The sequence below is a fragment of the Dendronephthya gigantea genome, unplaced genomic scaffold, assembly GCF_004324835.1.
Source record: "Dendronephthya gigantea isolate DGI-Jeju-01 unplaced genomic scaffold, DenGig_1.0 000002F, whole genome shotgun sequence".
Lineage (NCBI taxonomy): Eukaryota > Metazoa > Cnidaria > Anthozoa > Malacalcyonacea > Nephtheidae > Dendronephthya > Dendronephthya gigantea.
Genome location: NW_021163012.1, coordinates 2,139,815 through 2,192,207, shown reverse-complemented (window position 1 = coordinate 2,192,207; position 52,393 = coordinate 2,139,815). Strand labels below are relative to the sequence as shown.

The 52,393-nt window shown below is 38.5% G+C and overlaps 3 protein-coding genes across 3 annotated transcripts; 2 read left to right on the top strand and 1 right to left on the bottom strand.

Moving 5' to 3' along the window:
• Positions 1 to 1,942: 1,942 nt before the first annotated feature.
• LOC114533287 (cAMP and cAMP-inhibited cGMP 3',5'-cyclic phosphodiesterase 10A-like) lies at positions 1,943 to 9,490 on the bottom strand. The gene is made up of 26 exons (XM_028554796.1): positions 9,298 to 9,490; positions 8,340 to 8,368; positions 7,964 to 8,075; positions 7,819 to 7,868; positions 7,692 to 7,726; positions 7,461 to 7,560; positions 7,335 to 7,368; positions 7,164 to 7,223; positions 7,026 to 7,084; positions 6,885 to 6,935; positions 6,727 to 6,785; positions 6,579 to 6,630; positions 6,052 to 6,197; positions 5,770 to 5,931; positions 5,397 to 5,452; positions 5,266 to 5,324; positions 4,979 to 5,121; positions 4,549 to 4,638; positions 4,255 to 4,405; positions 3,532 to 3,687; positions 3,400 to 3,450; positions 3,103 to 3,224; positions 2,893 to 3,004; positions 2,713 to 2,793; positions 2,520 to 2,608; positions 1,943 to 2,063 (listed from the first exon to the last, which is right to left on the bottom strand). Exons 1-26 carry the CDS (start codon positions 9,488 to 9,490, stop codon positions 1,943 to 1,945), a joined length of 2,373 nt encoding a protein of 790 aa, XP_028410597.1.
• Positions 9,491 to 9,778: 288 nt separating this feature from the next.
• LOC114536849 lies at positions 9,779 to 17,191 on the top strand. Its single transcript, XM_028558190.1, has 7 exons — positions 9,779 to 10,015; positions 11,667 to 11,789; positions 12,256 to 12,434; positions 12,716 to 16,009; positions 16,101 to 16,172; positions 16,254 to 16,318; positions 16,805 to 17,191. The coding sequence occupies exons 1-7, from the start codon at positions 9,993 to 9,995 to the stop codon at positions 16,916 to 16,918; spliced, it is 3,870 nt and encodes a 1,289-aa protein (XP_028413991.1). The 5' UTR covers positions 9,779 to 9,992; the 3' UTR covers positions 16,919 to 17,191.
• A 359-nt stretch (positions 17,192 to 17,550) lies between these two features.
• Positions 17,551 to 35,913, top strand: LOC114533277 (presequence protease, mitochondrial-like). The gene is made up of 31 exons (XM_028554785.1): positions 17,551 to 17,624; positions 18,356 to 18,420; positions 18,575 to 18,621; positions 19,012 to 19,118; positions 19,487 to 19,638; positions 19,764 to 19,878; positions 20,009 to 20,105; positions 20,288 to 20,395; positions 20,525 to 20,577; positions 20,857 to 20,983; positions 21,064 to 21,152; positions 21,882 to 22,010; positions 22,241 to 22,354; positions 22,440 to 22,536; positions 22,870 to 22,947; positions 23,044 to 23,136; positions 23,234 to 23,333; positions 29,505 to 29,573; positions 29,760 to 29,807; positions 30,006 to 30,135; positions 30,533 to 30,653; positions 30,744 to 30,820; positions 31,298 to 31,463; positions 31,536 to 31,636; positions 31,953 to 32,061; positions 32,428 to 32,540; positions 32,898 to 32,951; positions 33,250 to 33,318; positions 33,538 to 33,652; positions 34,139 to 34,407; positions 34,985 to 35,913. Exons 1-30 carry the CDS (start codon positions 17,551 to 17,553, stop codon positions 34,370 to 34,372), a joined length of 3,051 nt encoding a protein of 1,016 aa, XP_028410586.1. The 3' UTR covers positions 34,373 to 34,407; positions 34,985 to 35,913.
• Positions 35,914 to 52,393: the final 16,480 nt, after the last annotated feature.

Here is a 52,393-nt window from a genome sequence, read left to right as displayed (position 1 = left end):
TAACCTTAGCCGTAGGCTTACAGGATCTGTTTGCAAACTCCCACTCTATTAGCTAACAACGCTTAGATAAATCTCGGATTTTCTGAAAACAAAACCGTTTTATAGGCACAGATTTAGTGGAAAAACATCTCTACTTTCTCTACTCAATTATATAACTGACCTTGCTATATTAAGGTCTTTTATACTGAATACTGCGATCTATACACAACTTATTTGTTTGCAGTTTACCGCATTTATGAATAACAAGTGAATACACTCAGGAAAAAAATATTTGTATACAAATGAAGTACGAACCCCTCATTAAAGCGAGTTGCATAAAAACATTGACTAACTTTGTCGGTAAAGACGAGCATCGCCGAGGTGACTACATTTACCTAAGGCTTTCATCCAAGGGATAGCATCGATATTCTAATATTAATCATGAACGGTTCTTAGTAACTATAGTAAGCCTGTGATACTTATTCAGGACTGTTATGGATTCTAGTAGTAGATTGCTGGAGTATAATCATCATACTAAGACCTAATTTAATCTTAAATTAACATACAAATTATGTAATATATACTGATTACTTTTGACATGCATGTTTACCGAGAAAATGTTATGTCAAGAAGATGCCTTTCATTCCTCCAAAAGTTCAATGCAGTGTATATGATTCGCCCAACTGGTCCTTTATTTTACATCGGAGACCTCGTTTAACGAAAATCTTCACTTAAGGTATCTTCCCTGATATATTTTCCACTTTATTATCTGATATCGATGTGTTATTTCTTCTATATCACCAAGGTAACGAAAGTGGGTAATATTCTTCCAAACACGGGTACCTGTTTACCTAATTTCACGTCATTGGTGAGTTACTCGTTCATTTATACAACAATCTTTATGAGTTTTCTACAACAATCTTTATCCTTTTTTACAATGTAATGGGCAACGGTGTTGAACAAATTCATGTCGAACGGAACGCAAGACAAATTAAATTTATCATCAATAATTTATAGCAGAAATCTTGATTAAAAGTCCTCTTATAAATTGGCGTATAATATACGCGTTCAAGCCTCTCATGCATGTTTGCGACAATTCAAAGACAATTTATCATTTTGCTTTAAAAACAGCGGGCTAATTTTCAAAGTTTGCATGGGGGATATATTGCATGCTCGATATAAATACGCGCATGAAAAATGTAAATTTTGAGCAACATAATTTCAATTTTTGCTGGCCTTTTTGCGGAGTTCTCAAAGTTTGCTTTCAGAACTTTCAAACGGCCTAAATTGTCTACGTCCCTCTACTCCACTTTGTCCAATCGAAATAATTTATAAATAATTGCTTGGTGATATATAAAACATGAAGGAACAATTAAAAGAATTATCATTATTTTTCACGCAAAGCCTAGAAACTATTATAATTTCGTCTTAAATGGGTTCCGGGACCGACTTTCTTGGTCTCATACAGGTTTGTGAGCCGACTTTAAAACTAACATTCCGACTCCTCCCCTAATGCCTGGTTTCCATTTAGTCGTGAGTGTCGTGAACATGTCAAGGTGGCTGATGTGATAGAATATTTCTATGTGTGCGTGAAGTCAACAATGACCGATTTGAATACAGGAATCAAAACGAATTTACATCCCGACAATTTCTCATCGGCGAAAATGACATGTTCACGACAATTACGACTAAATGGAAACCAGGCTTAATGTGTGCCCCTGGCTCAGGGACGATCAAGTGCAAGTCAAGGCGACACTTTGTCGATTTCTAACTACGGGTGGTCTCAACTTCTGGTGGTCTGCATGAAAAGCTGCGACCTTGATTAATGCATCGGCGATGAAGATTAAAACAATAGTATACAACAAATATGCTATTTATTAGATGAGCTTAGTTACAGGGCTTGTTTAATAAAGCATCGCAATATCATGGCTAATCATGTATTAGTTTGTAGCAACGATTCTGATTATTCATCTGAAGACAGTCTACGACCGTGTATCATATTCTTAAAGCCTTTCAATGTCAGGTTTTTAGTTTCGTATTCCTCGCCCAGTCCGGACAATCTTTTCCACTCTTCCAAGTTCTCCCTGCAATCATAATGCGGTGTTATTAACAGCAGGTGAATGCTTTTTATGTGGAGAATAAAGCTGCACCATTGTGGTAACTACCATGTGGTTATTACCATGGTATAGACAAAGTGGTTAGAGTAATACCATGGTATAGACCATGTGGTTATATTACTATGGTATAGACCAAGTGGTTACAGTAATACCATGGTATAGACCAAGTGGTTACAGTAATACCATGGTATAGACAAAGTGGTTACAGTAATACCATGGTACAGACCAAGTGGTTACAGTAATACCATGGTATAGACAAAGTGGTTACAGTAATACCATTGTATAGACCAAGTGATTACAGTAATACCATGGTATATACAAAGTGGTTACAGTAATACCATGGTATAGACCAAGTGGTTACTGTAATGCCATGGTATAGACCAAGTGATTAAAGTAATACTATGGTAAAGACCAAGTGGTTACCTGGTGTTGTCCAGCATTGGTTCTATGCAGGGTAATATTTCATACAGCATTCCATAACATTTGATACCCATTGCAGAAAAGAATGCGACCTTAATGATGATGAATATGGATATGTTAATAACAATGATTGCGTATAGTGTTGATTGGTTATCATAGTGGTCATGATCATGATAATATTGCAGGAGTCACTCACTTGCGACTTTGGCACTTCATTTTTCTTCTCTCTGTCCATAATCGCAATAGGCGTGTTTCCCATTTTCTTCTCAAGATCTCCCTTAAGGAATAAAGATAATATTGTCAATTTTTTATCACCTCACCACATTTCTACGAGGAAAGGAGACATTCTTCCTCTTCAAAATACAGCGTTTCTAACCTGAGCATAAAACTCTTCGAACACTTTTTTCACAGACTGTCGATGAATTGCCCAAGGTTTCGCGCAGGCGCACAGATCAGCCGCTGTAACTAATTCATGTTTTAACAACGATCTACAGTGAACATCGAAAGGAACTCAAGTTGTTAATAACAACGAGGCTGAGATGTACACGACCAACACGTGTCATCGTGTACGTCATGCGTGGCTTACCTGTGATTATCATTTCCAAAATCAAACTCTCCTGCTTCAACGATTTGCTGAAGCTGCATGTGGACGGGAATAAATAATTGTATATCTGTGTCCATGATGGTTTGCTTGAGCACTGCGATGATCTAGAGAAGGAATTGAAGAGGCTTTTGGCAATGTTTTTTGTTTATGAAAACATCTTATCTATTTTGAAAGTCCATTTATCAATAAAAGTATAGAAATCTGCTTAATTTCCACTTGCAAAAACTTTCTGATATTTATATTTATCGACTCAGCTATCCCCAAAACTATACAACATACCTCGTTATATTGCTTTTCTTCAACGTTCTTGAAGATATTCAGCTCTTCTTGCTAAAGAGAGATAATATATGTTGAAAGCAAGTTGGGATATTGTTTTCACTCAAAAACGGTTAATCGTTCCATCATGCTAACCTGAAGTAGATATAAAGTGTGCTCTAAGTGGTGTCTCTCCATTGTGGATGTTTGATAAAGTAATCCAATTGGAGATTTGATCATCTGTAGGAATGAATTATTATATCCACGGTGATCAACATCATGACAGAGAGCACCAAAGAACATACCTAGTTTCTGGTGAAGAAAAGAAGTATTAGACTATTAGTGGTGGTGGTGATGAGGGGTAGTGATGGTGGTGATAGTGGGGGGTAGTGATGGTGGTGATGGTGAGGGGTAGTGATGGTGGTGATGGTGAGGGGTAGTGATGGTAGTGAGGGTGAGGGGTAGTGATGGTGGTGATGGAGTGGTGGTTATAGTATGATGGTGGTGATGGTGATCGTAGTGTGATGTACGGTGACAATAATGGTGAAGAACAGTGGTGGTAGTGATTGGGTGGTGATTACAATACAATGTTGTGGTTGTGGTGATGTCTATGATGTATGGTAATAGTAATAGTGAAGGATAGTGATGGTGTAGTGAATATAATCTGTGGTGATGATTTCGATTTTATGTGTGTGATCGTAATGGTGAAGGATAGTTGTGGTGGTGATGGTGTAGTGAATAAATAAAGATGATGGCGTTTGTATGTAATGATGTTGTTGATGACCAAGTGATAACGATTATGGTAATTGTAATGATGGTGACGATACTGGTTATTTGAAGGATAATTTGTACATATGTTTAGTATAAAAGTCGACGAACCTCGGTTATAGTAAACGTTTCAGGAGACTGAGTAATAACAAGCCAAAGAGTATGTGCAACAGAGAAACCATGAGGCCACCCATGATAAGACACGGGTCGGTAGTTCTTTCTTACAGTTAACATAAAACGATGCAGCGTATCCGTGTCGACGCTAGAAGAAATTTGAAATTATTATCCAAACAGTAATACTTGCTAAAAACTGCACTTTCCTCAGACGAGATTAATCTATAGCCGAGTATATTTTACACTGTGAAAACATACAAAGCTTATTCAAAAGTCGTCAAAACTTATTACCTGATTTCACAATCTTGTAACAGCTGTTCGGCCATTATAATTGCAAGTTTAAGAAGATAGTCACTGTCTTGATAGAAACTTAAGTTGAAACTGAAAAAAGAAATATATTTTACATTTAGCTCTTCTTCCGAAAAAGTTCCAGAAAGTTCCAGATCATCTCTTATTGATCCAGTGTTACTACAGGAGGAAACCTAAACTAACTTTATTTATACTGGATAGTTCTATCAGTTCTAAACTGTTCTTCCTAAAGATCCAGTAAGGATCATCTCTTATTGATCCAGTGTTACTACAGGAAGAAACCTAAACTAAACTAGCTTTATTTATACTGGATAGCTCTATCAGTTCTAAACTGTTCTTCCTAGAGATCACCTCTTATTGATCCACTGTGATTATTGGACGAAATCAACCTGAGAAATTTCTTTGTATTTACCTCCATAGTTCATCAGGTATTGGATCAAGATCCTCAATGCTACGAAACTTTTGAACATCCTTTTCTGAAGCGGTGCAGTGAAACGAAAGCACGTCCAAGGCAAGCAGATGTTTTTGTTGAGTTTCGAAAAGATGATTGAAAATCTAGAAAAATAGTCGAATCCGTGTTACAAAGGAAGGCAGAGATTTATTGCTCTTGCACACAGAGGTTGTTAATGTCTGTGAGCAATCTTCGCTACTCTTTTATAGTAAATTTCGCAGAACTCTTTGCAAAGATCTTTGCCTCACCTGTGAGTACCGAATGGCAAGACCACAATAACCAGCGAATAATGTAAAGGCATGCTCATCTAGAGGTGAATGAAACGTTTATCGCCGTCAGTAAACAAGCTGAGATATATTTCCATTCATTTGGACCTTACCTGCTGATGTAAATATTCCTTTTTGCTTGTTGATCAGTTGGACCACACCGACAACTCTGAAACGATGATGACAAATCGATGAAAAAATACATTAGGAGTAACAAAGGTTACTGAAAAACAAGAAGGCTTTTGAGAATGTATCCCTTTCTTCCCAATTCCTTCCTATTCCTTCTTGAATAACAAAGGTAACTGCAAACAATGAGGGCTTGGATAATGTATTTCGTCCTTTCCAATTCCTTCCAATACCTTCCTGTACTGTATCCATCTCTTTTCTACTTATATGACAAATGGAGTAGAAAGTAGGGACTAGGAATAAACGATTGATTTTGCATTGCCAATGGCAGTGGCTCTATCTCTCATTCATCACTCTCACCTGTCCTTACACTTCATTGGTACACAAAGTATCGTATGTGTTGTGTATCCCGTTTTCACGTCAACCTCACGGTTGAACCGAAGATCCGAGTAAGCATCTTTGATGTTCAATAGTTTGCCAGACCTGGCCACGTAACCTGCAATCCCTTTATCACTACTGAATCTATAGCATAGAGTAAACAAGTCGAGCATTTCATGGTTTATTTCCTCAAACCAGCGATGCATTCGTCTGTATTCTGGTTCAATGTTGTAAGCGGAACTTTTTTGGCTTTTTTTTTCGTACCTTATTTCCTTTCCCTTCGAGAATATACCGCGCCCATTTTCATCCAGTTTTCCTTCATCGAAGAGATCAGCGTGGAGCTCCTCTGTGACTTCATCCGTAAGGAACATTGCACATCTATCAGCATCCACGAGACGCTTTGCGTACGTCTGTCGTGATAATCGTTATTAAGTCATTCGCAAGTAGGTTCGATGCAATCAAATACCAGTGAACTGGCACCACTGACCTATACTAGATACAGGCCAGTGACTGGCACATACTACCAGCAAAAAATTGTCGGGTATTACTTATGGTAGTGATGCTAAATGTCCAATTTGGACGCAGTTGTTTCATTTATGCTCTCAGCTGGGAAAAAATTTGCCTTTGACCAAGCAGAAGAATGAAAAAACCATTCAAAATTCCATGCATTAAACACTTTTGACGAAGGCCCTAGGTTGATGAAACTTTGAGAAGTGTTTCTGTCTATTTTAAGCAATTTTTTATACTATATTTGATGCGGAATTTCTGAGCGTAGTAAACTGTAAACATACCATCACATTCGTAATAACGCCATCAACTGTGTCCATTTCATCAAACAAAGACCTTTAAAAGATAAGGCGATTGCACTGATATAATAATTCATGTTTCCACGGAAAACACGGCTGCTAGTTGAGATAAAATGTGAAAATTTTTGCATACTTTATCACATCCAAAAGAAAATTGTGTAGATTCTTTTGTCGTTGCATCTCCTTGAAGATCTAAGCATTGTGCAAGGGCAAAGATTACGGGAATAAGAATTAGTCTTGAATCGAAAAAGTGCTTCAATGGTTTGTTAAACTAACTATCTTCTACCACACCTGAGCGTAATGAATCGTTATTCCACCCCATGTCAAATAACTTGTTGTAATCTGAAAGAAAATGTGTGCAAAGTTCATACACGGATTTCCTTAGGTCTATCGTTACCCGTCATCTTGTACAACACTTCTCTCGATCATTACCTCGTCATCCTCAGGTTCAAAAGGGGAATTTCCAATCACACGAACCAGCTCCGCAATGCCTAAAATATTTAACAAGATATAGATAAGTTTAGTTCCTTCCGTTTTCCTTCATTTTGATAGCTGTCAGTCATTGTATACCTGCAAGCTTCCCATCAGATTGAATGATTGGCTGACATATCACTGATTGAGCCATGCTATCTAAAATTCCAAAGCACACCGCAAATTATACAATATCATACCATATCAAAGCTCGCCATACCATACCATACCATACAATACCACACCACACCACACCATACCATAGCCTACCTTCAATACCAATTCCATCTGGAAATCTTTCATCCTGCAATAACATAATGATATAAAGATATAGGCGAACACTCCAGTGTCTCTCTGACGGTCAAATGAGAGAACGCTATGCAAGTCTTGACATACCCCCAGAATATCACGAACTAGAATACCAGTCATGGTTGAGGCGACATACGCGCACACCGTAGTCCCCTCAGTTATCTTTTGCTGGTTGACTTGAGTTGTCCTAGAAGACGTGGTGGTTTAGATAAATCATGCTATAAATGGCTTATATTCGCTTCCAAAACAAATCCTCAGTTTTGTGGTGTGAAACCCCAAACTTCACAAACTTCATATGAAGTGAATCAGACCTTTTACCTTTGCTCACTGTCTTCGGTATAAAGATAAATTTCCTGTTTTTTACAAATGAAATGTTTAAGAAGATTCGTCCATTAAAAAGAAAAGCATTAGATCGAAAAACCCAGCCATAATTCGTTCTAAATACCTTCTCGTTTTTGCTAACAAGATAAAGGGAAAATCTGTTCGCATGAGTCGCTGAAAATGAAGAAGAAAATATAGATTAGATAAACCATCGAATTTTCTGTACATTTTTCATGATAAGCCCTGTCCAATGCGATGTTATCACTGACCTATTGCAATGCATTTTACAAGTTCGTACATGACTTTAGCTTTTTGGGGCTGACGATGAATTTCCTGTGTCAAATGTTGAAGCGTCTTTTGCTTGTCCGAATGAACGCAAAACTAAAGAAAGTTGAACCAGGATTAGGTTGGGGCGAAGAAGTTGCAAAACTATGCAACCTAATCTGATTTCAACGCATGTTAATTAGAAATATTAAAGCAAGGGTTGCGACAATATTTGGACAACATTGGCCAAGATTACAATTAACATGCTTTGAAATCACATTTTGTTGCAAGTTTGTGTATTTTTTTGCTCGTATTATTTCGCATTTAGCCAGCTTTTAAACAACCGTATACTGCGATAAGCTCTACGCAATGTAATCTTACCTTCCATCTGGACAAGGACGATAAAGAGTCTAAAAGTAGATTGTATTCTAGAGTTAACAATTCTCTCATTCTCTAGGATCAAAACTATCGTGTATTTACACCGAACAAACTCTGTGAGTCATCGACTTCAAGAAATCTTACAGAGTCTTACAGGAGTTAAACATGGATGCGATGAAAATTACTGAAGGTATGTCAGCTAGAGTATAATCTGAAGTTGTGTTTAACGAAAGATTGATTGGATATCTAGAATTTTGTGAATGTATGGTTTATATTTGCTATATTAATTTACATTAATATACTTGGATGATTGAGATGATCTGTGAACATACGTTCGCTATTTTCTCTCGTGTCAGATTTCTGTGTGTGTATTTTTCGTATCAGCAATTTCTCCAGTTGCTCTCTGCTCACGGATTCCAACACGTAGTTCTCGAGTACTTTCGGATTGTTGTTTAGAAAATCAACAACTTCAATCGTTGTCATCTCTGAAATGAAACGATGTACCACTCTCAATCCTAAACTTTGATGAACTATTTTTAATCTAACCCACTGCTCCTGATCCTCAGTGTTAATCCCCTAGTCTTAATCGTTGATGTACTACTCTTAATCATTCATGTACTCTTCTTAATCCTTTATGTACTACTCTTAATCATTGATCTACTCTTCTTAATCGTTGATGTACTTGTCCTAATCCTCAATGAACTTCTCCTAATCTTCGATCTGATACTTCAAACCCTTCATGTACTTGTTATAATCCTTGATGTATTATTACTCCTAATCTATGATCTACAACTCCGAATATTTGATGTACTTCTCCTAATCCTCGATTTACTTCTCCTAATCTTTTAAATACCACTCCTAGTCTTTTAATGTGCTTCTCCTAGTCCTCGATGCACTGTCAGTCTGTAATAACTGTTTGAAAATTAATCTGCCGTAACAAAATAACTACAGCATAACGTACCTTTGGTTTCCTGGCTTTCCATGGAATTTCGAGGTGCACTTGAGCTGGAGACGCCGACATTCGCTAGAAGCGCTTCGCGTTCTTCGACATCCGATGTCGTTTTCGACGAGCGAAGAATCAATTTCCCACCACTATTTTGATTCGGTAATGGCGGGAGTCTTCTTGTGCTAACTTGCTTTGTAGGCGAAGACATGCGGCGCTGTTTTCAATTCGGAAAAAGCCACAGAAAATGCTTCATTTATTTTTGTTTTTTTTACATCTTCGAGGCTATCCGATGTAATTCATGACGTCATAAATTAGCATTTGCTGCGCACAAAAATGGAAATCGTTAGATAAAATACAATTCAATTTAATTCATGGCCTTGGTGTTTTAAAATGCTCCAATTTTCCAATGCTGAAATTGGTTTTAAAAAAAACTAACAAAAACAAGTTATTTAAAGCGAAATCAGTGTACGAAATACTGCTAACTCTGCAAAATTGCTTTGTTGACGTCAAATTCCGAACATAATCCGGCAAGTTCCGACCCGAAATCAGCAGTTTACATAAATTAACATAATTAGTATGAACACGGTTGTTGTCAAGAGATGAAAACATACGTTTGGTTACCTTCGAGTTTTACTTGGCGTGAAGCTTTAAAATTATATTTCTGGGGAGAACATGTACGAGAAATGGACGCTTGATGATAGAAACATATTATGCTTTTACAAGGCGCCTATTCGTATCCTTTTTGCTATGTTATTTGCGCTTGATTTTAGTATAGACGAAAAGTAAATACGGTATGTCCTGTCTTTAGATACGGTGTGTAATACTTTAATGCTGAATTGTTCGAAGAAGGAAATCTTTAGTATAGTAATTTCCTTTCAAAAGGCTTGTTTTATACATCTGTGTATTAATATTGAGCCTAAATCTTCGAGTTCGCTCTCAGGACGGTCCCCATATTACATTTGATATAGTAAATATAGCTATTTAGGTACCTTGATAGTTACTATTGAAAATTATTAAACCAAGGGAAGTCACGGCTTGTTATGGCCCCTTATTAAGAACTAAATGACCAACAGATTTGTCTTAAGAGTAAGGTCATCAAGTAAAAAACCTAATCCAGGGGATACCCATGGTTTGCATGCATGATAGCATGTCCCATCTTCAGATCAAACTATACTTATGTGAGATAGCATCAAACTATAATTATATCAGATACATTGTAAATTCTTCCTCTTGTTTACATTTTAACTGTACAAAATCATGTGCTCAGAGATTCGATCTTTTTTATCTAAGGTTGATTGATCTATCCATGTGCATACGCAGGAAGTCTGATTATGGGTTCATATACATCATAGGGCCCCGAAAATTGCCGATGTGGCCTAATCTAGAATGTTGTTTAGTCTACCATCGGACTATATTAGGGTGTGAATATCCAACAATATCCAGGTTATTACTTTTCTGTGACAAATAAAATTGTTTGATGGTAGATTAAGCATAAAGTAAAATAGTATGATTACCAAGTGCATTGCCGCTTTTTTTGAGTTAACGACATACTTTAGCAAATGTTTACCCCTTAGGGCTGTAAGCTGCCGTAGTATAGTGGATGTGATGATTAAGTCCTGCTATAGCTTATCATTTGGAGATCATTGACCTTGTAGAGAATCATGGTAGAAAAAGAAAACGAATAATTGTAATAACTTGAAACCAGCATAGCTGGACTAAATTTCCAGGCTAGCCATGTCGCTCTTTGACAAATGAGACCTTTTGAGCTTGTAATTAGACAAGGGAGTAATAGCTAGGCCACACTGGGTGCATTTCTGTTTAAAACCTGTAGGAGATATTTTATTATGTAATATATGCTCAAACCCTAAAAGCATGAAAAAAAGTATGTTTATTACATAATCTAAAAACAGGGTAAAATGCAAAGATATTCTGCTATGTTAATCAGTTTTTCATGTGGTTTTCCATATTGCTACCATGTTAATCAGTAATTTCATGTGGGATTAGAATAACGTCTATCCAATCATTTTTCACCTGACCAGAATAATTTATGCAGTCATACTTTATATAAACCAGTCGTGGTTTGAGGATCTTAATAATTAATTGAACATTCATATATGTCTTGCATTTTGTGGCTACATTGCCATGGAAACAGCAGTCTGAGTGCTGTCTAATCAGTTAAGTGATTACTTGTAGATCTTTATGAAATTAAATCTATTATATGTGATTATTTCTTTATTGTCTTTTGCATTGAAAAATTGTGATAATCTTAAATTGGCATTTGCATAATCTATTGTTGATTGCTAAAATCCAACAGTTTGGATTTGCTACAAGAAATATATCTTTAGGTAAAAACATTGGTTGTGAGTTCCCTGACTTTCTACTAGCGCTAAATATCGAGCTGCATTCCAAGAGAAGGTTGACAATCTCAAAGATGAGGAGAGACAGGAATTTAATATAAAGTTGGAAAAGACTAAGGAGCTTTCTCGTGACACTAACCGAAGACGAAGGTGAGAGGAAAATTTCAGCTGCAAGAAACCTTAAACTAAGCAACAGTATACTTACTGTATCTTTCGGATAGGATCTATCAGTTCTAAACTGTTCTTCCTAGAGGTCCAGTAAGGATCATCTCTTATTGATCCAGTGTTACTACAGAACGAAACCTAAACTAAACTAACTTTATTTATACTGGATAGCTCTATCAGTTCCAAACTGTTCTTCCTAGAGGTCCAGTAAGGATCATCTCTTATTGATCCAGGAGGAAACGTAAACTAAACTTACTTTATTTATACTGGATAGCTCTATCAGTTCTAAACTGTTCTTCTTAGAGGTCCAGTAAGGATCATCTCTTATTAATCCAGTGTTGCTACAGAAGGAAACCTAAACTAAACTAACTTTATTTGATAACTTCATCTATCCTGGCCTTTATTTCTAGCATATAATAAAATACGTGTTTTCTTATCTTTTTGATCGTAGGGCATTGGAAGATCGGCGTAAAAATTATGAGGCAGAGGAGGAGAGAAAACGACGGGAAATCTTGGCACAACGAAAGAAGGAAATACAAGAAGCTACAGAAAAATTTCAACGTTCAAACATTATAAGAAATAGAAAGAGATCGAAACATTCAGAACGCACTTCGACACCAACTAAAACAGGTACTGTACCACGAAATAAGTGTGGTTTCAAAATATGGTTTAACTGGATTTATAAGAGATTATCCTAACTGGACCTCTAAGAAGAACGGTTTAGAACCGATAGAGCTATCCAGTATAAATAAAGTTATTTTAGTTCAGGTTTCCTCCAGTAGTAACACTGGATCAATAAGAGATGATCCTTACTGGACCTTTAGGAAGAACAGTTTTTATCTTTGAAGACTAAAAAAGGTTGTTTTGTTCAGGTTCCCCCCTGTAATTACACCGTTGCAATCTCTTTTCAGTAAAACACGACAACACTCGTCCAGTGTCCGCTAAAGTTCCGAAAGTTATCAATGGGAAACCATACTACCCTTCCGTCGAAGAAGTCATGGCTTTGCTTCACGCAGATCGCGCTGACGTGATTGATAGACTCGACAGCGGTGATAGCAAAGCACGTGATCAAAATCCTGACGTCATTGAGCCCAGAGATATAGCCGCTGAACAACGTGAGCAGGAGAAACTTCGCAGTCAAGTCGTCGGCCGAATCGAGCCGAAAATGGCGTTCACAGACGAGCCGAAGGATATCACTGCCGGCGTCCTGCCTGCTACCATCAGGCATAATTCCCCGTCAGGCAGTCTGTCCAGTGTCGATAGCCTCGACGCGGTGGCTGACGAGGAAACAATGCCCGCATCTGACTGCAGCCCGATCGCGGGCATTATCCGTAAGGGCAACAAGAGGAAACGCGACAGCCGTGTAACGTTTAACGAAAATGTCGTATTCAGCGATGGGTTGGTCGGGACACTCAAACCAATACAAATGGCAGATTCTATGGTAGATTCGTCGATTATGCACGCGCAGAAATCTTATTTCGAGTTTCCTGACAATAATAATACAAGTTCCAATATGGACAGTGGTCTTGAGCTGAAGGCGAACGGTACAGGCTTAGAGTCTTCGAAAGATAGTCTCATAATGAATCATTTCTTACCCAGGCAGTCAAAAATAAACACGGCGATGACGTCCCCTCAAAACTACCCTCATGTCAACGTATCGGATATTGGTACCACCGGCGTTATGACCTACTCAAGCAACGGTAGACAACCAGCGGGAGTGCCATCGGGTGGAGGAGATACCCGGCAACCGTTTGCGGGTGAAGATACCCGGCAACCACGAGGTAGCAATTCGACGCCTACTGTTACCAGGGCCGAACCGAGAGCTAATGCGCTTCACGTTTTGCCAAATTCACCGAAAGTAAACGGAGCCCCTCATACAGAGTCCCAAACGGGCAACGCTGTAAAGATTAGCGGTAACGAGAAGGATTATAGCCGTAAAATGGATCATAATCTACAGCAGAGTAACAAGGAAGGTCTAAACGGTGATAATTATAACATGCACAGTCACAATGGAGTCCACAAGTCCAACGGACGGCCAGCCTCATCCTTGCCATTCTCGTCGATAAACGCATCGATGCTGAAAGACAGCCTTGAAATGCATAGTGACTCGAGGGCCAGCCATAATGACTCGAGAGTCGAAACAAACCCTTCCGCCAATAGAGACATTTCGTCTGGTCATGCTTCTTCCACTCCGGCAGACGTACCTCCCGACACACCGCTCGTACCCATTACCAAAAGAGATTTTCTATACAAGGCTTTACGAACGGACAGCAACGAGGTCCAAGCACCGAGTAATGTTCACACAAATACTTTATCTTATTCCGCTGGAAATATTCCACACAAAGAGCAGATTGCTGTCGATGGTCGGTTTGATTCAGGTGGAAAACGATTTCACTCTGATGGCAACTCTGAGGCGTTTTCACGAGATGGTTATGGCATATACAATCACGAGCCAGAATTTTCAAGAAACAGTCGCAATGCTGTACCAGAGCAAGGCAAAAAGCATGTCGAATCTGACAATGGTAGGACTAAAGCACTATATGATAGTAATTCTTCTTATCATGAACGACAAACCCTGTTAAACGTTAACGGAGTGAATGACAATGTGGGGACTTCAACACACAACACCGGTAACATTTTGGACACTCGTGGGACGAGGGAAAACACAAGATCTTCAAGTACAACTGTTGGTATCCCAAATTATACTGGAATTGCGTACTCAAACGGTCCTAAAAGTTCCTTAAACCAGGGATATCAAGGAACGGAGAGGCCCACCAAGACTATAGGTGAAACCTCATCTGCTGTCCAAACGAAGGCTAGGACAAACCTCGGCAATTCAACTGTTCAAAATGCACTTGGATTAACAAGCCAGCATTCCTATAGGCCATCGCTAGACAACGGACAACAAAATTTTAGTTCAAGGAGGACCGGCTCTGCAGAGGAGTTGCTCAAGAGTGTTCAAGAGAATATTGAACGTTTGAGCATGACGCCATCACAACCAACGAAGACAGGGACGAACAGCTCCAGTTTGAAACCGACTGTTCAAATGAATGGTTTTTACAAATCGACTACTCCCGAGAATCGCCACAATCGTGCTAACTCGGATAACAGTCGTAGGCTAAAAGCTTCCGAGAAGGGCACCGTGTTAGAGAACAGAAACATCCCTAGGTCTGCAGCTGTTGCAAGCTGCGAACGGAGACTTAGTAATAGAAGGATTTCAAATAGCCCCAAATCGAAACTAGGGGAAAGCAAGAAAATAAATGGAAACTCCAAACGACTTCACACTAGAAGTGGATCAGACTCAGGGATCGTTAACCGAAGAAAGGCAGGCGATATCGACTTTGGAGAAACCCAAAACAGAGATCTTGAAACAGCTAATTCAAATGGCGATAAACATCCATCCACGTACAAAGGTCGCGTTCTTAGCGCTCGTCCCAATTCCAAGACTGATTACCAGTCACCTCCCTACCAAGGTGGTAGCCGGGTGTATGGTGTCCCCTCAGAAGATACTAGAGGCCTTCACCCCCCGCCAAATGCTTTTGAAAAGAAGCAAAGATTGAACAGCGAAGGCCTGGGATACCTTGATAAAACTCCTACGGATGAAGAAATAAACCATCTCTGGGAGACAGTGCGAACATGTTTGAAACACGAGCAGCCCCAAAAAGCTGCTTCAGATTCCGTGGTGAACGTACGGTACTCCAGATCGGATTCTGGGCCTCTTGTTGGAAACCATTATCTAATCGACGGTAATGCCTGGGCGGCGAAACCAAACGGCTCTGACAGCGAGACAAGATATTCAAGGGGTACAGGTAGCACGTATTTCCGCAGGCAGGGGTCACTGGATAGTTTACAACGTCGTGGGTCTACCGAGAGTTCAGTTTATACGACCCCGAAGAGAGGATCTTTACTTCAGCATCGAAATAGTACGTCAGAGAGGAGGATAGCTCCCCGGAATTCGCATGCCGGACGCCCCCCGGTTAATCCACAGTATTTGCATTCTCTCCGAGGGCCACAGACAAGTTCCCGGGGGCCGGTGAAATCAAACACTACAAAGCCCGATGTACGACCACAGCTGTCCTACGCTGAGTTTCAGGCAGTCATGCAAGCATCCGCTGATATTAAAACTCGCAACACCGAAGGCGATACTCAAAAGAACTCCAACCACCAAGGCGTACATCAACCAATCATTATGAATTATAGAAAGGGTAGGCGTACACGTCGTAATTAGATTACTCTCTCTCTCTTTCATACATCATGGGAATGAGTTAGTCTAACATAATACCTTTTTATCTTCAGAACCAAGCGCTTTATCCTTAGAAGAGAGAAGACTATTAGAGTCTCTAGACCGTCTCAACGAGCGCTTAAAAGGTGTGGAATTTGGAAGACATCTTATTAATATCTTGTTCGTCTCATTCACATATTAAAATGCTTTGATGCGTGCTTTTTTAGTTCAAGAAGCATTTGCTGGGAAGATTGTAAAAAGTCCCAGAAATACCACCATTCAGACAAATAAGGTACAGTACTAAATAGATTTATTCAGTGCGTGCAAAAAAATGCACGCTTAAGCTTATATTATTAAAAAACGCGTCCTTTTTATTGTAAAAACAATAATTGTTCTTTAGAATAGAGCAAAGTAGCAATTTTAGTTTAGAACATTCTAAAATGTCGCAAAAACGTTCCAAACGAAATATGTTGCAAAAATGTATGATAAATGTAGCAAACGTGGGAAAAATTCAATTAGAACGTTTCGCACGGGAGAAGAACACTTTTCATGGGAAAAGAACGTTTATCGTGGGAAGAGAACCGCTCCGTGCGAAAAAAACTTTCGTTTGACTAGACAAAACATTTAAAGCATTTAGCGCGAGGAAAATACTATTAATTACTTCAAATTACAGTTAGATCGGACACGAAAGTAATAGTTTTTTATATTTAGGCTAATTTCACGCTAATTCTTCTTTTGAATGTGTGAAGTTGAATTCTTTCTCTTCCTGTTTTTGTAGAACAGTTCATCAAAGTTTCACCAGCCGTCACCAGGCACAAGTCGGTTTGGAAACACGAGAACAACTTCCGATAAGGTTTATACGAACACCTCTGGTCTGCTGAACAGAAGATAGCATTATTCCGCAGTCTTTCCGTTATAAGTGAAAATCCGGCAGGAATTTTCAACCATGTCTCCATCGCATTCCTCCCACAAATTTCTTTGGCCTGTTTGGTCGGTGAATTGCAATGAATCTGCCATAAATGATTGCGAAAGACGTTGATTTTCTGGCAATGTTTTATCTGTTTAACAGAGAGTTTTACTTGTCGGAATAAGACATAAGTTTTTTAGTCGTGCACTTTTAAATAAAAATGTATATAGCATATACATATATTAGTATAATATTATGTAAATATAGTTTGTAATTTGTATATAATAAGAAAACTTTTTAACTAAATTGAAAAAATATTAATCGCATATCAAAAGCTGTCCGTTTCTTATTACGATGTTCAAAGTTTATTTCAAAGTCGAGGGAAATGAAAGGAAAATGCAAAATGGTTGGGTCTTCTTGATATATTTTTACTTCGCTAAAGGAAGCCATTAGGTTTTATGTTATATGAAGTAACCGATCCTACTGGATATTTCCGAATATTGTTACAGCAAATATATTTGTAAAATGTCTGCACGTTGATAATCTTCGACCGGTATATATAAAAGGTTTTGGCATAATAGACTCGTAAAATATAGCTTAGTGGAATAGTCATAAAAATGTGGCGTTGCCAAAGACGTTTATTCGCCATAAATGGTCTTAGGAGACATGGTGACTCAATGATTCGATCCAGGTTCGTTCTAAGAAGTATATTCAAACTGAATTCTGTTTGATCTACTGGTATTTTGTATTGGGTAGATGTTTGTTAATGTGTCGTGTAGTATGGCAAACAGTATTTGCACTTTTTTAGCTATTTTATCAATGAATGAATGGTCAATCCATTCCCATTTACATGGTAATCATATTTGCATCATGTTTAACCCGGCAAACTTTGCAGTCAGAAGTACCATACTGTAGTATTTCATATAGATGTATGTCAAATGATTTATTCATCAATGGATGCATTAACAAAACTATTTATCTATTACCTACCAATCTATTACCTTGAGTATATTATTATATCTGTGACCGTCTATAATGCCAGAGGATTTTATTTATCAATAATGGATACATTAACAAAATCATTGATCTATTACCTACAAATCTATTACCTTTGAGTATATTATTATAATCTGTGACCGTCTATAATCCTGGGCAGATTAATTTATTTGCTGCAAGTTCTAATATTGATTAAACACAGGGTCTTCAAGCATCTACATGTAATATGTTGGTCATGGTAGCGAAATGAAAGGCTGAATGATTTTTGAATAATGGTTGAATTATTTCATCCATTCTGAGACCAATTGTAAATTCATATTGCACAAAATGCTAGCTTATCAATTCACATGAAATTATCATTTGATATTGGTTATTTTCGTTTTTTCATTCAGAGCATTGAAATAGAGAATTAATTTTTTTGTGTAGATATTTTTCTACTAATAATAAGCTGCATAACCAAGAAACAAAATCAAATGTATTACAGAGAGCTCGTAAGTATTTTCAAAGTGGAATTGTTGTGCACACAGAATGAGATCCATCAGCTAGCTTTGGGTGGTAATTAACACTTGAGGTTAATATTACTATAACCCTAATATATGGTTTATTACTTGAGCAGAAAGCTACACAATATTTCCATCCATTTAGATGAATTTAAATCTGGACAACAACTGTTAGGTTACACTATAGAAAAGGTATAGTCTTGATATGTTAATAAGATTTGTAGATGAACTGATGAACAGCTTCTGGGGCCAAAACTGAAATTGCAAGTGGTTCTGTATAACTCTGATTAAACTTGAGTATTCTTGAATTGGTTGAAAGAAATTGTTATCCGGTATTGGATAGTGTTATGTAGTCTTAATTTTTATACAACCCTTCCTAAATGTGATCGATCAGTGGTATTTTTGGTAACGGTAATTTCTAGCAGTTCGGTAATCTCGGCAGTTAATTCCTATGATTACTTTAACATATTTATTCCATTGCATGGTGCCATGCAAGGCTTGCTGGAGTGCCCAGTCTTGGCACCAGTGTCTGCACTGGTCTATTTACGTTTGTTGACTTCATTTTTTCGTACTCATCAATAGGTTGTTCCTGTCCCAGAACTTTATTTAGTATCAGTAAAATTACGACATAACAAAACTGGTGCTGAGCATTTGCACATTGCTAGAGATGATCCAAACAACGTTTTCAGGTAATTAAAAGATTCTAGTTTAAAAATTTTGATGCTAACACACACTCTTAAAGCTTGCTTCCACTTGCAATTTAATGTGCGATTTTCATCTTCTGATAGATGTGAATAATAATAAAAATAGAATAGACCACCTACTATTAACCACGCTACCCTCATCATCTGTCGATGGTTTTCATGAGGGGCGTCACACAATTACAATAGTTAAGAATACTATGTACAAATGTGAGATCTAGTTAGCGATGTTCAAATAAGAGCTCTTGTTTATCAAAGCACTCATAACTAATTACTTCTATCAAAAGGAGAAAATTTCACCGAAAATCGGGTCTTGAGTTTAATTGCTTCCAATGATCGTAAAATTGACATTTTAGCGTTGGTTTCCGTACGACACCAATGGATAATACGGGTGTTTCTCATATCCTGGAGCATACAACCTTGTGTGGTTCAGAGAAGTTTCCTTGCCGAGATCCATTCTTTTCAATGCTTACAAGATCATTGTCCACTTTTATGAACGCTTGGACAGGTCAGCAACGAAAGTATTTGATATGCAACTGTGTATAATATGTAGTAGAACTCGTACACATCTAAAATTCAAGCCTGCTGGAGGAAGGATAGAATGCTTCTGACACTTGAACGTCTTATTTCTAGCAAGTGATTATACGATGTATCCATTCTCTTCTCAAAATCCCAAAGATTTCAAGAACTTGCTTTCTGTGTATCTTGATGCTGTGTTCTTTCCGAGACTTGCCGAACTGGATTTCTGGTAATTACGTCCGTTCTGCCTGGCACATTGAGACTTTAGTGTTGCCAATGTAAACAATATTACTTACAGAACGATGTATGGGATTTTCATAAATAAATGGCTTGTTTTTTGATCTGCAATTTCTTGTTAGGCAAGAGGGTTGGCGCCTTGAGCACGAAGACGTGAACGATCCCCAATCGCCTCTGACATTCAAAGGGGTCGTATTCAATGAAATGAAAGGTGCTATGGTAAGGCTTGTTCTCTGCCCTGGCAAATTATAGAGTCGTTAACATATCAGTTTTCTAGGGAGGAGGGGCAGAGTGGGTGAGGATAGGTAGGTGGGGGCTTATTCCTTGGAGAGGGGAGAGGGTAAACCTAAACCTTAACATTTTAGCATTCGTCTTAAACGTTTCTTCTCCTAAACTCATAGTCTAATCCAGAGATGCTTTATGCTCGCAATCTTCAAAGTTCGCTTCTTCCTCATCACACGTACGGTTTCAACAGCGGTGGAGAACCAATCAATATTCCAGATTTAACGGTCAGTGTTTCTGAATATTAATCAATCAAGTCTCTAAGTCATTGCTGGTGCAGATTTTACCAGTTATCTATATGCAGACTCTTGAACCACAAAATGAAGCTATATGTTTGTAATCTTCCGTTGTTTTAGTGGGATCATCTGAAGCAGTTTCATGCCAGCCACTATCATCCCAGTAATTCAAGGTTTGTAAGGTTTACACCCGTTTACACTTGCAATTTTTGCTGTGATTTTCTGCTTTTGATAGATGTGAACGAGTGAATTAGTTACTGATGTACACATCGGGGCTTGTACACATCAAAGCATTCGTAACTTATTACTCGTTCACATCTATCAAAAGAGGAAAATGGCACAGAAAATCGCACGTGTAAATGGGTCTTAATCCTGAAACGATAAAAAAAATGCATCTTATTTTGTCATGAAATACGTGTTAAATTCGCCATCATGAATTTTGCTTTGTGTAGGTTCTACACGTACGGTGATATACCACTGGAAAATCAGTTGGAGGCAATCGAAGAACTTGGTTTGTCTCGTTTTGATCAACTTCAGGTTGATACAGAAATCCCGCAAGAACCTCGTTGGAAAGATCCGGTAATTGCTGGACTCGCACTCAATTTGTTTATGTAATGAGGGCTGGTTTTGCTATAAATTTTGCTTTTTGATATTGCTAGCGAACTGTGAGTATAACATGTGCTCCTGATCCTCTGGCACCAGACCCGGAGAAACAGACAACGACCAGTGTGAGCTACCTTTTAGATGGGTAAGTCTTCAGTTGTCTTTATTGCCAGAATTGATGTTCAAATTAAGCTTACCATACGTTAACTTTTATTTTCCCAGCCGTCAATCCCAGGCCCAAAACTCTTCATCAGAAATAAAACTAGATCAGAATTGATCATAATGAATGAATTACCTTATTGACACCTTCCAATCTTTATCAACACCCAACATTCATCTCCACTCATCAACATTTATCAACATTTCACATTCATTTTTCACACTCTTCAACACTCATCAACCTATATCATCACTCAACATTCGTCAACGATCAACATTCATCTACACTCTTCAACACTCATAAACACCTGATATCAATATACATCAACACAAATCAACGCTCATCTATACTGATCAACGCTCATCTACACTTTTCAACACTCATAAACACTTAATATCATTATTCATCAACACAAATCAACGCTCATGTATACTGATCAACGCTCATCCACACTTTTCAACACTCATAAGCACCTGATATCAATATACATCAACACAAATCAACGCTCATCTATACTGATCAACGCTCATCCACACTTTTCAACACTCGTTAACACTTGATATCAATATTCATCAACACAAATCAACGCTCATCTACACTGATCAACGCTCATCCACACTTTTCAACACTCACAAACACTTGATATCAGTTAATATACATCAACACAAATCATAAACACATGAGATTCTTAGAAAGTGTTTCGAAATATTTTAGCAATGTTGATGCATTCGAAGGTCTGACAAACAGTATCGTATCGTCACTGCTGGTTGATGGACCAACATCTCCGTTTTATCAAGCTTTAATTGAGCCAAATATTGGGTCTGATTATTCACCGGCCACTGGGTAAGGACAAAACAACGCTTTCTCACAACGAATTTAAACGCAGTAACACAGATGTTAACATAAATTGAACTCGATGAAGAACGACACGTGTTGTTTTTGAGGCAATGAAATCTCGTGTAAAATTTTTCATACTGCTTTTGCTTGATTCATGGAAAGGTCTTTTCTTGTGCAACCAAACGTACTCCTCACCTACTCCTCCAAAGAGTATAAATCTATTTTTTTTGTATTAGTTTTGACTCCAGCACAAGGGATAGTTCATTCTCTGTTGGCTTGCAAGGTATTCACAAAGATCGTGTCGAAGAGGTTTGGAATATCGTGGAACAAACATTCAAGAACGTTGTCGAGTAAGCCTCACTTTTGCGACAAGCTAGTGCATATACAGAGACGTGCGCTTGTCCGGGTAGATTCTTAGAAGAAATTTATCTTTAGAACTGGCTTTGAAGAAGAGAGAATCGATGCTATCCTTCACCGAATTCAGTTATCGCAGAAACACCAGAGCAGTAATTTTGGTCTGAATCTTATCGCGGTAAGGTGTATTTTCAGTTTTAGTTTTAGGAAGTTATGAATTTAGAAAAATTTCTGAATTCCGGATTTAAATTTCAGTAGAATTCAGAATTCACTAGAATTCAGTAGCGTTTGGAGTTCTTTTGAGTTCCGAGTTCAGTAGAGTTTCATGAAATCTTAGCGTAGTTCTGCATTCAATTCGGTGCCGTCCAGAGTCCCATCCAGTTCAGAAAGAATGATTTTGATACTCCTTGCGATGGAAAATATAATGTCAGTGATTACTTTACCCCTTAGGACAAGGTACAATGAACTAATATAAAGTTAAATCAACTTATTTTATACTTCTTGATTATAGAATTTAATGTCTTCCTGGAACCATGGCGGTGATCCCACAGAATTTCTACAAATCAACAGAAATGTGGATCGATTTACGGTATCCTGTTTTATTATATTCCCTCTGACCGAGCAAAAACTTTCTGTGTTAATATTATAGACACAGAAATCTTAGTGTAGCTCTTTCTTCTCTAAGGAGTCAATCAAGTCCGAGCGATTCTTGCAAGGCAAAGTTGCCAAAGACTTTCAAGAGAATACTCATCGACTTTACATGACCATGAACCCTGATGTGAGTGATTTATATCAGACCTCAAAAAACGTTGACTATTAAACCTACCTTTTGAAATCAGATAAATTTCTCATAAAATTGTACTTTTCTTTTCTAGGAAAAGTACGAAGAAAATCTCTCCCAAGATGAGGCGAGAAAGTTGGGGAACATGACCTCGAAGTTATCTAACGAGGATAAAGCGATGATCGCCGATAAAGGTATTTGCGCCCTGTTGCAGAATCTTTCGTTTATTCTGCCTTTCTGGTTCATCAAACGTTCACACTCGAAGGGACTGTATATTCTGATTTATTATCGATAGATTACATTTCATTTTGCTATATATACAATGGGTCATTATTTGGTATATCCCTATATCATATTACAATTACTAGTTAGATCACATTACCCAAATCAGATATTTTACATAAAGTTTTACTACATATTAACTCGCGCTCCGTGGACTGGTGTTCTGCGCTGGGAACTTACAACACCCCACCCACCTTGATTCATACACGTCTATGAATCAAGCATCGCCTTTGTTTTCGCTTTTGAAATTATGGCTGCCGCTCGTCTTGTTCGTTCATGCTGGTCTCCCTCTGGCTTAGCTGTAGGGATGTCCCTTTCCTCCCTTTCCCCACCCGGTCGAGATTGAACTTCCAATGGGAAAAGCTTCTCAATTGGTCTGTTTAAGAAGCGTGGTTTTCCTTTACCTGCAAGCCTAACCTTTGCTCCTCTAACTTCCTTATCCTCCCTACAATTAACTCTTCTACTACTGCTAACTTCCAGGTACATCTTTTCTCGCCTTCTCCGAACACTGTCACTACATCTCCTTTCTGGACCTTCCTTAACTTTCCTCCGTTTGTGCACTTGTGAAACTCTCTAAGTCCCGTTAAATATTCGCCCTTCCATCTTTTCCAAAAGTGCTGCAACTTTAACGTTACATATTTAAATCTCTCCCCACAGCTACTCGCTCCTATGACTACCTCATTCTGTGGGATTAAATGGATTGCTCTACCATATATCAAGTGTGAAGGAGTTAACACTTCTCCTTCTAGCTCTTCAAATACTTCTGTTAATGGTCTCGCATTCAATGTGCCTTCAACTTCAACTAACACTGTGCTCAGCTCATCAAAGTTCAACTTTGCATTCCCTAACACCTTTCTAAGACACCTTTTCACACTGCGCACCATCCGTTCAAAGAAGCCTCCCCACCAAGGTGCTCTCTCTAAGTTGAATCTCCATGTTATTCGTTTGGCTCCTAATTCCGATTTGACTTTCGGCTCATTACAAATCTTCCTCAATGCTTTCTCTGCTGCCTGAACGTTTATAGCGTTATCGGAAACTATAAGACTGGGTGCCCTCTCCTAGCTGCAAATCTTCTCAAACAGCATAAAAACGTATCCGCTGATAAGTTGCACACTAATTCTAAGTGTATTGCACGGGTCACGCAGCATGAAAACAAGGCAATATACACTTTGTTCGAACAATTACCGGACTGTTTGACAAAAAGCGGACCTGCAAAGTCGACTCCGACTTGCGAAAACGGCGCGGCCTGTCTGACTCTAAATTCTGGCAAGTCTGCTTGTGGTGCTCTGCTATACGCTTTTCCTTCCAATCTTTTGCAAGTTACACACTGGCTCACAATTCGTTTTACCAGCTGCCTTCCCTTAACTACCCAGTATTTAGTTCGTAGCCTGCACAGCGTAGCACGTACACCCGAATGGTGCACTTCCTGATGGCATTTTCGGACAATCAACTCTGTCAGTCTATGTTCTTTTGGCAGGATAATTGGAAAACAGTTGTCAATTTCTAAATCTGAATTTTTTAATCTACCTTGGCTCCTAAGGATACCCTCCTCTTCCTTCAACCTTAAACTCACACTGAGTTGGGTGAACTTCTTTTCAGTTTTTAGTTCTGCCTGTGCTTCTTTAATCCAAATTTTTTCGGCTTCAATTATTTCGGCAACTGAAAGAGCCCCAGACTGCCTATCGACTCTCTTTACTCCTGCGCTAGCATTACGTAGGAATCTCATCACGCATGCTGTCACTCCAAAAAGCTTCTCTGAACTACTAAATTTGTTAATATCAATCACATCTTTCACACTACATTGTCTGTCTGCCTGTACAATCATCGTTGCTACCTGGCGTTCTTCCTCTACCACCGTCTGACTCTTCCCCGCACTCTCAAACTTAGGCCATTCTTCTTTGGGCTTTGTAAGCCATTTTGGTCCAGACCACCACAACTGGTTACCCTCCAGTTGTGTACCTAATTCACCCCTTGAACCTACATCGGCTGGATTCTCTTTACCCGGACAATGTCCCCAGTCTCCTTTCGTTGTCAGTTTTAAAATCTCATTCACACGATGAGCTACGAATTGCTTCCATTCACCTCTATTCTTTATCCAGTACAGGGCTGTCATGCTATCAAGCCAGTAATAAGTAGAATCTATCCTAACCTGGTTTTCAAATGCTTCCTTAACTGATTTCACTACTTGTGCAAGGAGTCGTGCTGACATCAACTCTAGTCTGGGTATGCTTGTTTGTTTCAAGGGTGCTACCCTAGCCTTGGAGGTCAATAACCGAACATATACCCCAAATCTCGTTTGACACACAAAATAAACAACAGCGCAATATGATTTTTTACTTGCATCCCCAAACCCATGTAAACTACACTCTAAAACCTCCTCTACTGGACTGGCATACATACAACGGGGTGTACTTATCTCCTTAACTTCTAAAAGGTCTTTAACCCAGGCTTCCCATTTCCTACGCGTTTCCCCGGCAAATTCCTCATCCCAATCAATTTTTTCCTTACAGACTTCTTGAAACAAAATCTTTGCATACACAATTATTGGACTAATTATGCCAAGCGGATCAAACAGACTAGCTAGTACACTTAACAAACTTCGCTTTGTTGGTGGCAATGCCTTTGCCTTTTCACCTGACTAAATACTTCAAATTTAAATTCATCCTCGTAATTATCCCATACCTGCCCCAAAACCTTATGGCATTTAGAGTCGGCCCCCTTTGTTCCTAATGAAAACTTTGCATAAGTCTCACTCTCTCCCCCGCCATCTGGGTTTGTCTTATCTATCCCTCTCTCTTTCCGATCAATCTGGTCACTCAATGCTTTGCTATTTGTTAGCCATTTCCTTAGATTAAACCCTCCTTCTGCCATCCTAGTCTTTGTATTCTCATACAACTTAAATGCTTTCCTTCACTTCTCTCTCCACTGACCAGGTCATCCACATAAAAGCTTTCAAGAACCTTACGTACAAACTCTGGGTCTATTTCTTTGTACTTTGAGACATGATGCCTCAAGGTGGCATTGAGTAAAAATGGCGATGAGTTTAATCCGAATACTACACGGCAAAATCTGTAAACCATTACCTCCCTATCGCTGCTTGCAATCTCATTCACCCATAAAAACCTCAGAGAGTCTCGGTCTTCCTTGTCTACCTCTACATTTAAAAATGCCTTTTCGATGTCTGCTACTAATGCTACTCTATTTTCTCTGAAACGTAACAATATACTGTAAAGCAATGGATTGAGCGATGGTCCAACATGCAAACAGTCGTTAAGCGATGTTTTAGATTTTATTCCTTTCGAGGACGCGTCATACACTATGCGTACCTTAGTTGTCACTGCATCTTTACGAATTACTGCTTGGTGAGGTAGATAATGAACTTTGCCTGCTTTCTCAAGACTTGGTACCTGCTCTATGATTCCCTGCTCTGCCTGATCTCTTATTATCCTATCGTACTCTTTCAACAATTCTGGCTCCTTTTCCAGTCGTTTCAACTGGCTTTTCATTCTAGCAAGACTATTCATGTAATTGTCTGGAAGATTGTCATGATCCTCCTTCCAGGGCAGTTTTACTGAGTATCGATTACCTGTGAATGATATTCCATCAAGAAATGTTTCATGAACTGTGTCCTCTTCAATTATACCCAATCCTTCAAAACTCCAAAGTTTTTCCACATTACTTTCTAAGCTATCTCTGTCCCATTTCGTTGTTTGCCCCACAAAGTTCACCTGAGTCACTCCAGCACCTTCTATCTCTCTTCCCCTAAGAGGTCCTGACAACACCCATCCCAACTCAGTTTGTATAGCTACGGGCTCCCCTGTCTTACCTTTCTTTGTCTCACCTGTTTGGAAATTCCAAAGATAGTCTGCCCCTATCAAAACGTCTACCTCTAATTCTTCCTGAAAATTCACCACATCTGAGAACCATACCCCCTCTAGATGCGAATAATTCTTTCTAGCTAATTCTACGTGACTATTCTGCACAGTGCAAATTTCTGGTACCACATATGCTTCTATTGAGATAATCTTATCCCCATTAACAGGCTGAAGTTTAAGCTCGACCACTTCCCTTTGTTCAGCCTTCGTGCACTTTTGACCGAACGTATTAATGCCTAGAAATTCCCTTCTTAAACCCCGTGGATTAACAAGACTCGCTGCATGCGATGTAACGAAAGAGCGATGACTTCCCCCATCAAAGAGTACCCGGACCTTAGCCACCCTCTCACCCTTAATACCCCGCGCGCAGTTTGCAAGGCAACCAGACCACCTGTCCCGGCAAGCAAGTTATTACATGGGCTAGCTACATTATTGTTAACCTTAGTTGATGGGATTTCTTCATTCTTACAGGTCTCTTCGTCTTTCAGAGACGCATCACATAGGGCGACATGATGCATTCGGTCGCATTTTCGACACTTAATTTTAGAACTACAATTACTGGCTCTATGGCCCTTAATTAAACATTGAAAACATCTACCATACTTTAAAGCTAGGGTCTTACGTGTTTTTGGATCCTTGACTCCATCACATTCCGTGCGCGTGGTTCTTTAAACAGAATGCACAACTCTTTTTCTCTTGACCAGCCAGCAACGCCGCCGCTGTCGAGTTATCTAGACCCCCAGTTGGTTTCCTGCTTTGATTTCTTTCATACTCCCGTTCCGTTTTAGTCGCCACCGCTTCGTGCGCCTCTCGCAGTTCTAACTCCTTCTCAAACGCATCCAACATTTCTTGCATCGTCCACTCAATGAAATCAGTTCCTCGGGTGATCATAAGCCGAAATTGTTCAGGCATCTTCTCCAATATGGCCGGTACAACAATAGTGGAATACGATTCTTCTCCCACGCCTAAGGATTTCAACGCGCGGTTGTGCGCTTCGCAGCTGTCATATAACTTCCGCAGCCTTTGAGTGTCCCTTTCTCTAAAAACCGCAGGCAGTTGAATAAGGTCATTCATATGTGTGCGTTGAATTGCACTTCTTTTCTCGAATCGTTTCTTAAGCAGATCCACCGCGCACTGATAATTCCTTGCTGTTAATGACAGACCAGCGATGGTCGATTTTGCCGGCCCTTCAAGGTATCCGCGTAGATATGCAAATTTGTCTACGTCCGACAATTGATCATTGTTGTCGATCGAACTCGAAAAACTGTCCCAGAACTCTGGCCATTCGCAAATTTTCCCCCCAAAGTTTTTCAACCGTAACTTTGGTAACTTTGCTCTTATGATTTTGCCCGTGCTTTCAACCGATGTTTGGCTTTCGTTCAGAATCTCATTGTCATTGATCGCCACGGGTTTTGTCGTTGTCAATTCTAATTTACCGAACGCGTTGTCCATTTCAAGTAAAAGGCGTTCAAGTTCTGCGATTACTTCGTCTGCTTCTTCTATCTCCTTTGCCATCAATTCATCCGCCGCTTCTTCTTTCGACTCGCTCAGGGCATCGATGATTTTCGTGTCAAGTTCTCTTAAGATTTTGACCTTTTCCTTCAAGGAGCTTTGACTCTGTTCAGCCACACGACGTCTTTCTCTGGACTCTCATCGCTTAACTTAGCGATCGCTTCGACTATCTTTGCCACAAGCTTCTTCGTAGACGACCTTTGCCCACCTCGTACGCGTCTTTTCTTAGCTAGGTCATCCATGTGTTCGATCTAGGTCGTCCGACCTTTGTGACAATTTTCTTTGTGCGGCGACTGCCGTGCGAGTCTAACTAACGTTTCCACAATCCGCTTTAACTATCCCGCATACAATCCGGCTCGAAGGACCACTGTGTTGCAGAATCTTTCGTTTATTCTGCCTTTCTGGTTCATCAAACGTTCACACTCGAAGGGACTGTATATTCTGATTTATTATCGATAGATTACATTTCATTTTGCTATATATACAATGGGTCATTATTTGGTATATCCCTATATCATATTACAATTACTAGTTAGATCACATTACCCAAATCAGATATTTTACATAAAGTTTTACTACATATTAACTCGCGCTCCGTGGACTGGTGTTCTGCGCTGGGAACTTACAACACGCCCTGTTCCAACTTCTTACTAACGTGTTCATCTTTCATTATACCTCTGTTTATTCTCTTCACAGGTCTTGAACTTGCCAGTCGCCAGAATGCAGTGCAGGACACGTCATGTCTACCATCGCTCAATATCTCAGGTATGATATGAATTTGGTTGAGGATATGCACTCCGCTCACAGAAATAGAACTCAACAAGGGCACTGTGTTCAACATGTTTTATGAACCGGTTTTAACTTAGAGCACCGGTGCCGGGCACTGAGTCTGAACGCAGCCTAAGTTTCCCAGTGGAAACCAACCTTTATATGTATGTTCATCTTTCCTAGACATTGATCCCAAAATCAAACCTGTCACCGTGGATGATGTTATGCTAGGTACACCAATACACCATTTGTTACTTTCTATTGAAATATACATTCTCATTGAATGCATTCATACAGCTCGTCGACTAATAAGTTACACGGGGAACCTTCCCAGAGGGTCGAACAACGCACCCCGCAAAATTGTTTGCCCTAAATTGATATATTTTATCAATACTGTGACAGCATACCTATTTATTCTCTCAAATTTAGGTGGCGTTCCAGTGTACTATTGCGTTCAGCCTACCAATGGTTTATCATATTTCAATGGAATATCAAGTATCACGTTAGTTGCTGACGAAGTCAAGCCTTATTTGCCGCTGTTTTGTCACGTCATAACAAAGTAAGACTGAATATTCTTGTATGTTTGCATGGCGACATCAATAAGTAAATTATTAGCTTGTGTTAAAAGCTTTCGGTCCGTTAACCCGGGCCTTCATCAGTGCAATAAAGTGAATTGAATTGAATTGAATTGTTGAAGGCCCAGGTTAATGGACCGAAACTTTGCAGTATTAAATACTTACGTGGTGTACCTACAAGCTAAATTACTTAAAGTAAGACTTGATCAAGTGGTACGACTCTGCTTATGCTGCATGTGTTATACAACTTTTCCCCCGACGATGGTTGAGCACTTGCCACAGAATGATTAAATAAACTTTAAGGCTTGTCTTTATATACATCGTAATTAAATCATAAATCAATCAGACACAGAACTTCATCGTGTGTTCTCTCTCCTACAGAATGGGTGCAGGCAATATGGACCACCGCCACATGGCGCAGTTGATCAAACGAAGGACGGGAGGTCTCTCTGTTTCACCCCACATCGTGTCACACCACACTGAACCCAGCACGTACAATCAGGTAGCTTTTGAAAAATGAATCGTGCATACGTAGAGTTTGATTGTAGATTAGATTAGTCTCATTGCCTCACGCTAACTTGTATTATTTTAGGGTGTGTTATTTTCATCATATTGTCTCGATGAAAATCTGCCTCGTATGTTTAATATCTGGTTAGAAATATTCACAAGGTAAGCAGTGGTCGGTCGGTGATGATTCTAAACAGAAAGTTCAGCTTAGATTGCTCTATCAGTTCTAAACTGTTATTCCTAGAGGCCCAGTAAGGATCATCTCTTATTGATCCAGTGTTACTACAGGAGGAAACCTGAACTAAACTAACTTTATTTATACTGGATAGATCTATCAGTTCTAAACTGTTCTTTCTAGTGGCCCAGTAAGGATCATCTCTTATTGATCCAGTGTTACTACAGGAGGAAACCTAAACTAAACTAACTTTATTTATACTGGATAGCTCTATCAGTTCTAACTGTTCTTCCTAGAGATCCAGTAAGGATCATCTCTTATTGATCCAGTGTTACTACAGGAGGAAACCTAAACTAAACTAACTTTATTTATACTGGATAGCTCTATCAGTTCTAACTGTTCTTCGTAGAGGTCCATTTATACTATACAGCCATTACTACCCCAATTTCAACCTGACATTGTAGTCCTACGCTGAGCAACACAGAACGTCTGCGTACATTGGTGAATGGCCTCGCTTCTGATCTCGCTATGTCAATTGTTGACTCTGGTCATAGCTATGCAGTTGGCTTGGCATCCAGCTCTCTCACTCCAGCTTCGCGGTTGAATGAAATCCTTGGCGGGCTGAATCAGGTGAGTTTTGCTTTGGAGAATATTGTCTATAAATTTGATTTCGATCGCTAACAACTGAGTTTCCTATTATAGGTGGAGTTTATGAAAAACGTTGCAGAGCTTGATGACTTAGAGGACGTTACCAATAAGATGATTAAAATAGCAGCTCATGTTTTAGAGAATACTGCTTTCAGGTAAAGCAGAGAAGACCAGCAACCTCTTCTGAGAAGAGTCTCTTCGGTGGGCATCCACTTCTGTGGGCATCCACGTCTGGGGACAACCTCTTCTGGGGGCCAACGTCCCTCCTAAGACTTACAATACAAACACTATCGCCTCTTCCTAATTATCCCTAATCCTCCCCTTTGATACCATCCCTATCACCTCTATTCCTAATTATCCTTTATCTTTTCAGATCTCCCTTAATAATATCCCTATCACCTTCATCCCAGTTGTTCCTGAATACCCTATCACCACTATCCCTCATTATCTCTAATCAATTTTTCTCTCCAGATGTTCTTTAACGATGACTGAAGAAGCTGCAGATGAAGCTACTGATTCTCTTGAAGGTTTCCTGGAGGACTTACCTGGTACTCGGGCTGATCTGCCTGCTGAAGTGGACGTACGTACCAAAAATATTGGCCATGGTTTACCACCTATGATTTTAGAACCCTCCCCCTAGAGTTAGGTAACCCGTTAGTGATCATGCAGATAACTAACCTACACGAAAGGTCATCTCGAGTGTTATTGTAAGCGCTATTCTATATCAATTCCTCAACAAGGTCCCTAAACACAGAGGTCTTCGCCCCCTGAGAATATTGCAAATGCTGCTATGTGGCTTATTTCCAGAAGCTTAACCCAGTCGTATATATGCTATTTGTTTATCTTGATGGCATGACAACTGGGACACCAAGGATGAAGGAGGTTCTGTAGGGATACTATAACAATCGTTTATAGTCACTGATGAGGCTGCCTGTTATCCTCCTAGGATCCTAACTTCATGCCACATCAAGTGAAAAGTTTCTTTGAGATTCCTTCTCCAGTGAATTTTGTCGCCAAAGCGATTCGTGCTGTACCTTTCTGCCACGAGGATTACCCGAAGTAAGTAGCAACTGTTAGGCTCGGTCACGCTACATGAAAGCTTCTGTGATCATTGTAGAGTTTCGCCGTTGTAAAATCCTAAATCTTAAATAATGTATAACGAACGCAAGGGTGAAATAACTCAGTGTTAATCACTTGAGTATTTCCATCAAATTCTTCGAAAAGAAGGTTTACTACCTACGTGTAATTCTAACTGTGATCACAGGAACTTTGACTGGGTAATCTATGCCTTAGTGCTTCGGTAACCAACATCATGATAACAGACAAGGATCTTCGTATACGATCCATAAAATCTTGCGTGTGAAACGTTATGTGAAATCCTCCCTTTGACGAGTTTCTCTGTTTTTTATGGTCAAGGTTGCAGATTCTTTCAAGATTGTTGTCTAGTAAGTTTTTGCATAGGGAAATCAGGTACGTTGTCTTGTTTTGCCATTAGACAGATCATAGACAATCCAAAAGACATATCTTGAGATGTCTTTTTGATTGTCTATGGACAGATTTAGATCGAGGATGGGAACGTCAAAGATGACGTGGAAATGGCGAATAATGACGTGATGTGTCCATATTTGGATATGCCACGCCATGCCGATGTTTCGTCATTTTTACGTCGTCTATGACGTCCCTGTCCTCATGCGGGAGGCACCTAATACTTCAAGCTTTGGACAGTCTGGTTGCATCGCTTAGTAACTGTGGTTCTTGAATATTACAGAGAGAAAGGCGGAGCGTATGGATCTGGAGCTAAGATTGGTGGAAATGTCTTTTCATTCTTCTCGTATAGGTGGGTGGAGGGATGGTTCAGGTTTTTGTGGTTAGTGGGGGGATTGTAAGTGATGGGCTGGGGTGGCAAGGTACTAAGATTGAATGGCAGAGAGGTGGGATAAGGTGTGAGTGAGATCATCAGTGGCGGCGGGGGGAGGAGTAAACTGGCGTGGGCTTCAGGGGAGTTGAACGGACAAGCAAAGACGTGAGTTGAATTGAATGTGTTTAATTCTCACAGAGATCCAAATTCGTTTGAAACATTGGACGTCTTTGATCGGTCTGCATCTTGGGCGAGTTCAGGCAAGTTCACAGATCAAGATATCGTTGAAGCTAAACTCTCAGTTTTCTCACAAGTAAGTGACGTTGAACGCACATCGGATAACCAAGGCAATAAATAAAAGATAAATGAAAACATCCAGGGGCCAGTTGTATCAAAGCCGGATAGCGCTATCCACCGGATAGTGATTTTTTCAACCGTTCTAAAAATGCTCGAAAAGCGATAAAATTTTAGCTTAGAAGCAACAATTATTAAAGAGGATCTTCGATTTAGGAATACTAAGATTTACTCAAAGTTGTAGCAAATAACGGTCGATTTTGAAGCGATTGAAAAAACCACTATCCGGTGGATAGCGCTATCCGGCTTTCATACAACCGGCCCCAGGGCAATAAATACCGGTGGATGATAGTAGAGAAATAGAAACTACGGAAGCCGAAAAAAGTGTTAAATATAAGACTCTTCTTGATATTTAAAGAAACATAGTGATTCAAAATGTAAGCAAAGAAGAATTTGTTTACATTAGGGTAACTCCACCTTTACCTAAGTCCTCGTCCATCTTCAGGTTGATAGTCCAGTCCCTCCTCCGTCCAAAGGGATGACGTTATTCAAACATGGGATCACAGATGAGATGCGTCAAATACATCGCGATCGTTTGTTCGCCGTTGGCCGCGATGATCTCGTCGATGTTGCCAGCAGATATTTATCAGACTCTGAACGAATGAGTTCCGTCGCAATTCTCGGACCTCGTAACGAAAAACTGACGGAAGACACTTCATGGACCATCTTAAAAGGCTAGGAACGGATCTGGATTATGATTCTATGAGAAGGAAGGTTAGTGACGAACAATCACCGGGGAACGCTTGTACGGGAGGGACCAAAAATGCCCTTTTTGTGATGGAAAATGCCTTTTTAGTGAACCTAATGCAGCTGTAAATAAAGGTGCATGTTTTTTTCCCTACGTATGCCCACCTACACGTGCCCACCTCTTTTTTAGGGCATAAAATATAAACCACACTAGAGGTGTCCTTGCAGCTTTGGCAATCAAACCTTCATGTGGAAGCTGGTCCCCCCACTCTCTGGATGCTTCCTACACCCCTGCATATAACGTCTGACTAATCCAGTACTTATTACTTGACAATGCATTTTTCAGTATTTCACTCAGGTCTGACTAGTATAATATATACCAATGATGGTCAATATTATATACAATAATTCACTTTAAACATTTCTGAATGTCAGTTATACTGACTATTGCTACTAATACCAGCCTGACTATAGTGCTTAGTGCCGTCTTTCAAGTCTACATATAAATGAGTCACCCAGTTTTATTTTTAACTTCCTCAAAAGGGCGGATCCCATGCCCCCCTATTTTTAGTATTCTCTCTAATCAAATATGCTCTTGTTGTAGATTGTAACATTGGTCTTTTCATTGGGTTTAACTATCCTCAACACGTTCATCAGTGGTCCAGTGACGAAGGTTTGCCGTGGATATGGTAGGATTTAAACAATTCATATTTATTTAATGCAAAAACGATTGTAAAAGAGCGAAAAACAAATTCGTGATAGGGCGTTATTTATAATCGCGTAAAAAACTCGCTGCAAAACTCCAGGACAATCTATAACGACTTTAAATTTGTAAACGATACGCGATTATTATCACAGTTTGGCAAAGGGCGAATAATTTTTTTCAATCGTAGAGTTATATAACTTTGACAAATAATATTGACGTTTTCAACTAGTTCGCTGTTGTTATTAAAAGCGACTGCATACTATAGCGGTTAATTAAACAAGACACGTCTATCAAGGTTAAAAAAGTATTTGCGTAGAGTAGGAGTTGTGAGAATTCGTACTGCATGCATGTCAGTTTCTTGTATAAACGGAAAGTAAACATTCTGGGTCTCTATATTTAGACTAGTTTGAATAATAAACCTGGTATACATCAGGGGCTATATCTCAGGAGTCACGTCTCATTTCAATCATACGTGCTGGTTAGTATAATGAAAAAGAAATTAAACGTGTACATGAAGCACTAACAGCTGTTCCGACTGTTTTGCAACGAAAAGTTATCGTCGTTCAATTCATTCGCCTTTCCCACCGTATGAACTTATCGGCAAAAAAATGAGGATGTTTTCGTATCATATAGCGCCTCGAGGTTGTAGTGAGGTTTATATATTTTTATCTATTTTGAAAGACTAGGTTTATATTTTTAGTAAATTAATTATACATGAGAATTATCGAATTAACGCGATTAAAACCACTCTTACATAATAATATATATTTGTATGAAAAAACTAACTAAACTTTTAAAACAAATAAATAATGCTATATCAGCTGTAAATGTTATGAGCTACATATACTATATATAATTTAAACAGCAAGGATAGCTTGCAGGTTATCGTATTAATTCAGTAACGGAAGTCTTTAGGTTCTACTTAATCCACGCCAGATAAACACTATTCCTTATATACTGTATTATAACTATATCGGCCTTTCGCCCATTTTAGTATAATGGCCTAATTACTGGTCTACAAATAGCTCGATATGCTGATTTTAAAAAGATCAGATGACAAAGCAAGTGTATATATATAGATAATAATATCTCTCATTGAATTTTTGTGCCAGCTTTGAAATCATTGCTTGATTTGAATATACTTATATGTACATATATTAGCAAAAAAACAAATATTATTCACATCTAAGTTCGTAAACAAGCCATGACGCTTATAGTAATAGGACTTGCAAATATTATTATTTTTGTCACGATTGTGGGGATATTTCGAATGGAATTTATGGAAGAAATATGAAATATATAATGTTATTGATAACATATTACAGTCTATTTGCTGTCATGAAAAAGACAGGATTTCCGGACACGAGAAACACCCTCGATAACTTGCATGAATATCAATTTTAATAATTTCACATTCACTAAGATTTATTTATACCGTTGGACTAGAAGTCGTTGCAGTCAACTATGTCATTCTAGGAAGATATTTTTGAAAGCTATCAAATATTCAAAGCTGATTTGTAATCCTTAACTTTAAAGGAAGCATTTAACACGATTGACGCGTATGTCTAGACGATCTTCTAACGGATGGTCATGCATAGTGTAAAGTTTGACATAATATTTATGTGAGGTGATGAGCGAAGTCTATTGTCTCTTACGATTTAAGCTGTATAAAAAATATCATCGTGGATGTGTAGAGGTACTTTCCTTCGGAAGCGATATTCGCTTGTCTGCATGGCCTCTCGTTCCTTGACCGAACAATGACACAGCAGGTCTTTCATATGGATATATTAGTCACACTATAATTTTAGATCGAGGTACATACTTTAGCCTCGTTTTTTCATACAATATATAATAGCTATGTGCACGTCCCGACCGCTGTCTGAATTCAGCCTTTCTCTATACAGTATGAAATATACGTTATAATTTATAATTTATGCTTATACACTTGAGACTCAAAGCAGAGTCAATTGGAGATGTGATCGAGATGACATGTTATCTAGTGCAGTGGTGAACTGTCCAGTCTATACAGGCAGATCTGAATAGTGTAGGTGTATCTATATCCTATAAGTTTATAGTATATATTTACGCAAAAGACTGAAATGTTCTATTACTTTTACCATAATGTTCTTTCTAGAAGACCTGTGAAGATCATCTTTTATTAAACTAAACTAACTTTATTTATATGGATACTTCTATTCGCATCCAACTGTTATTTCTTGATGTCCATGATGCAAGAACCATCCCTTTGTTGATCACTTTGATTTATAAACAAACTGTACTGTACTGGATACCTCTATCACTTTCAAAAATTTCTTCCTAGCTAAGGTAATCCAGAAACCCTAATCTTTTTTCATCGATGAGATAACCTTTATATATATATTTATATGCACTGGATACTTCTATCTGTGCATTGAGGTCCAGCAAGGATAATCTATTTGACCAATTTTGAATCCGACCGGATTCTTCTATCAGTTCCAAACAGTTGTTCCTAAACATCTGTGTGACATAATCTCTTATTGATCGATAAGCTAGCTTACTTCCACTAGACTAAGCGAACGTTTTTTGCCTTTTTATCACACAGTAATTGTACTCTTTTTCCTATACATCACCATGTCTGTTCACGAGGCCATTAAGTGTCAACACATATAAGACAGACTGGCCCACCTCCAGTTGGACTAAGCGAAAATAAATATGAATATATGAATATTTCTGGTTTCAAATTACACGTCGTCAGAAAGCGAGATATAGGCTATATTCAGGGCAACATACAAAAGGAACTACATATAATTCTGGTGGTATATACAAATTTGTAACGCCAGCCTCTCCCATTGCAAAATATGTCATCTTTTGATATCCGCAATTTTGTTGCCTTTGTTTAAAGTGGTTAACAAGTAGGGAGGGAACAAGGGGGTGCCTCGTGGGGTAAAAAAGGGACATATGCACTATTAATGAAGACTCAAGTAGGAAAACATCAGAAATTGGTTTGGTAATAGTTCTAGCAAGATCCAAAGGCAAAGTTGACGTCTTAAAAAAAATGAAGGTTCACATGCTATGAAAGAGCCTTAAATGCTGACCTGCTAGTTCTACATAGTCTGGGGGCGGTTGTTCAAAAGGTGTTTAGCTTAAACGATCGATAAGCCAAAATTTGAAAACACTCTTATACATCTTGTGAATGACCGAACCTGCATCTTATGCATTAAACATGTGCCTCCATTGACAATTAAACTATTTACATCGAAATATATGAGCTCAGTTGTTCAATAAATAGATAATTTTGTTTTCCATTTTGAACTTATCCACCGTTTAAGCTAAACGCCTTTCGAACAACACGCCCCTGAAAAACATTAGAAAATGATTTAGTAATAGTATAAACACACGTCTTGAAAGATATAAAATTCAGACTAGGAAAAAGCGGGAATTGTATACTCTCTATATAAGATCACTGACCTCCTAGTTTTACATATTGTCTGATCATTTCGACTTAATATATATGGAATTTTGTCCGATAAATGTTTTCATTGCTTTTAAACTATACCTATATGGATGTACCAGACTGTTGTGGAATATACTACTAGAAGACTTAACATGCAATAACATAAGTCTAAGTCGGTTCAAAAAGGGACTTTTTTATTACTACAAATCGTCGTTAGAAATGTTCTATATATAACGTTGATGATTTAAAACGTGGAAGTCGTCTTGTGAAAAGTCTCTTAGCCTTTTCTGTGGAAAAGTGTGTTGTTTCCTAGCATTAGAGTTAGAAAGCGTGGTGGACGTCACGTCTTGTGACAAACTGTAGACAAAAGCCTGCCATTGAATGTCCTTTGTGTGTTTGTATCAAGTGTGTGACCGGTAAAATTAAATAAATAAGGAAATTTCAAAAGCATTCAAACGCGATAGATGAAAATCTATGCACGTGTTGTTGCTAATAATAGTCTCTGCTAAGTATTAGGCAGCGGGGAAGCCTTGCCCAGTACTTTCTCAGTAACCCCTAATCAGCAAAACTGATCTATATATTCGGATGCATGATGCATGTATAGGAACAGATAAATGGAATGGCATTATGCGAGCTTTAATTCGTTGATTTTGAGTTGGCGAGAAGAAAAAAAGCAAATGCCATATCAAATTCGACATCTCCTTATTGTGGGACAAGACTAAATTGAAAGTTTATATCGACAAGCAAAAAATTTATAAGTGGGAAAGAGATTGTCTGCATTTATTTATAACTTGTATTAATTGATTTCATCCTCACGGGTATAAGTCACATGTTTCTGAAGCATTTGCATTCCCGTCAAAACACACACAGGTGGACGCATTGTTCATTTTTAGACCTGGCAAACTATATTTATAGACTCAGCTTGTAAACACCACAGTACTTTTCAGCGTCTTGGGAATTGAAAACAACTTTCGATGTAGAACGGTGTACAAATACCGAATAAAATCATCTTGCAAATTAAGACAAGAGTTTAAATTAGATTACATTAAATTTAAAACACATGCACTCAAGACGCAAACGTTTTGGAGTGAAGTCGAAATATATCACCAGAGTTTTGTGTCTTGTGAGCTTTTTGTCCCATTGTTTATTTCATCAATTTGCATGGATAGGACTTTCAACTCCCAATCCTTCTGGAATCTCTCCAGATCCGCTGGGAGAATAAAAAAATAAAAGCGGAAAGAGTTTTATGCGGATATATATCAAAACTAGATTAGGACATCGAAGCTTTTTGTATTCATGAAATAAACTTCATGAAGTTATTATTGAAAAGAGAGAATAGTGAATAAATCTATAGATTTCTACGTCAACTGAATATTTTTAATGGCGTTAATGCAATGATTATATAACAAGATAGTATTATTTTTGTATATAGCACGTGCTGTACTCACGCATTTTTAGAGATAAGTATACTAAGCGATGACCTAAAAGCCCTTAGAGGGGGGAAAATACATGAATATTTCATTACCCGATAGTCGAAGCGCTTAACAGCGCGTGTTTGAGGCAAAACACAAGCCTATATATAAGCGGTTAATTCTTTTATGATTTCTGTCACGATGCTGGTGTTTGATTCACTGATCGATAATGTATGTATGGAGGAAGAGATAGAAATCAGCGTAACGTCGTAACCTGCCTGTACTAGACATGAGTGATGAATTTTGCATATCTGTTAAATATAGCACGCTGTATGCACTTAAACTCAAGCCAAGCCCTGACAACTCTAAAAGGCTCTTTCGAAAAGGAAAAAGACATTTTAAGGCTTGCCAAAGATACGCTTGAGCTTCCCTCAGTGACAAAGACACCACTGAAAATAGTCCTATTAATGGACATTTTGAAGGGTTCTTCAATGTTGTTTGAAAACATTGCTAGAATTAGTCTTGAATAGTTATACATATATGGCTTGGTTTGACTGATAGGGTGAATGATATACATATAGGGGGTTGTCTTCACTATAATCAGGGGTATTCAAGGACCATCATTGCTATCGCACGTTTTTGACGGAAGATTTTTTTCGATTTCTTTGTGTCAACTTGAAACTCTTACAGCACGTTTCGTCTTCGAGAGAAGTGATTAAGTTCTATTTATACTTTTATTTCCATGTATAGGGAAGGTTAGCCGTTAATGCGTATCGCCGAATTTATAATAAATCATTATTTAGGGTTGTCAGCTAGTGAACCTAAATTATCTTGAGTTTTGTGTGACCCTATGAATCTCGACTTGAACATTTTCGGCGATGACTCTGGTAAATGAGTCTCCAACTTCCATTGTGATTTTCGCTTGAAACAGACAGGAAATTATATAGGCATTTAGTCCATTTTAGAAACGAGAAAACTAAACTACATTTTTCAATTTCACTTAGTTTTTTTTACAAATACGAGGCTAAGTTTGGAAGAAATGACCATTTCTTTAGATTCAAATCCAAATGCGTGTTAATGAATAATGGCTATTATGTATAGTGATACGCGCAGAATAATGGCGAATATTAAGTGCCCGTACTCTTAAAGCTGTTGGAAAAGACGTGACGAAATTCCAAAGCTATATCAATTCTGCCGAATTTCGCAATGCTTCGGGGGAAATTGGATACGGGCGGTTTTTATTTTCTAAAAGTAGAACACAGGTTTATATAAAGAACTGCGACCGTGATACAGATATTTCGCAATACCACACGTACCGCGTCGCTGCGGAAATTAATAATTACACTGGTGATAAGTATACTTCAGATTATGACCTGAAGTACCCGTATACCCACACAACATAAAAATCATTCAAGGCTAGGTCACAGTATGTACCGCATTTCTGAACCCTTCAATATTGATTTCCCCGGGTGCTGGTAGACAATGCTTAGAATAAGGTCAACAGGTTCGTTTATATCATTCGAGAATATCGTACTTAGAAGCGTTTCAACGTCATTATATTTTATTACAAATATTTTTTGTGGTAAGAAGCCCCGTTTAGACTACGGTCAATTTATTGGCTAAAATTGGTAGCCTACCTTTGCCCAGTTTTATTGGTGCTCATGCAGGTTACCAATACAAAGGCCGAGCGAGCGCTAATGGGATTGGTATACGGTTATACCCATTTTAAGCGTGCCGTGCCAATAAATTGACTGTAGTGTAAACGGTGCTTGTCAGTCATAGATGGGGCTACAGTCTACTGTTTTTAAAATGGATATAAACATGCAGCGATTAGTATTCTATCGAGACTATCTTTCATAAGAAATTCATTCAAGCCAGCGGAACAGTTTTCTAGACTACTATGGCTTTGACATCAACGGTAGTGATAATTGCGACATCCTTGTGGATAGAAAAGCGAATGCGTTATTCGTGATCAAACCGAACACAATTTTAAAGATATCTTTGGATGACCATTTCTTAAGCATATCTTTCGATCATTTTGTCAGTTCTCTGAGCGCATTTCTTTCAAGGATGCCGTGACCTAAATGACACGCGGCCATAAGTCCGTGTTTAGTTACGAAATAATAAAAAAAAAAGTGATTGGAAGTTAGTTAAACATGAAGTTGAACATGCTTGGCAATTGAATTGACGATTTGAGTGTGTGTTAGGAAAGATCTTTTCATTGATTGAGTTATAGTATTTGAACATATTTTTAACCGAGCCTTAAGGCCCAATTTTTTCCTCTTTTGATAGATATAAATGAGTAGTTAGTTACGAATGCTCTGATGTATAAGAGCTCTTATTTGAACATCAGTAACTAATTCACTCTTTCACATCTATTAAAAGAAGAAAATTTCAGCAAAAATCGCAAGGGTAAACGGGCCTTGTTGTGAATACCATGCAGTGATTTTTCTTCCTACATAATCATTGCTACATTTGAGTATGTAGTTCCACAGGAAAGTACTCTGATATAGATTATAAAACACCGGTAAATGAGGATTAAAATTGAAGGTTATTTTGGGGGAAGAATGTGCGTCTTTGTGAAAGTTTTTTATATGCCTGGTTGGGGTCCCTCTAAATATAGCACAAGGGTAAGTAAGGAATTATTAAGGTTGGGCTTCAATCACTTTACTCAGAAAAACACGATAGCGGAAAAATAGACAGTCCTGACTCAACACCGGCTTAAAAAGATATCAGCATCGCTTCTCAAATTGCCGGACGTGACCTTGCTACGTCGTCTTAGAAATATCGTCTTAAGTCTTTTACGTACATAGAAAGCTTGATGGACAAATCCGGTAACATGCGGGTCTCTGTATAAACACATCAGGGTATTCCAACTATCGAAATCCAACTAATTTCGCGCCAAACTCTACGGTTTGTGCGTCCGGCCTTGACCATCGCGGGGGATAATTGATCGAGTTCAGGCATTTCTCACATGTTCACACTTAATTATGGCGCAAAAAAATTGAGGAAAACGTTTCAAATGTAATTATTTCCCACGAAATGCACAGCCCCTGTAGGCTCTGCCACGTATTCGATACGACCATCTGGCCTGGTTTTACATCGACCACGACTTTGGACAATGCGATTGGCCTCGGTCAAATACCGAAAAAATCATGCTCATATATTGTAAAAAATCGCCTCGAATTTTCTCAATTTTTTTTTCCATCGAATATTTTTAAAGTGGATTAGCCAACTTTGCGTTTAAATCTTTGCTGTGACCATACGCACGTTCGTGATATGTATAATAAATATCAACGCGAGCTTACGATTTTTTAAAACCTCCGAAAGTACTGTACGTCAGAAAGAACAGTAGCGTAGCCAGCCTGACGATTTGTCCCGCTATGCTAATATTTTGGAGTTCACTGACTGTGAAAACAATAGATTTCTAAAGACACGAATAATTATAATAACTCGAAATTTACATAGCGGGACAAAATCGTCAGGCTGGCTACGCCACTGAGAAAGAACAAGGAAATTCTCATGAATAATGCTTTGTCATTATAGACCACTAAGGGAATAGTAGTACAGGCTGTACATACAGCAGCAGTTTTTGTAATCTCGCATCAATTTGTCGCCGAACCGCTCGTTTGTATTATAGCTTCGGTTTTTCTTGCCCCGTCATTCTTGTGACGAGTGTTCGTGCAAAAGCTGTTTTTAAACCATCTGTTATGAGCCGTTAATATGACGTTTACCCGTCGTGTTTGTCATGGTCGGAATGAGTTCTCCTATGTTGCTGACGTCACGGGTTGTTATGTGTCTAGGCTATCTCGTAGTTTTATGAGATGTCTGCCATTATGAGCGTGCGTTTGTCATGACCCATGCACGTGGCCGCGTCACTTCCTAACGTAGAAAAGCTATTTTGGTTGCGAGATTTATGTGTTTGCGAATTGAGCGTGGACGATGCGAGGGGATGTATTTTCGCACTATTGCAGTGACGCTGTGAGGGTGTAACTGAAAGATTTCGAAATTCAAAAAACACCGCAAAAAATAGATAGTTCAAAAATCCCAATTGTAACTAGTGCGGTGAGAAAAAGATAGCTTGATTCCTGTAAGTCTAGCCACAAGTGCTTTTGTGGGGTATTTCGTGTATCTATGCCAAGTTATTCCACGTTTACAGTGATAACATCGCAGTAATTTCCTTTTGCAAAACCGTATCAAAATCGTGCTAATGTAACGGCATATATTGAGTTTTCAAGTAAAGAATAACCATCACAGCAATCGTAGGAAGGACGGGAGAAGGCATCGTAATGATATATATATATATATATTGAGTATTTCTAGTAAATTTAGTAACAACTCGATCAACCTTAACACGTTCTGTCAAACGTAAGGGCTCGCAGATGTTGTTTTGGCGTTTGGCCGCGAAGTTTTGATTGAGTTCATAGGAAGACGTGTTGTTTTCAGAAGTTTCTACGCAAAAGATGGGCGTGAACGATAGTGTATAAATAGCCAAAAGTAAACTAATAACTTTGTAAAAAGAGAACTGTCGTTAAGAGGTTATTCCTATCATATATGAAACACCTGCGTGCATTTGAAAACAACAGTCTATTCTTTCTCAAACAAGAATTGTTGTGAGAGCGAAAGTTTTGAGATAGCAGAGGCTATATTCATGTAGGATATGACAACGCGAGAACGGCCCGACCTAATCAGTTTCCGAAAAATACGTTCCATTGATGTCATATATGTTGCCGAGTTGATGTCAAACGTCTTCTAATCTCGAAATTATTCTAATGTTGATATCCCTACTTGAGAAATATCACAAGCTGCGATAAGATAGCCGATATAGTTTAAACGTGATTTTTATCAACAAGTTTGCCAAGTAAAAAGGACAAAAACAAGTTAAGAACTGATCAGTACTAAATCTGTATTAATTGTCAGTGAGATACATTTTATGACTGACGTGCATATATGTTTGCTGATTTTTTGGGTTTCATGTGACTGTAGATCAAAACGAAAGGTGGTTTCCAGTTAAATGCTCTTAATTGTAGAGTTATTCCCTATATGCAAAATATATGAATTTGTTGGAAAACTTGTTAAAACTAGAGTCTGCAAATAGATTGATGAGTGTGACAAGCGAAAGTTTTGATAACTAAACAAGAATTGTCAGCTAATGACCATGGGTTAACAAGAAATGGACGTGAGAGATAGTTGATGTAGTATGAAATTTTGTAGCTAGATAATGCTGTAGCCCGCTAATTCACGAGGTGTATAGATATCAAACAGTCTTTGTTTACAGAAATTTTGCAAATAGAAGAAGTGAAACCATTGTTAGTAAGCACTGATCGCGTTGCTCGCGTGTCTAAAGTGAGTAAAGACAGTGCAGCATATCTCAAACCGATGATAGGAGATGACTGACGTGCAATCCGTGGGCATTGCGATCAAGATATTTTGTTTATCAAAGTGATGCTTGATTGTAGCACAATGAGATCATTTAGTAGAACGTAATTCGTCATTATTTTAGCTAATAAGGCTATGACTGCGCACACACCAGCGTCGTTTTCGAGCGTTTTCAAAATCGTTTTTGTCGTCTACAGTTTATCGCTTTGACGTCTTGTCCACACGATCCAAGAGAGAATATGCTCAATATGTTAAATTAGCTTCAACTTCTATTGTAAATTAACGGTGTTTGAAACCGTTTTTGGATGAAAACGAAAATGAAAGAGTTTGAAAAAGTTACTGCGTGTGCATGTTTCAGACATCCATGTGATATGACTATTGCCGCGTTTACACTTCAGGCCTAGATCTGACCTGGGCCAGGTCTAGGACAAGTCTTGTTGATGATATCCGATAGCCAAAGTAATTCATAAATTACTTGGAAAAAGCCCCAAAACACGCCGAGTAGGCGTGGGGTAATACTATATGGATCCTATACAAATCATACTATTATATTAAGTTCAAAATTTGTCAGGATTAGGTGAAGCCTGTTCACATCACCAAAATCTTGTTCCAGATCAGGTCCAGGCTACCTTCTACTGTTGGCCCCGATTTTGTGGCCTAGACCAGGTTCAGGCCGGGTCTAGGCCGGATAAACAACGTTTACACATAGGCCTAGGCCTGGTCCAGGCCAGGTTAAAAGCACGTAGTGTAAACGCGGCTTATAGGTCTTATCACAGGTCTTATAAATCGTCTAGGAGCTTTCTATATTCACAAGCTTAATTCCCACGTCCTACCTCAAGACTAGAAAAAATTACGTGCAACTCTCTTTGAATATACGTGCTTTCACTGCCTTGGAAAGTTGTGGTGTTTTGAGACATGCATGCATGGGGTTTATTGTTCCAACGCGGAGGATATTTGTGTGTGTAAGGTTTTTAAGAAGCTGTCAGGAGAATGCTTTGAAATGCTTGAACGTTCATATCTGCTGGTCACAAAGTGACACAAACCAAATATGTATGTCAATTTGGTTATGTAACGAAGTCTCAAAATCCTTGTTATGTACATATATGATTCACTCTGGGGGTATAAATATATCGGCTGGCTCATGTAACCAGGCCGAAGTGCATGGAAACTGCATATAGTTCATAAGTGAAATAAACAGGCAAAATCCTGTAGTGATATTGTATATTAATCTTGAGTTCATTCAACCTTTTATGGTTAATCCATGCATGCAGTAGGCTAATCTTTTATGAAAACTTGAAAACAACTTGCAATAGATTTTAGCTGAAGCTTTAACGCCGACCCTTCCTATTTGAAATCAAGTCGCCTTAAGATAAATCATCTCTTTTAGCCGGTGATGAATTTCGTTTGGGTTTTATGCATGCATGTCATATATCTATACATTTGCACGTTTTCATGTGATATTTGAAAGATAACGAAACCGCAAATCGATGATAACATGGATGATATATTATTGTCCCAACGAAGCTTTCCAGGGACGAATATTGAAAAGGAAATTGCGCGCGCGAGTAGATTAGATTTGGTATGAATACATGTGGTCGTAATATTCAGTCATTTTCACTGATGGAAAATAGTCCGGATGAATATGAGTCTTTTTTTTTATTCAAATCAGTCTCGTATCCTTGTTTAGCTGGGGTGGACCGCTGTTTAGCATCGTTCACCCTGATCTCGTTTTATATATACATACTATAATATTCCTACATATTCTTTCGTAAACTTCGAGGTAAAAATGAAGACATTGAGTTTGGTGTTGATATGCCTTGTTTGACGTGATGCCTTGTTTGTGTTAAGAAATATTTTGCCAGGCTTATTAGACAGATTATCTGAAGGCTAGTTAGTGAGGGCACATCAGTCTGGGTTTGAATAAATTATTTATAACTGCATGTCCACAGTTCCAAAAGATCGTGACTTAGGTAACGAAGGCCTTATCTTCGCGAAGAGTCGAAATTTTTTGGCCCTTAAATTCTTCAATGTCGACCGATTTTGAAAATCCTGTTTAATATTACACGTAACGTGGGTCCTTATATCTTCAAATGATCAAATATACTCCCACAAAAAGTCCGGTTTTACACTTATGTACGTGTTTGAGAAGAGTTGAATAATATTCTCGTTCGAAATCGTGACCTATTCTGTTTATTTTGTCGAACTTGATGTGTTCTGGTATCGTTTCGATCCCTATCGATTGAATCGGCTTTGTTAAAACGCGTGCTGTAAGTCAGCATCCTTGCCAAACTAGCGTACAGTGCGACAATATTCGACCCTAAAGTCGCCGCGGATCGATTTGTTTGAACAGGCAGGCTTCGGATTTTGCATAATGTCTCGTCACCTCTCCAAAGAAAGAGGCGGAGCCTGGAGGTCTTAAAATAGCCGTTGTAGATGTCAACACGTCAAAAATATAATCGCGATGCCGGAAAATATTCTGTTTGACGGGTGGTCATAAGGCAGACAATAACAAAGAGTGTTTAGTTAGTTGCCAGCAGTCGCGAAGCCAACATCACTGCGAAGAAGCGAAGAATACACACAGAACATTGTAATATTCAACTCGGATATACCGTTTGGATATTTCACATCAACAGTATTTTGCTAAATAGCGTACAGTTTACGGGCGATTCAAGGAATACCAAAGTTTTGAAATGGATTTGATATGCCGTAACGATAGAGTGGAGAAGATCTTACAGAAAGACAGGCGGTCCTATAGCACGGGCGATGTCGACAGCGTCAAGCCGAATGCGAAGCCGAAGCGAAGACCTTCCGTTGGACTTCTTGCTGAAGTCTTGGGCGATTACGCTCGACATGAAGAAGAAACGACACTGAATCGTCAGCGATACGAGGAGGCGATGCTGAATGTCTTCGGAAGCAAAGTTGTTATACCACCTCAATCCGAGCACACGGGTCCAACCTTCCCTTTTCCCTCGATGTGTTCAGAGCATCTTTCAAATCCGCATTTCGCCTTCTACATGGGCATCGTTGCGAAATAAAGCGACCACGAAGCCATGAACTTTGAATGCTCTGTTAGACAAAGGAGCGCATATGTTTGGACAAACGTTACACTAATCGCTCTAAGCAAGAGCTGCGAGCATAGACTATTAATTCGTCTATAGATTGTGATTGGAAAATCATTCAGCAAATGGAACATCGATTGAATATGAAATTGATAGCATACGAAATTTACATGCATTTATGCGAACACTTCCGTTACTTTTGATTTTCAAATACGAGATCACTTGTTTATAAATAGTCTAAAGATTTTAAGTTTTGCTCACGAACCTTCTCGTGTGGTTCGTAAGTACGCAGGCTTTCTGATAATTTTGCCTGTCTAAATACGAGCGAAGTTGGTCACAGAACTGCAACAACGAGTGACACAAAGTTTTATTTTCGTACGTATAAAGCTTGTATGTAAAATATGTATATATGATACGATGAAGTTCTATTTATAAAAGATGGCATAGGCTTACAATTTAATATATATATATACATATATATACAGTCCGTAAAGAATATTGTTATGAGAAAATAGATTATAAATATCGTTCTTGCAATAAATTTAACTTGAAAGAATATGTGTGCGCGTATGTATTAGGGTTTGATGGGAGTAATTTCAGAATCAGCGTGTCGGGCTGGAAGTTGGCCTGTGTTGCAAGGGAAACCAGGAAATGTTGTTGCACAATTTCGTATTTAGGTTTACGCTTCTCTAGGGAGTGTTCGGTTGACGTGAACAAGTAAAAGCATTTATAAAAGACGCGATAAGATCACTTAAAGACGTTTTCATAATCCTGAATCATTCAATGGAGTTTCTCTCGTCGCTGTGTACGTCATTAGTAATCGCCATGCATGTTATGTCTCTATTCACATATTCGATTCGTTAGGTATGCATATATTTAACACGACCTACAAGAGCGTCTTAGCGTTTTATAGAGGAAAAAGCGTTTGTTGAAATGATCGTGTCTTTATAAATAGTCACCTAAATGTACGTTCTAGAAGAACGCTGGGTAATACCATACATGTACTTGGAACCGTTTATTCGTAATGTATGTCGCCAAGAAATATTCTCATTGACGCACCATTGTTGGCGCCTATATGAGCATAAATACAAGCGACACCTTGTTGATGATGATGTATGACGAATATGAAGGTTTCAACTGAGAATTCAATAAGCTGTTAGCTTGTGTATTTTGCAGAAATATCTTTGGGTATCTCCCGTAAGGATGATTTTTCATAACAAAGGCTGAAATATTTTATTCATCCGGATTTTGCTAATACTGTCAGTATTACCATCTCTAGACAGAGAGGACGTGCAGTGTCAGCAAATGTAAGCTTATTAGTTATTACTTATTTCATATACCGGATCTTAACCGTTCTCCCAAGACGTCCAATGCAGATGTTCTTTCTAATATATGTCTATACTTGAAGCTATCTTTATTTATACTATATAGATAGCTCTATCAGTTCTAAACTGTTCTTCCTAGAGGTCCAGTAAGGATCATCTCTTATTGATCCAGTGTTACTACAGGAGGAAACCTAAACTAAACTAACTTTATTTATACTGGATAGCTCTATCAGTTTTAAACTGTTCTTCCTAGAGGTCCAGTAAGGATCATCTCTTATTGATCCAGTGTTACTACAGGAGGAAACCGAAACTGGGCCATGCAGGAAGGAAATATAAAGCCTATAGGTCAAAATCTTGGAATCTCGGCCCGATTCAGTAATGCAAAGGCGACAGGCACTGTCTGCTTTCAAAGAAATAATGCGGATTAAAGAAGATAAGATTTTTAATTGGGAGAACTTGGGGCTTCATCCTTTCATTCGACCTATCTAAGTTCAGGATTATAAGCTATCATGAGTGGAGGTCTGTCTTGATGAGTGACTATGTTGTTAGAGCATGACGTAGAGTTATGTGTGACCTATATGGTATTATGGTAAATCCGCAGTTAACACTTTTAAAATGGCTCTGAGAACATACCAACTGTAGCCTAGTTTTTTACTTCGATCAACTTGAAGACTTCAACCGAGAACTTGTAGTGCATCGAAAAACGGTAACGAATGATATTAGTTGAAATTTTACTAGGTAACCATTGTATTGAAGGGATTAAATTTGCACATGACTTGAGAGATTGATGGCCTATTGGCTTTTCATGGTCTTCCTGACATTTGTTATACAATAAAGAGTACACAATATCTCCTTAATATGTCTTTGACATGCGGTTTCGAATTCCATCAATTGCAGTTTCAATTATGGGCTTAATATTTTTTTTCCAATATTGAAAAAAACTGATTGAGAAGTGCTCCTAAATGACGAGCCTATATATAGAACGCGTTAACGAGCTTTATAAGTTGTTTACACAAATTCCGGGGTTTCTGGTTATCCTTCGAATCATTTTGATAAAGTAGCACGCTAGCATTCGTATCGAATATATTGCACGAAAGGCGTTACGTGTTGCATGTGATGTAACCATTTTTGGCGCGAGGGCGGATATATTTATTTCACGTTCAGGTCGCTTCTGGCGTCGCCTCAGCTGGCAAACGCGAACTGTAAAATGTACAAGTTTGCTGTTGTGGTTAGATTTTGAATATTCATACATGGGGAAAGTCTAGCTTCGATATCTATCTTTCCCAACTCTGGGATATTCATGTGATGTGTGATACTTAATGTAGAAGCAATGGTCTTTATTTCTACGCTTTTAGCAACTGCTTGTCGAAGTAATTTCAATTTTAATTTTAAATTTGTGATCACTTTTTCGATTTGTAGTACTTAATTATAGGAATCTAAATAAAGTTTAATATCTATATCCATCCTCGAAATCCCCCTTTTTAACATCTTTAATTTTTCCCCAAAATTTGAGTGATAATTTCTTTTACACAGTGATTAGTTTTTACATTTTCAATTAAAATGTTTGCACCGGGTAATGTTATCGCATACTGTCCATCTAGACAACTGACAAGATTTGCGAGCGATAGCCTTATTTTCCCGCTTAATTTATGGGTAACGTTGATAAGTAAGCTGTGTATGTGTTCAGCTGTGTCTGTGGTTAGTTGGTTGTAAAGCCGCAACACTGATTAGTGCTAGCCTTACAGACATTAATTTAAAGATTTCTCGAGTGGGTTTCAACCCTGATTTCAGTCGGTAAGCCTTTATCTCGGTTGGCTCAATAACTTGTTTACAATGTAACTGAGTATCATGAAACCTTTTTCCAGATTGTATATAGTTATGCTGCAGTAATGCTTGGCTGCCTTGGGAATATTCAGTGTAAACAAAGTTAGTGTAGTCAGTTGGGTTCCTTTCTGTAGTAACACTGGATCAAAAAGAGATTATCTTTACTGGACCTCTAGGAAGAACAGTTTAGAACTGATAGAGCTATCCAGTATAAATAAAGTTAGTCTAGTTTAGGTTTCCTCCTGTAGTAACACTGGATCAATAAGAGATGATCCTTACTGGACCTCTAGGAAGAAAAGTTTAGGAATAATAGTTTACTGTATAAGTGTCTTCCTCTAATAAAACTGGATCAATGAAAGATGATTCTTACAGCTGCATCTTACTGATCATCATGAATATGGATCAACTCTTTTTGATCAGGTGTTACCACAGGTGGAACCTTAACTCAACTTTTACTGGGTATACTGGATAGCTCTATCAGTTTTAAACTGTTCTTCCTAGAGGTCCAGTAAGGATCATCTCTTATTGATCCAGTGTTACTACAGGAGGAAACCTAAACTAAACTAACTTTATTTATACTGAATAGTTCTATCAGTTTTAAACTGTTCTTCCTAAAGGTCCAGTGAGGATCATCTCTTATTGATCAAGCGTTATTACAGGAGGAACTAAACTAACTCTATTTATACTGGATAGCTCTATCAGTTATAAACTGTTCTTCCTAGAGATCCAGTAAGGATCATAAACTAACTTTATTTATACTGGATAAGACTCTAACAATTCAAAACTCTTCTTTAAAAATGTAAGGTATAATTAACAATCTTTTATATAGTTATTGATTTCTAAATCTAAAATAAAGACAATTTTATTTTTGATTG

Bases quoted from the DNA above. Each gene is read 5' to 3' on its own strand.
- LOC114533287 (XM_028554796.1), bottom strand. From the start codon at position 9,490: ATGTCTTCGCCTACAAAGCAAGTTAGCACAAGAAGACTCCCGCCATTA. The intron at 5,453-5,769 runs GTGAGAGTGATG...TCATCGTTTCAG, and splicing joins CCAATGAAGTGTAAGGACAG to AGTTGTCGGTGTGGTCCAAC. The intron at 4,639-4,978 runs GTAAATACAAAG...TTCTTTTTTCAG, and splicing joins ATACCTGATGAACTATGGAG to TTTCAACTTAAGTTTCTATC.
- LOC114536849 (XM_028558190.1), top strand. From the start codon at position 9,993: ATGCTTTTACAAGGCGCCTATTC. The intron at 11,790-12,255 runs GTGAGAGGAAAA...TTTTGATCGTAG, and splicing joins GACACTAACCGAAGACGAAG to GGCATTGGAAGATCGGCGTA. The intron at 16,010-16,100 runs GTAGGCGTACAC...TTTTATCTTCAG, and splicing joins CATTATGAATTATAGAAAGG to AACCAAGCGCTTTATCCTTA.
- LOC114533277 (XM_028554785.1), top strand. From the start codon at position 17,551: ATGTGGCGTTGCCAAAGACGTTTATTCGCCATAAATGGTCTTAGGAGA. The intron at 18,421-18,574 runs GTAAGTATTTTC...CCATCCATTTAG, and splicing joins AAATGTATTACAGAGAGCTC to ATGAATTTAAATCTGGACAA. The intron at 19,639-19,763 runs GTCAGCAACGAA...TCTTATTTCTAG, and splicing joins TTTTATGAACGCTTGGACAG to CAAGTGATTATACGATGTAT.